General features: G+C 44.0%; 1 protein-coding gene across 1 annotated transcript; it reads left to right on the forward strand.

The window, feature by feature from the left end:
- Positions 1–2,765: 2,765 nt before the first annotated feature.
- LOC121544244 (potassium channel subfamily K member 2-like) lies at positions 2,766–40,443 on the forward strand. Its single transcript, XM_041854159.2, has 7 exons — positions 2,766–2,878; positions 3,266–3,356; positions 7,803–7,920; positions 10,652–10,812; positions 19,425–19,611; positions 20,360–20,499; positions 40,096–40,443. Exons 1-7 carry the CDS (start codon positions 2,781–2,783, stop codon positions 40,441–40,443), a joined length of 1,143 nt encoding a protein of 380 aa, XP_041710093.2. The 5' UTR covers positions 2,766–2,780.
- The last annotated feature ends 31,646 nt before the right edge of the window (positions 40,444–72,089 follow it).

Below are 72,089 nucleotides of genomic sequence, written 5' to 3' on the forward strand. Positions count from 1 at the left end.
AATGTTTACAATGTTTTTCAAAATAAAAAACCTTATTTACATAACTATTCAGACCCTTTGCTATGAGACTCGAAATTGAGCTCAGGTGCATCCTGTTTCCATTGATCATCCTTGAGATGTTTCTACAACTTGATTAGAGTCCACCTGTGGTAAATTCAATTGATTGGACATGATTTGGAAAGGCACACACCTGTCTATATAAGGTCCCACAGTTGACAGTGCATGTCAGAGCAAAAACCAAGCCATGAGGTCAAAGAAATTGTCCGTAGAGCTCCGAGACAGGATTGTGTCGAGGCACAGATCTGGGGAAGGGTACCCAAAAATGTCTGCAGCATTGAAGGTCCCCAAGAACACAGTGGCCTCCATCATTCTTAAATGGAAGAATATTGGAACCACTAAGACTCTTCCTAGAGCTGGCTGCCCGGCCAAACTGAGCAAGGGAGGTGACCAAGAACCTGATGGTCACTCTGACAGAGCTCCAGAGTTCCTCTGTAGAGATGGAAGAACCTTCCAGAAGGACAACCATCTCTGCAGCACTCCACCAATCAGGCCTTTATGGTAGAGTGGCCAGACGGAAGTCACTCATCAGTAAAAGGCATGACAGCCCACTTGGAGTTTGCCAAAAGGCACCTAAAGGACTCTCAGACCATGAGAAACAAGATTTTCTGGTCTGATGAAACCAAGATTGAACTCTTTGGCCTGAATGCTGGAGGAAACCTGGCACCATCCCTACGGTAAAGCATGGTGATGGCAGCATCATGATGTGGGGATATTTTTTAGCGGCAGGGACTGGGAGACTAGTCAGGATCGAGGGAAAGATGAACGGAGCAAAGTACAGAGAGATCCTTGATGAAAACCTAATCCAGAGCGCTCAAGGCCTCAGACTGGGGCGAAGGTTCACCTTCCAACTGGACAACGACCCTAAGCACACAGCCAAGACAATGCAGGAGTGGCTTCGGGACAAGTCTCTGAATGTCCTTGAGTGGCCCAGCCAGAGCCGGACTTGAACCCGATCTAACATCTCTGGAGAGACCTGATAATAGCTGTGCAGCGATGCTCTCCATCCAATCTGACAAAGCTTGAGAGGATCTGCAGAGAAGAATGGGAGAAACATCCCAAATACAGGTGTGCCAAGCTTGTAGCGTCATACCCAAGAAGACTTGAGGCTATAATCGTTACCCAACGGTGCTTCAACAAAGTACTGAGTAAAGGGTCTGAATACTTATGTAAATGTAATATTTCCATTTTTTAAATAATAACATTTCCTAAAATTTCTACAAACCTGTTTTTGCTTTGTCATTATGGGGTATTGTGTGTAGATTGATGCGGGGGGGAAAACATTTTAATCAATTTTAGAATAAGGCTGTAACGTAACAAAATGTGGAAGAAGTCAAGAGGTCTGAATACTTTCCGAATGCACTGTATGATCTCAGCAGGCCCAGTTATTCAGGAAAGCTTAACGGGCGCTCTGCCTCCTCTCTAATCCGAGTGGCTATTCCTCGCCAACCTAGAACCTAAAGCTTCAATATAGGCTAAATATGTATCATTTAACTTTTAAAATGTATTACCTTTTATATGTGGCATAAACACAACCAGTCACAATGTTTTAATCTGATTAGGATGCTTCAAAAGTCTCCTGTAGGCTACCTGCGCAAGTTCATCCAAAATATAATTCCAGCATCCTCAAAATGGCTTGACATTTACCAGGCTTACAGCCAACCTTTTTATGCCAGAAAAGTAGCCTACATGTCAGATAAAAAATGTCCTGCAGTTTATTAGGCTACAGATGATTGAACACCCATCCCCCCCTCATAGTTATGTTATATGTTATTGATATTTGTGGGGCGTAAACATTATTTTACAGTACAAGGGGAGGGTCATGTGAAAATGTTTTTAACATTGGGGAGGGGGTAATGTTTAGGCTACTGGTGTTTTCAAAATTTGACCTTCTTCAGCATCTCGCTGAACGTGCGACTTGCTGCTCGATGTCTCACACAACATTATTAATTGGTACATTTCTCAAATTAAGGCTAATAGCACTCACTTACTCACTCACTATGCACATTCACACACACACACACACACACACACACACACACACACACACACACACACACACACACACACACACACACACACACACACACACACACACACACACAGCTCCCAGTAAATGGGGGGAAGCAGCAGCATAGTAGATGTGTGTTATTCATGTTGCCACAACAAGAGCCCTGCTGCTTAACGGCCATGTCTCACTCAACATTATTTATTGGTTCATTTCTAAAATGAACAGCAAATGTGTTTTCATTCTGCTGAAGAGCAAGTGTCAGACCTATGCAACACAGAAGCGCAGGGAAAACACACACACAAGAATCACTCACCAGCCACAGCATAGCATGGACACACATGGGCTTGTTTCAATTTGTACTTTCCCTTAAGGCATGAGTATGATGATATCATATCAATGAGACTTCCTTTAAAGTATGAACTATCTGAGTTTTTTGACAGGAAATGAAAGAACATAGTTTTAAATGAAAGAACATACCTTTAAATGAAAACAAATACTTATAAAATTAAAGAACATAATTTTTTTAAAGAACATACTATAAATTACACTATCAATCAACCAATAATCTCTTCTCCCTGTCCCCCAAACAGTGGCAGCACCTGACCTAGTGGACCCCAAATCCGCCACTTACAGCAGCAAGCCCCGCCGCTCCTTCTCCGCCAAGTCAATCACGCTGAGCCCTACAGAGGAGTGTCAGGCCATCGCCACGGTGATGAAGTGGAAGACGGTGTCGGCCATTTTCCTCCTGGTGGTTCTCTACCTGGTGGTGGGAGCTGCCGTGTTCAAGGCCCTAGAACAACCCCATGAGAGGTAGCTCTCTATCTATCCATCCATCTCTCTCTCTCTCTCTCTCTCTCTCCATCCATCCATCTCTCTCTCTCTCTCTCTCTCTCTCTCTCTCTCTCTCTCTCTCTCTCTCTCTCTCTCTCTCTCTCTCTCTCTCTCTCTCTCTCTCTCTCTCTCTCTCTCTCTCTCTCTCTCTCTCTCTCCATCCATCCATCTCTCTCTCTCTCTCTCTCTCTCCATCCATCTCTCTCTCTCTCTCTCTCTCTCTCTCTCTCTCTCTCTCTCTCTCTCTCTCTCTCTCTCTCTCTCTCTCTCTCTCTCTCTCTCTCTCTCTCTCTCTCTCGTCACTCACTCTATCCCTCCTTTATCTCTTTGTAATCCTGTCTTCCTCCTCTCTCTCTCTCTCTCCAGTGCTCAGCGCCTGGCCATCCTGACTCAGAAACTAGAGTTCCTCTCTACACACTCATGTGTCAAACACAGCCAGCTGGAGGAACTGGTCAAGGTACCATTGTTACTGCTTGTGTGTGTGTGTGTGTGTGTGTGTGTGTGTGTGTGTGTGTGTGTGTGTGTGTGTGTGTGTGTGTGTGTGTGTGTGTGTGTGTGTGTGTGTGTGTGTGTGTGTGTGTGTGTGTGTAATCATGTTAATTGTCAAAGTGACTAATTGAGAATGTATCTCTGCTGCCGTCGGTGCTGATTCACGTGGTGTATTCCAAAATGTTAACGTTTTAACACACACTGATGTCACAGTGTGGCTTCCGGAAAGAAATAAGTACCTTTGGTTGATTACAAACTACTAAAAACAACTCTGGGGCTTGGAGTGACCTCACCGACCGTGGTAGCAGATGTACTGTACATGATGGCAGGCTGAATTTGTCATCCCATTAGTGAGACTGGGGTACACAGGGTCTAACAGCTGCATTACAAATCTATTAAATGTCATAATGAGATATGAACTACCGGTGTGCCCCAACGATGAGTCAGAGTTCTTCTCAGAGGGAGGCGAGGTTGTTCTCAGCTTTAACTCTTCTCACAGTCTGACAGAGGTGACATTAATCAACCAGCAGCTGTTTGGCCCTCCCTTCTCTGGTTATGTACAGTAGATCCATTAGAACCTCAGAACACACAGGGTTTACTGTCTTCTTCTGCTGTTGGTGTACTTATTAAAGAACAGGCAAGAACCAGAAAACAATACTGAAGTCAAGTGTGTGTGTGTGTGTGTGTGTGTGTGACTGGCCGTGTCTGAAACCTGTCTTTCCTAGTACTTATTCCAAGTACATACTGTGTACTAATCATACTACATATATTTAGAACATACTGTTAAGTAAAAATGTATAAAGCGAAGCCAGTTCCGAAGGGAAACCTGAGTGTGGTGGCCTCAGCTGATCACATCAGTGGATATTGCACCATTTGGATACACATTCTACTTACATGCGGTCTATTTAAGTTGACCAGTTCTACACATGCTTCCTCGATGGCGGATGTCATGCACATGCATGAGCTGGTGTCTCTTGCTGTCGTTGCTGTTGTAACAACAGTGAGGGAAAAAAGTATTTGATCCCCTGATGATTTTGTACGTTTGCCCACTGACATTTACATTTACATCATTTAGCAGACGCTCTTATCCAGAGCGACTTACAAATTGGTGCATTCAACTTATGATAGCCAGTGGGACAACCACTTTTTTTTTGTGTTATATTTTTTAAAAATCTTTTTATATATTTTTCTTTTTTTTATATTAAATCTTTTTCATCATTTTTTATTTCTAATTTTTTATTTTACATTATTTTATTTAAAACATTTTGGGGGGGTGGGGGAAGAAGGATTACTTTATACTATTCCAGGTATTCCTTAAAGAGGTAGGGTTTCAAGTGTCTCCGGAAGGTGGTCAGTGACTTCATTGGGGTGCCAGAGCAGCGAATAGCTTTGACTGGGCTGAGCGGGAACTGTGCTTCCGTAGAGGTAGGGGAGCTAGCAGGCCAGAGGTGGATGAACGTAGTGCCCTCGTTTGGGTGTAGGGTCTGATCAGAGCCTGAAGGTAAGGAGGTGCCGTTCCCCTCACAGCTCCGTAGGCAAGCACCATGGTCTTGTAGTAGATGCAAGCCTCAACTGGAAGCCAGTGGAGTGTGCGGAGGAGCGGGGTGACATGAGAGAACTTGGGAAGGTTGAACACCAGACGGGCTGCAGCGTTCTGGATAAATTGTAGGGGTTTAATGGCACAGGCAGGGAGCCCAGCCAACAGCGAGTTGCAGTAATCCAGACGGGAGATGACAAGTGCCTGGATTAGGACCTGTGCCGCTTTCTGTGTAAGGTAGGGTCGTACTCTGCAAATGTTGTAGAGCATGAACCTGCAGGAACAGGATGTTGTCCAGGGTCACGCCAAGGTTCTTTGCACTCTGGGAGGAGGACACAATGGAGTTGTCAACTGTGATGGCGAGATCATGGAGCGGGCAGTCCTTCCCCGGGAGGAAGAGCAGCTCCGTCTTGCCGAGGTTCAGCTTGAGGTGGTGATCCGACATCCACACTGATATGTCTGCCAGACATGCAGAGATGCGATTCGCCACCTGGTTATCAGAAGGGGGAAAGGAGAAAATGAATTGTGTGCCATCTGCGTAGCAATGATAGGAGAGACCATGTGAGGATATGACAGAGCCAAGTGACTTGGTGTATAGAGAGAATAGGAGAGGGCCTAGAACTGAGCCCTGGGGGACACCAGTGGTGAGAGCATGTGGTGCGGAGACAGATTCTCGCCACGCCACCTGGTAGGAGCGACCTGTCAGGTAGGACGCAATCCAAGAGTGAGCAGATCCGGAGATGCCCAACTCGGAGAGGGTGGCAAGGAGGATCTGATGGTTCACAGTATCAAAGGCAGCAGATAGGTATAGAAGGATAAGAGCAGAGGAGAGAGAGTTAGCTTTAGCAGTGTGGAGAGCCTCCGTGACACAGAGAAGAGCAGTCTCAGTTGAATGACCAGTCTTGAAACCTGACTGGTTTGGATCAAGAAGGTCATTCTGAGAGAGATAACAGGAGAGTTGGCTAGAGACGGCACGCTCAAGAGTTTTGGAGATAAATGAAAGAAGGGATACTGGTCTGTAGTTGTTGACATCGGAGGGATCGAGTGTAGGTTTTTTGAGGAGGGGTGCAACTCTTGCTCTCTTGAAGACGGAAGGGACATGGCCAGCGGTCAAGGATGAGTTGATGAGCAAGGAGAGGTAAGGGAGAAGGTCTCCGAAAATGGTCTGGAGAAGAGAGGAGGGGATAGGGTCAAGCGGGCAGGTTGTTGGGCGGGCGGCCGTCACAAGTCGCAAGATTTCATCTGGAGAGAGAGGGGAGAAAGAAGTCAAAGCATAGGGTAGGGCAGTGTGAGCAGGACCAGCGGTGTCATTTGACTTAATAAATGAGGATCGGATGTCGTCAACCTTCTTTTCAAAATGGTTGACAAAGTCATTCACAGAGAGGGAGGAGGGAGGGGGAGGAGGAGGAGGATTCAGCAGGGAGGAGAAGGTGGCAAAGAGCTTCCTAGGGTTAGAGGCAGAGGCTTCAAATTTAGAGTGGTAGAAAGTGGCTTTAGCAGCGGAAACAGAGGAAGAGAATGTAGAGAGGAGGGAGTGAAAAGATGACAGGTCCGCAGGGAGTCTTGTTTTCCTCCATTTCCGCTCGGCTGGAGCTCGCATTGAGTCGTCAAGCCACGGAGAAGGAGGGGAGGACCGAGCCGGCCGGGAGGATAGGGGACATAGAGATTCAAAAGATGCAGAAAAGAATCAGGAGATCGGAGGGAGAAGGATTTAGCAGAGGGAAGAGATGATAGGATGGAAGAGGAGAGAGTAGCGGGAGAGAGATCAGTCTATAATTTTAATGGTAGGTTTATTTGAACAGTGAGAGACAGAATAACAACAACAAAATCTAGAAAAACGCATGTCAAAAATGTTATAAATTGATTCGCATTTTAATGAGGGAAATAAGTATTTGACCCCTCTGCAAAACATGACTTAGTACTTGGTGGCAAAACCCTTGTTGGCAATCACAGAGGTCAGACGTTTCTTGTAGTTGGCCACCAGGTTTGCACACATCTCAGGAGGGATTTTGTTCCACTCCTCTTTGCAGATCTTCTCCAAGTCATTAAGGTTTTGAGGCTGACGTTTGGCAACTCGAACCTTCAGCTCCCTCCACATATTTTCTATGGGATTAAGGTCTGGAGACTGGCTAGGCCACTCCAGAACCTTAATGTGCTTCTTCTTGAGCTACTCCTTTGTTGCCTTGGCCGTGTGTTTTGGGTCATTGTCATGCTGGAATACCCATCCACGACCCATTTTCAATGCCCTGGCTGAGGGATGGAGGTTCTCACCCAAGATTTGATGGTACATGGCCCCGTCCATCGTCCCTTTGATGCGGTGAAGTTGTCCTGTCCCCTTAGCAGAAAAACACCCCCAAAGCATAATGTTTCCACCTCCATGTTTGACGGTGGGAATGGTGTTCTTGGGGTCATAGGCAGCATTTCTCCTCCTCCAAACACGGCGAGTTGAGTTGATGCCAAAGAGCTCGATTTTGGTCTCATCTGACCACAACACTTTCACCCAGTTCTCCTCTGAATCATTCAGATGTTCATTGGCAAACTTCAGACGGGCCTGTATATGTGCTTTCTTGAGCAGGGGGACCTTGCGGGCGCTGCAGGATTTCAGTCCTGCACGGCGTAGTGTGTTACCAATTGTTTTCTTGGTGACTATGGTCCCAGCTGCCTTGAGATCATTGACAAGATAAGACAATTCTCTTCCTCAATAGCATGCAGCAAATTCTACTAGATAAAAAGCTGCAATGAGTATGACATCTGGGCATTTAAAGCATACTAGATTTTTGAAATTGCACATACTAAAAAACATATTTCTGCGTACCTACTATTTAGAACGCAAGTACGGGTATTCAGACATGGCCTATGTGTGTTTCTCATCCACAGAAAGTGGTGTCAGCGATCCGTTCAGGGGTGAACCCAGCCGGGACTCTGATCAATCACAGCAGCCTCTGGGACCTAAGCTCCTCCTTCTTCTTTGCTGGAACCGTCATCACTACCATCGGTAAGGGTGTGTGTGTGTGTGTGTGTGTGTGTGTGTGTGTGTGTGTGTGTGTGTATGTCCATCATCTCATTTACCCTTTCAATCCAGTCGTCATTACAACGTTCTGCTGTAAATCAATCTTGATGATTCTATCCTTCCTATCCTCTCTCTGTTCTCCTTCACTCTCCAAGGACCTGGGATGTAATTAAACTTCAAAAAGACTAGGTGGGGCCTCTAACAAGGGGTGGAGGGATGGAGGGAGAGAGAGGTAGGGAGAGGTGGAGAGCTGCTTAAAGTTTAGGACTAATTGGTTGGTGACCCACCCTAAGGACCCAGGGAAGAAAGGGAAGGAAAGAGAGAGAGACAAAGGAAAAAGAGAAAGATAAAAGCAAGTGAATAGTGTAAACCTAGCAGACAGACTGCTGTAGCTAATGGATATTACAACTATGGAGAGAGTGAATAGTGTAAACCTAGCAGACAGACTGCTGTAGCTAATGGATATTACAACTATGGAGAGAGTGAATAGTGTAAACCTAGCAGACAGACTGCTGTAGCTAATGGATATTACAACTATGGAGAGAGTGAATAGTGTAAACCTAGCAGACAGACTGCTGTAGCTAATGGATATTACAACTATGGAGAGAGTGAATAGTGTAAACCTAGCAGACAGACTGCTGTAGCTAATGGATATTACAACTATGGAGAGAGTGAATAGTGTAAACCTAGCAGACAGACTGCTGTAGCTAATGGATTTTACAACTATGGAGAGAGTGAATAGAAAGCTAGCAGACAGACTGCTGTAGCTAATGGATATTACAACTATGGAGAGAGTGAATAGTGTAAACCTAGCAGACAGACTGCTGTAGCTAATGGATATTACAACTATGGAGAGAGTGAATAGTGTAAACCTAGCAGACAGACTGCTGTAGCTAATGGATATTACAACTATGGAGAGAGTGAATAGTGTAAACCTAGCAGACAGACTGCTGTAGCTAATGGATATTACAACTATGGAGAGAGTGAATAGTGTAAACCTAGCAGACAGACTGCTGTAGCTAATGGATATTACAACTATGGAGAGAGTGAATAGTGTAAACCTAGCAGACAGACTGCTGTAGCTAATGGATATTACAACTATGGAGAGAGTGAATAGTGTAAACCTAGCAGACAGACTGCTGTAGCTAATGGATATTACAACTATGGAGAGAGTGAATAGTGTAAAGCTAGCAGACAGACTGCTGTAGCTAATGGATATTACAACTATGGAGAGAGTGAATAGTGTAAACCTAGCAGACAGACTGCTGTAGCTAATGGATATTACAACTATGGAGAGAGTGAATAGTGTAAACCTAGCAGACAGACTGCTGTAGCTAATGGATATTACAACTATGGAGAGAGTGAATAGTGTAAACCTAGCAGACAGACTGCTGTAGCTAATGGATATTACAACTATGGAGAGAGTGAATAGTGTAAACCTAGCAGACAGACTGCTGTAGCTAATGGATATTACAACTATGGAGAGAGTGAATAGAAAGCTAGCAGACAGACTGCTGTAGCTAATGGATATTACAACTACGGAGAGAGTGAATAGTGTAAACCTAGCAGACAGACTGCTGTAGCTAATGGATATTACAACTATGGAGAGAGTGAATAATGTAAACCTAGCAGACAGACTGCTGTAGCTAATGGATATTACAACTATGAAGAGAGTGAATAGTGTAAACCTAGCAGACAGACTGCTGTAGCTAATGGATATTACAACTATGGAGAGAGTGAATAGAAAGCTAGCAGACAGACTGCTGTAGCTAATGGATATTACAACTATGGAGAGAGTGAATAGTGTAAACCTAGCAGACAGACTGCTGTAGCTAATGGATATTACAACTATGGAGAGAGTGAATAGTGTAAACCTAGCAGACAGACTGCTGTAGCTAATGGATATTACAACTATGGAGAGAGTGAATAGAAAACTAGTAGACAGACTGCTGTAGCTAATGGATATTACAACTATGGAGAGAGTGAATAGTGTAAACCTAGCAGACAGACTGTTGTAGCTAATGGATATTACAACTATGGAGAGAGTGAATAGTGTAAACCTAGCAGACAGACTGCTGTAGCTAATGGATATTACAACTATGGAGAGAGTGAATAGTGTAAACCTAGCAGACAGACTGCTGTAGCTAATGGATATTACAACTATGGAGAGAGTGAATAGTGTAAACCTAGCAGACAGACTGCTGTAGCTAATGGATATTACAACTATGGAGAGAGTGAATAGTGTAAACCTAGCAGACAGACTGCTGTAGCTAATGGATATTACAACTATGGAGAGAGTGAATAGTGTAAACCTAGCAGACAGACTGCTGTAGCTAATGGATATTAAAACTATGGAGAGAGTGAATAGTGTAAACCTAGCAGACAGACTGCTGTAGCTAATGGATATTAAAACTATGGAGAGAGTGAATAGCACACCTAGCAGACAGACTGCTGTAGCTAATGGATATTCTTATTGCCTAGTCTTCCTCCTTATAAAGGGAAATTACATTCACTTGTTCCCAAAGGAAGCAATGCTGCAATAGATTTAGAGATTTTATTTCCAGATAGAATGAATGTATTACGGTCGAAGAAAACATTCAAGTGACAAAGAACTAAACAATCGAAGAACAAGTAGAATAACATGGAAATAGAACGGAGATAGAATATCTCAGATGCATAGTCTTTTAAAGAGGCCTTTCTCATTCTGTCTCTCCAGGTTTTGGGAACATTTCCCCCCATACGGAGGGAGGGCGTATCTTCTGCATCATCTATGCCCTTCTGGGGATCCCTCTGTTTGGCTTCCTGCTGGCTGGAGTAGGAGACCAACTGGGAACCATCTTTGGGAAGGCCACCGCCAGGGTCGAGAAGATGTTTGTGGTGAGTCCATGTTGAGGATGTGAGTGTGTGTGTGTGTTTGTGTGTGTGTGTGGGCGTGTTTAACTATACTTGTGGGGACTAGAAGTCCCCATCAGAACAGTAAACCAAGAGAAAAATGACCAACTGGGGACATTTTGTTGGTCCTCACAAGGTCACATGCTATTTCTAGGGAGTGTATGATTAAGGTTAGAAGTAGTGTTAGGGTTAGAATTAGGTTTAGGGTTAGGGTTAAGAGATAGGGTTAGGGTTAGGGTTAAGAGATTGGGATAGTTTTAGGGTTAGGGTTAGGAGCTAGGGTTAGGGTTAGGGTTAAGGTTAGGTTTTTGGGTTAGGGTTAGGGTTAGGGTTAGGGTAAGGGTACGGGTTAGGGTAAATAGTATTTTCAATGGAACTGAATTGTATGTCCCCACAAGGTTAGCTGTACAAGACTGTGTGTGTGTGTGTGTGTGTGTGTGTGTGTGTGTGTGTGTGTGTGTGTGTGTGTGTGTGTGTGTGTGTGTGTGTGGCCACTCTTAATTACTTCTCTATCCCAGGAGAGTAGAGGCCTGTCTATCAGTTGTATCCCAGATGAAGGTTTTGAAATGACTATGCATTACTTCATAACAGTTAGTAACACAATAGAGCAGGGGTGCCAAACATACAGCCCGCGAGGGGGTCCAATCCAATCCAATGCGGGTGGTTTGAGTAAAAAAATAAATATAGATTATTATTATTATTATTATTATTATTATTATTATTATTATTATTATTATATAATATATACCGTAAAACTTCAATTAAACGCAGTCTCAAATATCCGCCTGTCCCTTTCAATAGCCGGGCAACAGCACACATTTCAGCAAATAAATGCCTGTTTCAAATAAACGCTGGGTCTACATCAGTGGTCACCAACCTTGGCTGAGTCAAGATCACTTTCCGAGTCAAAATGCAAGCCGAGCTCTACCGCTCAGATATTTTTTTTAACATGACTTAAAAAACGCAAGACTATGTAACATGAACCTATTAAAAACAGTACTGTAGCAATGAGGTTTGTGCAGTAAGCTATAGGCCCAATACATTATCAACACATATCGGCTTTGCTTGAATTGCCCTGCCAATGCATTGTTGTTCGGACCATAAAAAAAAAATTACATATTTCAACATTTGAGGTAGGCTATATGATAACACCGGTAATAGATCAGTTGTTGTTTTACTTGTCAGGCACAGCTGTGTGAGCACACATTTAAATATTTTACTGGGCTGATGGTGCCTACATATGATGATCAGTCTCCGCTGACACTGACCAAAAAGGGACACCATCTTCCAGCTGATGGTGAAACTGGAGTCGCACCGCATTATTTCTGCCTCATGCACAAATTCATGTTGTTACTCCTATGAACAGAGAAAGTGAAATATTTCTCAATATTCAAAAAGACCCAAGCCGCTAATACAATAACGCAAGCCTATCGATACACTTTCATACTCATTCATTGCAGCTGTAGTGTTGGTGGTAGCACGAGTGGAAGTAGGAAGAATGCACATTTTAATATCCTATAAAAGTGTTGAATAAAAAGCGTTGACAGTGCTGAGTAAGAACTTAAATATGAACTCAATCATAAAAACAGCATCTCATTGCTGTGTTGGTTGACAGTCTTCTCTCTAGTAATGGTTTTAAACGTTTTTAAATCTCACAGTATCAACTTTGCTGTTGCTTTCTTTTACGCCTGCGATGCTGGGCCAATTGTGCGCCGCCCCATGGGTCTCCCGGTCGCGGCCGGCTACGACAGAGCCTGGATTCGAACCAGGATCTCTAGTGGCACAGCTAGCACTGCGATGCAGTGCCTTAGACCACTGCGCCACTCGGGAGAAAACCAGCGTGGTACTGCAGCAAAAGTACCACGTTTGAAAAATTATAATTCCTAAACCGATAAAGTTGGTCTTCTACTCCAGCCAGTGAGAGACAGAATAGCAACAAAAAAATCCAGAAAAACGCATGTCAAAAATGTTATAAATTGATTTGCATTTTAATGAGGGAAATAAGTATTTGACCCCCTCTCAATCAGAAAGATTTCTGGCTCCCAGGTGTCTTTTATACAGGTAACGAGCTGAGATTAGGAGCACACTCTTAAAGGGAGTCCTCCTAATCTCCGTTTGTTACCTGTATAAAAGACACCTGTCCACAGAAGCAATCAATCAATCAGATTCCAAACTCTCCACCATGGCCAAGCCCAAAGAGCTCTCCAAGGATGTCAGGGACAAGATTGTAGACCTACACAAGGCTGGAATGGGCTACAAGACCATCGCCAAGCAGCTTGGTGAGAAGGTGACAACAGTTGGTGCGATTATTCGCAAATGGAAGAAACACAAAAAAACTGTCAATCTCCCTCAGCCTGGGGCTCCATGCAAGATCTCACCTCGTGCAGTTGCAATGATCATGAGAACGGTGAGGAATCAGCCCAGAACTACACGGGAGGATCTTGTCAATGATCTCAAGGCAGCTAATTGACATCATTTAAGTCAATTGGAGGTGTACCTGTGGGTGTATTTCAAGGCCTACCTTCAAACTCAGTGTCTCTTTGCTTGACATCATGGGAAAATCAAAAGAAATCAGCCAAGACCTCCGAAAAAAAAATTTGTAGACCTCCACAAGTCTGGTTCATCCTTGGGAGCTATTTCCAAATGCCTGAAGGTACCACATTCATCCGTACAAACAATAGTACACAAGTATAAACACCATGGGACCACGCAGCCGTCATACCGCTCAGGAAGGAGACGCGTTCTGTCTCCTAGAGATGAACATACTTTGGTGCGAAAAGTGCAAATCAATCCCAGAACAACAGCAAAGGACCTTGTGAAGATGCTGGAGGAAACAGGTACAAAAGTATCTATGTCCACAGTAAAAACGAGTCCTATATCGACATAACCTGAAAGGCCGCTCAGCAAGGAAGAAGCCACTGCTCCAAAACCGCCATAAAAAAGCCAGACTTCGGTTTGCAACTGCACATGGGGACAAAGATCGTACTTTTTGAAGAAATGTCCTCTGGTCTGATGAAACAAAAATAGAACTGTTTGGCCATAATGACCATCGTTATGTTTGGAGGAAAAAGTGGGTCGCTTGCAAGCCGAAGAACACCATCCCAACCATGAAGCACGGGGGTGGCAGCATCATGCTGTGGGGGTGCTTTGCTGCAGGAGGGACTGGTGCACTTCACAAAATAGATGGCATCATGAGGAAGGAAAATGATGTGGATATATTGAAGCAACATTGTAACAGTGTATGTAAACTTCTGACCCACTGGGAATGTGACGAAATAAATAAAATCTGAAATAACTAATTCTCTCTACTATTATTCTGACATTTCACATTCTTAAAATAAAGTGGTGATCCTAACTGACCTAAAACAGGGAATTTTTACTAGGATTAAGTGTCAGGAATTGTGAAAAACTGACTAAATGTATTTGGCTAAGGCGTATGTAAACATCCGACTTCAACAGTATGTGACATCCAACTTCAATCTATGACATCCAAATTCAATCTATGTGACATCCAAATTCAATGTATGTGACATCCTAATTCAATCTATGACATCCAAATTCAATCTATGTGACATCCAAATTCAATCTAGGGTAAGGACTTTTAGATTTATTTTGTTAACATGTAAATAGATGTGAAAATGGAAGTCAAAATGGCCTTTTGGATGTCACATCCAAGCCTGTGTTTAACATAAATGTAGTGTTGGATAATCAAAATGTATCTCGGGTTAGGGTTATAAGGGAATTTATCAAAATATGACCGAGATCTAGACATCCTTATCCATTGAGTGAGTTGGAAAGAAATTTAAAAGGGTGGAAATTCCCCCTTTGGGTTTGGCGATGAATATGTAGTGAGGGCCAGCCAACGAGAGCGTACAGGTCACAATGGTGGGTAGTATATGGGGCTTTGGTGACAAAACGGATGGCACTGTGATAGACTACATCCAATTTGCTGAGTAGAGTGTTGGAAGCAATTTTGTAAATGACATCGCCGAAGTCAAGGATCGGTAGGATAATCAGTTTTACGAGGGCATGTTTAGCAGCATGAGTGAAGGAGGCTTTGTTTCGAAATAGGAAGCCGATTCTAGATTTAACTTTGGATTGGAGATGCTTAATGTGAGTCTGGAAGGAGAGTTTACGGTCTAACCAGACATCTAGGTATTTGTAGTTGTCCACATATTCTAAAACAGATCCGCCGAGAGTAGTGATTCTAGTTGGGCGGGCGGGTGCAAGCAGCGTTCGATTGAAGAGCATGCATTTAGTTTTACTAGCGTTTAAGAGCAGTTGGAGGCCACGGAAGGAGTGTTGTATGGCATTGAAGCTCGTTTGGAGTTTATTAACACAGTGTCCAATGAAGGGCCAGATGTATACAAAATGGTGTCGTCTGCGTAGAGGTGGATCTGAGAGTCACCAGCAGCAAGAGCGACATCATTGATATACACAGAGAATAGAGTCTGCCCAAGAATTGAACCTTGTGGCACCCCCATAGAGACTGCCAGAGGTCCAGACAACAGGCCCTCCGATTTGACACATTGAACTCTATCTGAGAAGTAGTTGATGAACCAGGCGAGGCAGTCATTTGAGAAACCAAGGCTATTTAGTCTGCCAATAAGAATGTGGTGATTGAGAGTCAAAAGCCTTGGCCAGGTCGATGAAGACGGCTGCACAGTACTGTCTTTTATCGATCGCGGTTATTATATCGTTTAGGACCTTGAGTGTGGCTGATGTGCACATAGCGGAGAAGGTATGGTGGGATTCGAAATGGTCGGTGATCTGTTTGTTAACTTGGCTTTCAAATACTTTCGAAAGGCAGGGCAGGATGGATATAGGTCTGTAACAGTTTGGATCTAGAGTGTCACCCCCTTTGAAGAGGGGGATGACCGCGGCAGCTTTCCAATCTCTGGGGATCTCAGACGATACGAAAGAGAGGTTGAACAGGCTAGTAATAGGGGTTGCGACAATTTTGGCAGCTAATTTTAGAAAGAAAGGGTCCAAATTGATTTGTAGGGGTCCAGATTTTGCAGCTCTTTCAGGACATCAGCTATCTGAATTTGGGTGAAGGAGAAGCGGGGGGCATGGGCAAGTGGCAACGGAGGGTGCAGAGCTGGTGGCCGGGGTAGGGGTAGCCAGGTGGAAAGCATGGCCAGCCGTAGCAAAATGCTTATTGAAATTCTCGATTATCGTAGATTTATCGGTGGTGACAGTGTTTCCTAGCCTCAGTGCAGTGGGTAGCTGGGAGGAGGGGCTCTTATTCTCCATAGACTTTACAGTGTCCCAAAACTTTTTGGAGTTAGTGCTACAGGATAAAAAAATTATGTTTGAAAAAGCTAGCCTTTGCTTTCCTAACTGTTTGTGTATATTGGTTCCTGACTTCCCTGAAAAGTTGCATATCGCGGTGGCTGGCCAGGCATCCTCTACTGACGGAATGAGGTCAATATCCATCCAGGATACCCGGGCCAGGTCAATTAGAAAGGCCTGCTCGCTGAAGTGTTTTAGGGAGCGTTTGACAGTGATGAGGGGTGGTCGTTTGACCGCGGACCCATTACGGACACAGGCAATGAGTCAGTGATCGCTGAGATCCTGGTTGAAGACAGCGGAGGTGTATTTAGAGGGTAAATTAGTCAGGATGATATCCATGAGGGTGCTCATGTTTACGGATTTAGGGTTGTACCTGGTAGGTTCCTTGATAATTTGTGTGAGATTGAGGGCATCTAGTTTAGATTGTAGGACGGCCGGGGTGTTAAGCATATCCCAGTTTAGGTCACCAAGCAGTACGAACTCTGAGGATAGATAGGGGGCAAGCGATTCACATAAGGTGTCCAGGGCACAACTGGGGGCTGAGGCTATCTCTACAGTAGATTGCAACTCCGCCCCCTTTGGCAGTTCTATCTAGACGGAAAATGTTGTAGTTCGGGATGGACATTTCAGAATTTTTGGTGGCCTTCCTAAGCGAAGATTCAGACACTGCTAGAACATCAGGGTTGGCAGAGTGTGCTAACGCAGTGAATAACTCAAACTTGGGGAGGAGGCTTCTGATGTTAATGTCGTATCTGAAGATTATGCCTTTGTTAAATGTTTTTCATGACGAAATGGAATGTTGGTTATGTTAGTATCACAAGACAATGGTTAGTATAATGTAACATATAATAGACAGGAAGTGTATTGTAAACTGGCCAGAAGAGGGAGCCCATCTTGTTGCATTGGTTATAAATAGGGGTGAACGAAGAAGATAGGACAGAGCAGACATTAGAATTGGACGCCACTGCTCTCCGGACCACGCGTGTCTGTAAACTCATGCTGAAGCTTGTGGTCTGAATAAACCTTATGATCAATGTTCAGTATGAGCAGACTCCTTTTGTTGACAGCAATAATTGCCACCATTCATCATATACTACATTAACATGCAAGAAACCAAGGCTTTTACGGTTACAGAAGTCAACAAATGATATCGCCTGGGGGGTAGGAGTGATACTAGGGGCTACAGGGCCTGGGTTAACCTCTACATCACCAGAGGAACAGAGGAGGAATATAATAAGGATATGGCTAAAGGCTTCAAGAACTGGTCTTCTAGTGCGTTGGGTACAGAGAATAAAAGGGGCAGATTTCCGGGCGTTGTAGAATAGATTCAGGGCATTATGTACAGACAAGGATATGGAAGGATATGAGTACAGTGGAGGTACACCTAAGCATTGGGTAACTATGAAAGAGATAGCATCACTGGACGTACCGATTGAGCCGGTCTCCGCGTGTATGGGGGGTGGGACAAAGGAGCTCTCTGAGGCTGGTTGAGTGGAACTTGGGTCTCTACAGTGAAATTGTTTAATAAGAACTAACCCAAACAGCAATAGGCTAGGCATATTGACATGGGTTAGAGGCATAACGCAATCGCAGGTGTTATTCGAGAGGGCTAAGACAACAACTGGTAATGGCGACGAAAGTTTGGGCTGAGGCTAAACAGATAAACAGGATAGGGTACCGTGTAAAGGAACAGTCCAGCAGGCATTAGCTGTGTAGCTGAGTGATCATAAGGTCCAGTGAACAGCACTAAGTAAGTCCGGGAGAAGTTCGTAGGCTGCTACAGCACAGGCGAGCAGGAGGCAATAGCAGCATCGATATTTAGAAATGGACTTAGGCACTTATAAAGTCCATAAACAAGATGGGCGTGGCCACCCCACCATCATACTTGAGTCTTTAGCCAACCGCAGCATCCATAGAATATAGTTGGACTTTGAATTTAGTAAGTCCAGAAACTGTATATGACACGCCCCCCAGACACGTCCCACAACTTCTCGACCAATCAGAGCATCAATAGATTATAGTTGGCCTTAGATCCTTACTCAGTACATCTATACACCTACTATATGCTGGAGGACTGAGTGGAGCGCCCCCGAGAGGCAAAAACACCATGTCCATTTCTAAAATTGGCGTTCCATTTTGGTTATCCAAAACTATGTTTATGTTAAACACAGGCCTGGATGTGACATCCAAAAGCCCATTTTGCAATCCATTTTCATATCTATTCCCATTTTTAAAAGTCCAAAATGGATTCAGAGGCCATTACCCTAAGTAAGAATTGCTGAAAACGTACAGTCAAAGAGGATAATAATTATTCTGTCAAGGATTTATTTTAAAAAATGTTGAGGCAGCATACTAAAACAAAAGAAACGTGACACAGTGTGTAAATGATAACACATTAGTGCAGGAAATGAAGAAATAATCACCGAAATGAAAGCTAGAAAGAAAATTCTAAAAACGATGGATAGAGGACTATTTCATGCACATTTTGACGGCGACGAAAATACAGCCAATTTTCAGTGCGGCCCTCCGGACCTCGTTTGAAGACCGAATGCCGGGAAAAATGAGTTTGACACCACTGCACTAGAATATTGCCAGGAATAACTGGGAGAGGGGTCTGGTGCAGCCAGAAGACTGTAGCCCCTATCTGCCAATCATACCATCCCTCATGGCCGCCTCCTTATCATCCCCAGACTCCAGTTGGCTAACCCGGCAACACTTCCCAAGGTCATTGCTGTACATGACAAATGTGGTGTCAGTCAATTTAGCTGGTGAAATAATGGCTACTGTTATGATGAGTTTCTGGTATTGAGAAGTTCAGGATGCAAGAGAGCAGTTGACACAGATGGAGATTGGATTCAGTCATTATGTAATGGTTACAATGTTTGATTCAATGACAGGCTGCACGTGCTTTGCCTCTTGCCATCTGAATGACTCCCATAGACAATCTCTCAGCTTATATACTGCTCTTCCAACCTACTTTTATCTTATCCAGTTGCTAAACATTATTGATTGTCACTCATCCACCACCATATCATCTACCTCCTTGGTGTAATGTGGCACCCTAGCCAGGCCATTCCATCACGCACCCATCCTAAGATTAGCACCAGTGGCCCCCCAATCTATCTTGGCACACTGACCTTCGATTCCTCACTCGTGACACCACTAACACATGGTTTGTCCTTGTTCTCTGTCCACATACAGCTTATGAGTTGCACATACATTAATGAATGTTGTATTACAAATCATCATAACAGTTACATAGATGAATAATCTATCTCCCTCCCTCCCCACTCTCTCTGTAGCAGTGGGATGTTAGTCAGACTAAGATCCGTGTCATCTCCACCTTTCTCTTCATCCTGTTCGGCTGTCTGCTCTTCGTGGCGCTGCCGGCGGCCATCTTTAAACACATTGAGGGCTGGAGTGCCCTGGAGTCCCTCTACTTTGTAGTCATCACCTTGACAACCATTGGTTTCGGGGACTTTGTCGCAGGTAAGTGTTTACGAAGGTAGTAATTTGATACAGCCCAAGTCTTAACTTGAAATGTGTATGCTTACGTACACGTACGTACGCTCGCACGCACTCACCTTTTAATTTAACCTTTATTAATACAGATTTGTCTCATTAAGATGAAAATCTCTTTTAAAGACCAGTTAAAGGTTGCAGCAGTCACATGAAGTGAGTTATAGTATTGAAGAAGGGATGATTGAATGCAAGAGTGAGATGCAGCTATCAGTCTCTGTCACACCCAATCACTCAGGGAAGTAGGGACAGAGACAGAACATACAGATCTGATATCTTAATTTGATCACTCTGTTGTCGCAGAGAATTTTCCTGCACAGCAGGAAATGCAAATTGTAGTGTACTCAAGATTTAAAAAGTCTTCTAACGTTTGTAATTTCCACTTTAAAACGTCCTAATTGATTTGCCCTAACTAAAAATGTATCAACCCCTACAAAAATGTCCATTAATTATAATACACATAATAATTCACATTTCCTGTTGCTGCAGGATTCTTTTCCTGCTGTGAGAAGCAGGGTGAAATTAAGATAGCGCACCTGTAGATAGAATCTACAGCAGGCTCAGAACTTTTAGAACAAGCTGGTCATTCAGAGAGATAGAGAGAGAAAGTAAGGGGTTGTGTTGTAATACCTAACGTGTGTGTTTCTGTGTGTGTGTGTTTCTGTGTGTGTTTCTGTGTGTGTGTGTGTATGTGTGAATGTGTGTTTGTCCTCTCCAGGTGGTTCAGAGATAGAGTATCTGGACTACTACAAGCCTGTGGTGTGGTTCTGGATCCTGGTGGGACTGGCGTACTTCGCTGCTGTTCTCAGCATGATAGGAGACTGGCTCAGAGTCATCTCTAAAAAGACCAAAGAGGAGGTAAGTATCTCTCTCTCTCTCTCTCTCTCTCTCTCTCTCTCTCTCTCTCTCTCTCTCTCTCTCTCTCTCTCTCTCTCTCTCTCTCTCTCTCTCTCTCTCTCTCTCTCTCTCTCTCTCTCTCTCTCTCTCTCTCTCTCTCTCTCCATCTCTCTCTCCATCTCTCTCTCTCTCTCTCTCTCTCTCTCTCACACACACATGTACACACAATAACATACATACAAACTTCTGCCCCCTGGGCAGAATTCAATCAAACATTCCCAATCAAATCAACTATCTATATCTTCTGATTTCTGTGAGCATTTCCAGGGACACTCTCCACCCAACAAATCAAATCAAAACACATTTTATTTGTCACATGCGCCGAATACAACAGGTGTAGTAGACCTTACAGTGAAATGCTTACTTACAAGCCCTTAACCAACAATGCAGTTTTAAGAAAGCATACCAAAAACAAATCACACAAAAAAATACAATATAAAATAATACAATGCAATGCAAATATTCTGGGTAGCCATTTGATTAGATGTTCAGGAGTCTTATGGCTTGGGGGTAGAAGCTGTTTAGAAGCCTCTTGGACCTAGACTTGTCACTCCGGTACCGCTTGTCGTGCGGTAGCAGAGAGAACAGTCTATGACTAGGGTGGCTGGAGTCTTTGACTTTTTTTAGGGCCTTCCTCTGACACCGCCTGGTATAGAGGTCCTGGATGGCAGGAAGCTTGGCCCCAGTGATGTACTGGGCCGTACCCACTACCCTCTGTAGTGCCTTGCGGTCGGAGGCCGAGCAGTTGCCATACCAGGCAGTGATGCAACCAGTCAGGATGCTCTCGATGGTGCAGCTGTATAACTTTTTGGGGATCTGAGGACCCATGCCAAATCTTTTCAGTCTCCTGAGGGGGAATAGGTTTTGTCGTGCTCTCTTCACGACTGTCTTGGTGTGCTTGCACCATGTTAGTTTGTTGGTGATGTGGACTCCAAAGAACTTGAAGCTCTCAACCTGTTCCACTACAGCCCCGTCGATGAGAATGGGGGCGTGTTCGGTCCTCCTTTTCCTGTAGTCCACCATCATCTCCTTTGTCTTCATCACGTTGAGGGAGAGGTTGTTGTCCTGGCACCACACGGCCAGGTCTCTGACCTCCTCCCTATAGGCTGTCTCGTTGTTGTCAGTGATCAGGCCTACCACTGTTGTGTCATCGGCAAACTTAATGATGGTGTTGGAGTCGTACCTGGCCATGCAGTCATGAGTGAACAGGAAGTACAGGAGGGGACTGTGCACGCACCCCTGAGTGATAGAGTGATATAGTAGTACAGAGAGAGAGAGAGAAAGGGAGAAAGAGAGCGAGAGAGAGAGACACAGAGAGAGAGAGAGAAATATCCCCTGTACTGCATCCTCACCTTGCCCTCTACCCCACGATACAAAACAACACCACACATCACAATAACCAAAACCTCACCACTTCTCCTTATATCCAACCCATCTCCCCAAGCTGTACAGACGCCCCCACCCCCCGACATACCATATCTCCTGAAACATCTCCACACTTTTTATCATTTTATAGAACTCAAATTCCACCCTAAGGCGCGCAGAGACCATCCCATTAAATAATAATAAAGGGTCTGTTATCCCCCCACCTTTGACCCTGTTCCTCCTTGTCAAATAGCCAACTTTGCCTGAGCAAACAGAAAATTCAACAACACACATTTGGCCTTTTCCTTATTCGAATACCTGTACTCCATTATAAACATCCCGACAGTAAACTCCACCCCCAACCTGTCACACAGACATTCCAACTGAGACATTAATGGCATTAACCTGGCGCACACAGAAAACACGATGCACAGTTTCACTCATGACACAGAAAGGACACCCCTGTCCAACTCCCGGGTCGACCCGTGCCAACCAGCTGTTAGTGGCCAGGGCTCCATGTAGAACCCTCCACTGGAGGTCACCTGACCTCTTTGGCACTGGGAGTTTGTAGAGCCCCCTCCATCTAAAACCCACCATACTCTCCGCCCCACTGATGTGCCTTCACTCCTGTTAGGCTCCTGATGTTCCTCACCATAATGCAGAGGTCGTAGAGGGCTTTACCTCCCACCCCCTCAAATCCCCCAGGCTCGGAGTGTTAAAATCTAACAAGTCCTCCAGACCCCCTTGCCAGTCCCCAGTCTCTGCTGTCACCTGCAGTGGTGGAAACATTGGTGGCCCCTCCCCCTTTGGCCGTTCAAGCACCCATGTTACCGGCTCAGACAGTGCCTCCTGGACTTCCCCCAGGAATCTCTCCAGCAGCCTAAGAGATGTTAGTCCTGTTTGTTGTGCCAGGACTTCCGGGGTTTTCCACCCCTCCTCCCCCCGCAGCCGCAGGTCATCCAGCCTTAGTAAACCCACTGTCATCAGTCGCCTCTGCAGGATGGCTGACTGAATCGATCTCAAAAGGATGGCTGGGTTGTGGAAAATAGGCTCCTCCCACACCCACAGCCCAGGCTCCACACCCCCTTCTCGTGTGGGCCTTAGTAGCTGCCAGGCCCTCAGCACCGCAGAGTAAAAATCAGAGAGACCTGATGTACTCAGCCTCTCCAGCCTCATGAGGAACAGCTGCTGGTCCAACCCTAATCCGCCAGCTCTCCTCAGCAGCGCGCATGCTGGTTCCCTCCAGCCGACATCAGTATAGTACAGCGGTCTCTGCGTCACCTTTAGTCAGAATGCAGCCACCCTGCTCTCCAGTTCCACCAGGCCCTGTCCTCCTTTATTTACGGACATATACAACACTGCCACCGTCAGCCAGTGATGGCCCGACCAGAAAAAATCCACCAGCTTGCATTGCAGGTCTGCAAGCAGACCGGCGGGGGGGGTTGAGGACAGCCAGTTTATGCCACAGGGAAGATGCCACCAGGTTGTTGATTATCAGCCCCTCCCTCTATATGACACTTGGGACAGGAGCCACCTCCACCTGGCCAGTCTTGACACCACTGCCTGTGACAGCCCCTCCCAGTTCTTCCTGACCCACCTCTCCAAGCCCAGGTACCCCCAACATTTTAAGACCTTCACAACCCCACTGCAAACCCCCTGGAAGTGGAGGGGGCAGTCCAATAATTTTTTATAAAACCACTGGGAGTTCATCGACCCCCGGTGCACGGCCGGAGAACATCTGGGTTACGGCCTTCATGGGACAACAGGGGAATGTCAATTTCATCACTCTGTGCCAGAGAGAGCTTAGGGAGTGCTGCAAACAAACCTGAGCACACATAGGATCACACAGTTATGCCCTATACAACTCAGTATAAAGTCCGCTCCCGCATCTCCCCCACCCCAGAGGTCACCCGCCCATCCGACAGCCATAGACAATGCATACGTTGGCTTCACCGCTCTGTTTTTCCAAACAAACGAAGAAGGAGCTAGGAGCATCCATCTCTAAATTAGCCTGGAGGCCTACATTGTCTAGCCCCACCAGCTCTACCTCCACCTCACTGATACTACGCTCGAGTTCCCCCAATACTCTCCTAGCCTCTGAGGATGAGAGAGCTGTATACTGTTGACAGAAAAGCCGAATTTGGACTTTTCCCACATCCCACCATTGACTCAGACTCCTCTCTTCGCTGCCCCCAACTTTCCCAAAAAGTCTGGAAACCTGAGCAAAAAGGGGCATCTTGTAAGAGCTTTACATTAAATTTCCAATAGGATGCCTGCCGAGGCCCTGGTGAAATAGACAGCCAAGCCATGGTTATGTGGTGACCCGAAAAACCCACAGGGAGAATGGTAGCGCCCAACAGCCTATTGCTCTGATTCCTGGACATATAAAACCGATCGGGCTGCACTCACCCTAGCCCCAAAAACCTTCACCCATGTATACTGTCTTGTGTTGGGATGTCTAGTTCTCCAAGCATCCACTCAGTCGCTAAGACACCCAAACCGAAGCCCCCTCTCTCTCCCTGTGTTAGGCATTTATAAGGACAAAACCCTTGTTGTTAATTTCTGCTTTTACAACAAGCAGTCTACCTCCTTCGAGGAGCAACTTTTTACGTACAGACCCGGTGCAAAAAGCATTGCCACCCCTGCACTAACATTTGTTCCATGGCTCAGCACACTTGCCTCTTTCCACCAGAGCTCCCAATCGAGTTCATTCACCACATCACTATACGTCTCCTGCAGAAACAACACCTGTACTTTTTTATGTTTTACATATTCACCCAACAGACTCCTCTTTCCTGCATCTCTGGTGACATTTATATTAAGCAAGCCTACCCGAAGAGTCTCCATAAGAAGTGGGAGAAAAGCCAGCAAAGAAAGAGACCAATAGCAAAGCTGAAAAAGCTCCATTGGCAGAAAAAAATGATTAAGCTAAACAGCGTCTGAAGGTAGGCCTTTACGCATGGCTGTGACCCACTTCCTCACCCTAAAATGTTTCCTGGGTGAGAGGACACCATGCCCCTCATTTTCCACAGCGTCTTGTACTGATCTTACAAACTTTCCCGGATCGCAAAAAAAAGCTTCAAGATTAACCTCCTTTTCCCCTTTAGTCTCATTCAGGAACCTTGACAGTTCCCTCACAGTGTACTTTGACCGCTCTGACTGACTGGCTGTTAGCTCTGGACCCATTGAGGAGGGGTCTGAAAAGAAAGCCTCCTCATCTTCCTCTTCCTCAGACTCACCTTCGTCCTCATCATCTCCATCTCCCATCCTGACCTTCTGCCCTTTCTCTCTAGTCCTCCCCCTCAGCACCAGGCAAAGGTTCCTTGGTGCCTTTGACCACACCAGCCTCTCCCCTCCCACCTCCTTTCTTCTCCCCCTTTTTCCTCTTCCGCATGACACCCTCCTCCACCCCCCTAGTCACTTACCCTTCCCCACTATACTCTCCTCATCCACTAGCATAACCTGACTAGACCCAGCCTCAGCTACACCACCATCTATAGCATGACTAGACCCAGCCACATTTACACCACCATCTATAGCATGACTAGGCCCAGCCTCTGCTGCCTGCGTCTCATGGCCCCCTGCACGTTGACCTCAATTTCCCCACTGGCATTTGTACCCTCACCTTGTCTACGGCCTTTATGTGGGCACACAAAGCTCTTATGCCCCAAATCCCCACACTCAAAGCACTGCAGACTATCTGTGCTGGCAAACCCTATGTTGAGCCCCTCCCCATGCCTCACTTTAAAATGCACATTTAACTGTTGCTCTTTGTTATTCAGAAACATGAACACTTGCCTCCGGAACGAAACAACAGGCTTAACAGCATCTGCCTGAAAACCTGCCGAGAGTACACGAAAACCGCTAGCAAATTTACCAAAACAACTCAGCTCTTTCCGGATTTAATCATCCGTTTATAACCGGAGGCAGATTCGCAACTACCACCCTTGTCGAAGGAGTTGAAAGAGGAGAAATAGGCACCAACACATCCCTTACAAATATTCCACTAGCAATCAGCCTACCCACTAAATGTACTCTTTTCATGAACACAACCACAGCTTTGTTCATTCTGGATGCAGAATGTATAAATTCAGCTCCTACCTGTTCGCTGACCGCGAGCATAACCTCCACCTTAACTCCATTCTCAGGAACACACCTGAATCCATGCCGTAACGACAGCGTTTCCTCCACGCTAGGCTGCGAAGCCATCGCACACACCACACCGTTCAAAACCCGTCCTCTTCCTCCCTAACTTTGAACAAAAACAGTGGGTACCACTAAACTAACAGTGCGTTAACCCTCCACCATAGAAAATAAACATTGAAAGAAAAGACCAAGGAAAGAATCAAGAAAATAAGTAAGGACAGAGCCCTCCACACGGCCTCTCAACTACAAAACACTCCCAGCATGCACTGAGAGAGAGAGAGAGAGAGAGAGAATGAGTGTATCAAGTTAATGAGTGTCACTCTCTCCTCTCTCCCTCTACAGTCTAATGGGCTCTGGTCCTATGATCTCATTAAGAACCACAGAGGCACCAGTAATGACACACAACAGCGAGGGAATAGACCATACAGTATAATGTGTTTGTTCCAGAGTGTGATAGCTACCACCCAAACCCTAACAGTGACTGTACAATAGAATAGTATAACTCAGACCTTCTACAACTAAACAGCTCTCTGAGTGAACACCACCCAACCCAAACAGCTCTCTGAGTGAACACCACCCAACACAAACAGCTCTCTGAGTGAACACCACCCAATCCAAACAGCTCTCTGAGTGAACACCACCCAATCCAAACAGCTCTCTGAGTGAACACCACCCAACCCAAACAGCTCTCTGAGTGAACACCACCCAACCCAAACACCTCTCTGAGTGAACACCACCCAATCCACCACTCCCACACCTCCTAATCCTCTCAAATCAAATCAAATTTTATTTGTCACATACACGTGTTTAGCTGATGTTATTGCGGGTGTAGCGAAATGCTTGTGCTTCTAGCTCCGACAGTGCAGTGATATCTAACAAGTAATATCTAACAATTTCACAACATATACCCAATACACACAAATCTAAGTAAGGAATGAATTAAGAATATATACATATATACATATATGGACGAGCGAAGTCAGAGCGGCATGGACTAAGATACAGTAGAATAGTATAGAATACAGTATATACATATGAGATGAGTAATGCAAGATATGTAAACATTATTAAAGAGGCCCTCCAGGACACCACAGCACCCAATATCACAGGAAGGCCAAAAAGATCATCAAGGGCATCAACCACCCGAGCCACGGCCTGTTCACCCCGCTATCATCCAGAAGGCGAGGTCAGTACAGGTGCATCAAAGCTGGGACAGAGAGACTGAAAAACAGCTTCTATCTCAAGGCCATCAGACTGTTAAATAGCCATCACTAGCCGGCTACCACCCGGTTATTCAACCCTGGACCTTAGAAGCTGCTGCCCTATATACAGTCGTGGTCAAAAGTTTTGAGAATTACATTTTATGACACAAATGTTAATTTTCACAAAGTCTGCTGCCTCAGTTTTTATGATGGCAATTTGCATATACTCCAGAATGTTATGAAGAGTGATCAGATGAATTGCAAAGTCCCTCTTTGCCATGAAAATTAACTTAATCCCAAAAAAACATTTCCACTGCATTTCAGCCATGCCACAAAAGGACCAGCTGCCATCATGTCAGTGATTCTCTCGTTAATACAGGTGAGAGTGTTGACGAGGACAAGGCTGGAGATCACTCTGTCATGCTGATTGAGTTAGGATAACAGACTGTAAGCTTTAAAGTAGGGTGGTGCTTGAAATCATTGTTCTTCCTCTGTTAACCATGGTTACCTGCAAGGAAACACGTGCCGTCATCATTGATTTGCACAAAAAGGGCTTCATAGGCAAGGATATTGCTGCTAGTAAGATTGCACCTAAATCAACCATTTATCGGATCATCAAGAACTTCAAGGAGAGAGGTTCAATTGTTGTGAAGAAGGCTTCAGGGCACCCAAGAAAGTCCAGCAAGCGCCAGGACCGTCTCCTAAAGTTGATTCAGCTGCGGGATCGGGGCACCACCAGTGCAGAGCTTGCTCAGGAATGGCAGTAGGCAGGTGTGAATGCATCTGCACGCACAGTGAGACGAAGACTTTTGGAGGATGGCCTGGTGTCAAGAAGGGCAGCAAAGAAGCCACTTCTCTTCAGGAAAAACATCAGGGACAGACTGATATTCTGCAAAAGGTACAGGGATTGGACTGCTGAGGACTGGGGTAAAGTCATTTTCTCTGATGAATCCCCTTTCCGATTGTTTGGGGCATCCGGAAAACACCTTGTACGGAGAAGACAAGGTGAGCACTACCATCAGTCCTGTGTCATGCCAACAGTAAAGCATCCTGAGACCATTCATGTGTGGGGTTGCTTCTCAGCCAAGGGAGTGGGCTCACTCACAATTTTGCCTAAGAACACAGCCACAAGAGCAACTTCTCCCAACCATCCAAGAACAGTTTGGTGACGAACAATGCCTTTTCCAGCATGATGGAGCACCTTGCCATAAGGCAAAAGTGATAACTAAGTGTCTCGGAGAACAAAACATAGACATTTTGGGTCCATGGCCAGGAAACTCCCTAGACCTTAATCCCATTGAGAACTTGTGGTCAATCCTCAAGAGGCGGGTGGACAAACAAAAACCCACAAATTCTGACAAACTCCAAGCATTGATTATGCAAGAATGGGCTGCCTTCAGTCAGGATGTGGCCAAGAAGTTAATTGACAGCATGCCAGGGCAGATTGCAGAGAAAGAAGGGTCAACACTGCAAATATTGACTCTTTGCATAAACTTAATGTAATTGTCAACAAAAGCCTTTGACACTTATGGAATGCTTGTAATTATACTTCAGTATACCATAGTAACATCTGACAAAAATATCTAAAAACACTGAAGCAGCAAACTTTGTGAAGACCAATACTTGTGTCATTCTCAAAACCTTGACCACGACTGTACATAGACATGGAATCACTGGCCACTTTAATAATGGAACACTAGTCACTTTAATCATATTTACACACTGCTTTACTCATCTCATATGTACAGTTGAAGTCGGAAGTTTACATACACTTAGGTTGGAGTCATTAAAACTTGTTTTACAACCACTCCACACATTTCTTGTTAACAAACTATAGTTTTGGGAAGTCGGTTAGGACATCTACTTTGTGCATGACACAAGTAATTTTTCCAACAATTGTTTACAGACAGATTATTTCACTTATAATTCACTGTATCACAATTCCAGTGGGTCAGAAGTTTACATACACTAAGTTGACTGTGCCTTTAAACAGCTTGGAAAATTCCAGAAAATGATGTCATGGCTTTAGAAGCTTCTGATAGGCATCATTTGAGTCAATTGGAGGTATACCTGTGGATGTATTTCAAGGCCTACTTTCAAACTCAGTGCCTCTTTGGTCATCTGTACAAACAATAGTACGCAAGTATAAACACCATGGGAACACGCAGCCGTCATACCGCTCAGGAAGGAGACGCGTTCTGTCTCCTAGAGATGAACGTACTTTAGTGCGAAAAGTGCAAATCAATCCCAGAACAACAGCAAAGGACCTTGTGAAGATGCTGGAGGAAACAGGTACAAAAGTATCTATATCCACAGTAAAACGAGTCCTATATCGACATAACCTGAAAGGCCGCTCAGCATGGAAGAAGCCACTGCTCCAAAACCACCATAAAAAAGCCAGACTACGGTTTGCAAATGCACATAGGGACAAAGATCTTACTTTTTGGAGAAATGTCCTCTGGTCTGATGAAACAAAAATAGAACTGTTTGGCCATAATGACCATTGTTATGTTTGGAGGAAAAAGGTGAAGGCTTGCAAGCTGAAGAACACCATCCCAACCGTGAAGCACGGGGGTGGCATGCTGTGGGGGTGCTTTGCTGCAGGAGGGTCTGGTGCACTTCACAAAATAGAAGGCATCATGAGGAAGGAAAATTATGTGGATATATTGCAGCAACATCTCAAGACATCAGTCAGGAAGTTAAAGCTTGGTCGCAAATGTGTCTTCCAAATGGACAATGACCCCAAGCATACTTCCAAAGTTGTGGCAAAATGGCTTAAGGACAACAAAGTCAAGGAATTGGAGTGGCCATCACAAAGCCTTGACCTCAATCCTATAGAAAATGTGTTGGCAGAACTGAAAAAGCGTGTGCGAGCAAGGAGGCCTACAAACCTGACTCAGTTACACCAGCTCTGTCAGGAAGAATGGGACAAAATTCACCCAACTTATTGTGGGAAGCATGTGGAAGGCACGTTTGACCCAAGTTAAACAATTTAAATGCAATGCTACCAAATACTAATTGAGTGTATGTAAACCTCTGACCCACTGGAAATATGATGAAAGAAATAAAAGCTGAAATAAATCATTCTCTCTACTATTATTCTGACATTTCACATTCTTAAAATAAAGTGGTGTCATGGTCGTTGAAGAACGGGTCAGACCAAGGCGCAGCATGAAATGCATACATGTTTATTAAACTGAATAAACATACAAAAAAACTACGAAACATGACGTCGGATGGCTATACACTAACAAGCCAAACTCACCGAGCACAAACAAGATCCCACAACCCAGGCAGGAAAACTGGCTGCCTAAGTATGATCCCCAATCAGAGACAACGAACGACAGCTGCCTCTGATTGGGAACCACACCTGGCCAAACATAGAAATACAAACATAGAATCAACACACACATGATATTCACACCCTGACCAAACTAACTAGAGTTCTAATGGTCAGGGCGTGACAAGTGGTGATCCTAACTGACCTAAAACAGGGATTTTTTACTGGGATTAAATGTCAGGAATTGTGAAAAACTGAGTTTAAATGTATTTGGCTAAGGGGTATGTAAACTTCTGACTTCAACTGTATATACTGTATCCTATTCTGCTGTATTTTAGTCAATGCCACTCCGAAATTGCTCGTCCTAATATTTATATATTTCCTATTTCCATTATTTTACTTTTAGATTTGTGTGAATTGTTGTGAATTGTTAGATACTACTGCACTGTTGGCGCTAGGAACATAAGCATTTCGCTACACACGCAATAACATCTGCTAAATATGTGTATGTGACCAATAACTTTTTGATTTGATTTGATTTGAAACAGTCCTGTTGTTTAGCATCCGCTTCATCGGACCACTTCCGTATTGAGCATGTCACTGGTACTTCCTGTTAGAGATTTTGCTTGTAAGCAGGAATCAGGAGGATAGAGTTATGGTCAGATTTTCCAAAGGGAGGGCGAGGGAGAGCCTTGTATGCTTTTCTGTGTGTGGTGATCATGAGTTTCATTGCCTCTAGTTGCACAGGTGACATGCTGGTAAAAATTAAGTTAAATAGATTTAAGTTTCCCTGCATTAAAATCAACGGCCACAAGAAGCGCCACCTCTGGATGTGCATTTTATTGTTTGCTTATGGCTCTATACAGCTCGTTGTGTGCAGTCTAAGTGCCAGCATCGGTAAATAGTATGGTCTGCAGCTTAAACTCGAGACTTCCTTAACATTAGAGATCGCGCACAAGCTGCTGTTAACAAAGAGATACACCCCACACCCCTTAGTCTTACACGAGGCTGCCGTCCAGTTTAGATGATGCATAGAGAAACCTGCGACATATTTACACTACGGGTCAAAAGGTTTAGAACACCTACTCATTCAAGGGTTTTTCTTTATTCCTTACTATTTTCTACATTGTAGAATAATAGTGAATACATCATAACTATGAAATAACACATATGGAATCATGTAGTAACCAAGAAAGTGTTAAACAAATCAAAATATATATTATATTTGAGATTCTTCAAATAGCCACCCTTGATGACAGCTTTGCACACTCTTGGTATTCTCTCAACCAGCTTCACCTGGAATGCTTTTCCAACAGTCTTGAAGGAGTTCCCACATATGCTGAGCACTTGTTGGCTGCTTTTTCTTCACTCTGCGGTCCCAACTATCCCAAACCATCTCAATTGGGTTGAGGTTTGGGGGATTGTGGAGGCCAGGTCATCTGATGCAGCACTTCATCAATCTCCTTCTTGGTAAAATAGCCCTTACACAGCCTGGAGGTGTGTTGGTCATTGTCCTGTTGAAAAACAAAGGATAGTCCCACTAAGCCCAAACCAGACGGGATGGCGTATTGCTGCAGAATGCTGTGGTAGCCATGCTTGTTAATTGTGTAAAAAAATCACAGACAGTGTCACCAGCAAAGCACCCCCACACCATCACAACTCCTCCTCCATGCTTTACGGTGGGAAATACACATGCGGAGATCATCCGTTCACCCACACCGCGTCTCACAAAGACACAGCGGTTGGACCCAAAAATCTCAAATTTGGACTTCAGTCCAAAGGACACATTTCCACCTGTCTAATGTCCATTGCTCGTGTTTCTTGGCCCAAGCAAGTCTCTTCTTCTTATTGGTGTCCTTTAGTAGTGGTTTCATTGCAGCAATTAGACCATGAAGGCCTGATTCACACAGTCTCCTCTGAACAGTTGAGGTTAAAAATGTGTCTGTTACTTGAACTCTGTGAAGCATTTATTTGGGCTGCAATCTCTGAGGCTGGTAACTCTAATGAACTTATCCTCGGTAGCAGAGGTAACTCTGGGTCTCCTCCAGAGGTAACTCTGGGTCCTCATGAGAGCCAGTTTCATCATAGCGCTTGATGGTTTTTGCGACTGCACCTGAAGAAACTTTCAAAGTTCTTGAAATTTTCCGGAGTGACTGACCTTCAAGTCTTAAAGTAATGATGGACTGTCGTTTCTCTTCGCTTATTTGAGCTGTTCTTTCCATAATATGAACTTGGTCTTTTAACAAATAGGGCTATCTTCTGTATACCTACCCTACCTTGTCACACCACAACTGATTGGCTCAAACGCATTAAGAAGGAAGGAAATTCCATAAATTAACTTTTAAGAAGGCACACCTGTTAATTGAAATGCCTTTCAGGTGACTACCTCATGAAGCTGGTTTACAGAATGCCAAGAGTGTGCAAAGCTGTCATCAAGGCAAAGGGTGGCAATTTGAAGAATCTCAAATATAAAATATATTTTGATTTGTTTAACACTTTTTTGGTTACTACATGATTCCATATGTGTTATTTCATAGTTTTGATGTCTTCACTATTATTCTACAATGTAGAAAATAGTAAAGAATAAAGAAAAACCCTTGAATGAGTAGGTGTTCTAATTCTTTTGACAGGTAGTGTATACAGTGCATTCAGAAAGCATTCAGACCCCTTTACTTTTTTCACATTTTGTTATGTTACAGCCTTATTCTAAAATTGATTAAATTGTTTTTTCCCCTCATCAATCTACACACCATACCCCATAATTCAAAGCAAAAACTGGTTTTTAGATTTCTTTCCAAATTCATACAAAATGAACACATTTACATACGTTTTCAGACCCTTTACTCAGTACTTTGTTGAAGCACCTTTTGGCAGCGATTACAGCCTTGAGTCTTCTTGGGTATGACGCTACAAGCTTGGCACATCTGTATTTGAGGAGTTTCTCCCATTCTTCTCTGCAGATCCTCTCAAGCTCTGTCAGGTTGGATGGGGAGCATTGCTGCACAGCTATTTTCAGGTGTCTCCAGAGATGTTTGGTTGGGTTCAAGTCTGGGCTCTGGCTGGGCCACTCAAGGACATTCAAAGACTTGTCCCGATGCCACTCCTGCATTGTCTTTGCTGTGTGCTTTGGGTCATTGTCCTGTTGGAAGGTGAACCTTCACCCCAGTCTGAGGTCCTGAGCACTCTGGAGCAGGTTTTCATCAATGATCTCTCTGTACTTTGCTCCGTTCATCTTTCCCTTGATACTGACTAGTCTCCCAGTCCCGGTCGCTGAAAAACATCCCCACATCATGATGCTGCCACCACCATGCTTCACCGTAGGGATGATGCCAGGTTTCCTCCAGACATCACGCTTGGCACTCAGGCCAAAGAGTTCAATCTTGGTTTCATCAGACCAGAGAATCTTGTTTCTCATGGTCTGAGAGTCCTTTAGGTGCCTTTTGGCAAACTCCAAGCGGGCTGTCATGTGCCTTTTACTGAGGAGTGGCTTCCATCCGGCCACTCTACCATAAAGGCCTGATTGGTTGAGTGCTGCAGAGATGGTTGTCCTTCTGGAAGGCTCTCCCATCTCCACAGAGGAACTGTAGAGCTCTGTCAGAGTGACCATCGGGTTCTTGCTCACCTCCCTCAGTTTGGCCGGGCGGCCAGCTCTAGGAAGAGTCTTGGTGGTTCTAAACTTCTTCCATTTAAGAATGATAGAGGCCACCGTGTTCTTGGGGACCTTCAATGCTGCAGACATTTTTGGTACCCTTCCCCATATCTGTGCCTCGACACAATCCTGTCTCGGAGCTCTACGGACAATTCCTTTGACCTCATGGCTTGGTTTTTACTCTGACATATACTGTCAACTGTGGGACCTTATATACAGTGGCTTGTGAAAGTATTCACCCCCCTTGGCATTTTTTCTATTTTGTTGCCTTACAACCTGGAATTAAAATGGATTTTTTGTGGGTTTCTAACATTTGATTTAAACAACATGCCTACCACTTTGAAGATGCAAAATATTTTTTATTGTGAAACAAACAAGAAATAAGACAAAAAAACAGAAAACTTGAGCGTGTATAACTATTCACCCCCCCAAAGTCAATACTTTGTAGAGCCACCTTTTGCAGCAATTACAGCTGCAAGTCTCTTGGGGTATGTCTCTATAAGCTTGGCACATCTAGCCACTGGGATTTTTGCCCATTCTTCAAGGCAAAATTGCTCCTGCTCCTTCAGGCGGATGGGTTCCGCTGGTGTACAGCAATCTTTAAGTCATACCACAGATTCTCAATTGGATTGAGGTCTGGGCTTTGACTAGGCCATTCCAAGACATTTAAATGTTTCCCCTTAAACCACTCAAGTGTTGCTTTAGCAGTATGCTTAGGGTCATTGTCCTGCTGGAAGGTGAACCTCCGTCTCAGTCTCAAATCTCTGGAAGACTGAAACAGGTTTCCCTCAAGAATTTCCCTGTATTTAGCGCCATCTATCATTCCTTTAATTCTGACCAGTTTCCCAGTCCCTGCCGATGGAAAACATCCCCACAGCATGATGCTGCCACCACCATGCTTCACTGTGGGGATGGTGTTCTCGGGGTGATGAGAGGTGTTGGGTTTGCGCCAGACATAGCGTTTTCCTTGATGGCCAAAAAGCTAAATTTTAGTCTCATCTGACCAGGGTACCTTCTTCTATATGTTTAGGGAGTCTCCCACATGGCTTTTGGCGAACACCAAACGTGTTTGCTTATTTGTTTCTTAAAGCAATGGCTTTTTTCTGGACACTCTTCCAAAAAAGCCAAGCTCTGTGGAGTGTACGGCTTAAAGTGGTCCTATGGACAGCTTTAAAGCTCCTTCAGGGTTGTCTTTCGTCTCTTTGTTGCCTCTCTGATTAATGCCCTCCTTGCCTGGTCCATGAGTTTTGGTGGGCGGCCCTCTCTTGGCAGGTTTGTTGTGGTGATTGGTGGTGCCCCTTGCTAAGTGGTGTTGCAGACTCTGGGGCCTTTCAGAACAGGGGTATACAGTGGGGAGAACAAGTATTTGATACACTGCTGATTTTGCAGGTTTTCCTACTTACAAAGCATGTAGAGGTCTGTAATTTGTATCATTGGTACACTTCAACTGTGAGAGACGGAATCTAAAACAAAAATCCAGAAAATCACATTGTATGATTTTAAAGTAATTAATTTGCATTTTATTGCATGACATAAGTATTTGATACATCAGAAAAGCAGAACTTAATATTTGGTACAGAAACCTTTGTTTGCAATTACAGAGATCATACGTTTCCTGTAGGTCTTGACCAGGTTTGCACACACTGCAGCAGCGATTTTGGGCGATTTTGGGCATACAGACCTTCTCCAGATCTTTCAGGTTTCGGGGATGTCGCTGGGCAATACGGACTTTCAGCTCCCTCCAAAGATTTTCTATTGGGTTCAGGTCTGGAGACTGGCTAGGCCACTCCAGGACCTTGAGATGCTTCTTACGGAGCCACTCCTTAGTTGCCCTGGCTGTGTGTTTCGGGTCGTTGTCATGCTGGAAGACCCAGCCACGATCCATCTTCAATGCTCTTACTGAGGGAAGGAGGTTGTTGGCCAAGATCTCGCGATACATGGCCCCATCCATCCTCCCCTCAATACAGTGCAGTCGTCCTGTCCCCTTTCCACCTCCATGCTTCACGGTTGGGATGGTGTTCTTGGGGTTGTACTCATCCTTCTTCTTCCTCCAAACACGGCGAGTGGAGTTTAGACCAAAAAGCTCTATTTTTGTCTCATCAGACCACATGACCTTCTCCCATTCCTCCTCTGGATTACATTTACATTTTACATTTTAGTCATTTAGCAGACGCTCTTATCCAGAGCGACTTACAGTTAGCGCATACATTATTTTATTGAACCCACAACCCTGGCGTTGCAAACGCCATGCTCTACCAACTGAGCTACATCCCCTGCCGGCCATTCCCTCCCCTACCCTGGACGACGCTGGGCCAATTGTGCGCTGCCCCATCATCCAGATGGTCATTGGCAAACTTCAGACGGGCCTTGACATGCGCTGGCTTGAGCAGGGGGACCAGGCATGCGCTGCAGGATTTTAATCCATGACGGCGTAGTGTGTTACTAATGGTTTTCTTTGAGACTGTGGTCCCAGCTCTCTTCAGGTCATTGACCAGGTCCTGTCGTGTAGTTCTGGGCTGATCCCTCACCTTCCTCATGATCATTGATGCCCCACGAGGTGAGATCTTGCATGGAGCCCCAGACCGAGGGTGATTGACCGTCAATTTTGAGCTTCTCTCATTTTCTAATAATTGCGCCAACAGTTGTTGCCTTCTCACCAAGCTGCTTGCCTATTGTCCTGTAGCCCATCCCAGCCTTGTGCAGGTCTACAATTTTATCCCTGATGTCCTTACACAGCTCTCTGGTCTTGGCCATTGTGGAGAGGTTGGAGTCTGTTTGATTGAGTGTGTGGACAGGTGTCTTTTATACAGGTAACGAGTTCAAATAGGTGCAGTTAATACAGGTAATGAGTGGAGAACAGGAGGGCTTCTTAAAGAAAAACTAACAGGTCTGTGAGAGCCGGAATTCTTACTGGTTGGTAGGTGATCAAATACTTATGTCATGCAATAAAATGCAAATTAATTACTTAAAAATCATACAATGTGATTTTCTGGATTTTTGTTTTAGATTTCGTCTCTCACAGTTGAAGTGTACCTATGATAAAAATTACAGACCTCTACATGCTTTGTAAGTAGGAAAACCTGCAAAATCGGCAGTGTATCAAATACTTGTTCTCCCCACTGTATACAGTGGGGGAAAAAAGTATTTAGTCAGCCACCAATTGTGTAAGTTCTCCCACTTAAAAAGATGAGAGAGGCCTGTAATTTTCATCATAGGTACACGTCAACTATGACAGACAAAATGAGAAAAAAAAATCCAGAAAATCACATTGTAGGATTTTTTATGAATTTATTTGCAAATTATGGTGGAAAATAAGTATTTGGTCAATAACAAAAGTTTCTCAATACTTTGTTATATACCCTTTGTTGCCAATGACACAGGTCAAACGTTTTCTGTAAGTCTTCACAAGGTTTTCACACACTGTTGCTGGTATTTTGGCCCATTCCTCCATGCAGATCTCCTCTAGAGCAGTGATGTTTTGGGGCTGTCGCTGGGCAACACAGACTTTCAACTCCCTCCAAAGATTTTCTATGGGGTTGAGATCTGGAGACTGGCTAGGCCACTCCAGGACCTTGAAATGCTTCTTACGAAGCCACTCCTTCGTTGCTTGGGCGGTGTGTTTGGGATCATTGTCATGCTGAAAGACCCAGTCACGTTTCATCTTCAATGCCCTTGCTGATGGAAGGAGGTTTTCAATCAAACTCTCATGATACATGGCCCCATTCATTCTTTCCGTTACACAGATCAGTCATCCTGGTCCCTTTGCAGAAAAACAGCCCCAAAGCATGATGTTTCCACCCCCATGCTTCACAGTAGGTATGGTGTTCTTTGGATGCAACTCAGCATTCTTTGTCCTCTAAACACGACGAGTTGAGTTTTTACCAAAAAGTTATATTTTGGTTTCATCTGACCATATGACATACTCCCAATCCTCTTCTGGATCATCCAAATGCACTCTAGCAAACTTCAGACGGGCCTGGACATGTACTGGCTTAAGCAGGGGGACACGTCTGGCACTGCAGGATTTGAGTCCCTGGCGGCGTAGTGTGTTACTGATGGTAGGCTTTGTTACTTTGGTCCCAGCTCTCTGCAGGTCATTCACTAGGTCCCCCGTGTGGTTCTGGGATTTTTGCTCACCGTTCTTGTGATCATTTTGACCCCACGGGGTGAGATCTTGCGTGGAGCCCCAGATCGAGGGAGATTATCAGTGGTCTTGTATGTCTTCCATTTCCTAATAATTGCTCCCACAGTTGATTTCTTCAAACCAAGCTGCTTACCTATTGCAGATTCAGTCTTCCCAGCCTGGTGCAGGTCTACAATTTTGTTTCTGGTGTCCTTTGACAGCTCTTTGGTCTTGGCCATAGTGGAGTTTGGAGTGTGACTGTTTGAGGTTGTGGACAGGTGTCTTTTATACTGATAACAAGTTCAAACAGGTGCCATTAATACAGGTAACGAGTGGAGGACAGAGGAGCCTCTTAAAGAAGAAGTTACAGGTCTGTGAGAGCCAGAAATCTTGCTTGTTTGTAGGTGACCAAATACTTATTTTCCACCATAATTTGCAAATAAATTCATAAAAAATCCTACAATGTGATTTTCTGGAAAAAAAAATCTCAATTTGTCTGTCATAGTTGACGTGTACCTATGATGGAAATTACAGGCCTCTCTCATCTTTTTAAGTGGGAGAACTTGCACAATTGGTGGCTGACTAAATACTTTTTTTCCCCACCGTATACTGAGATCATGTGACACATAGATTGCACACAGGTGGACTTTATTTAACTAATTATGTGACTTCTGAAGGTAATTGGTTGCAACAGATCTTATTTAGGGGCTTCATAGCAAAGGGTGTGAATACATATGCACGCACCACTTTTCCGTTATTTATTTTTTAGCATTTTTTGAAACAAGTAATTTTTCTCATTTCACTTCACCAATTTGGACTATTTTGAGTCCATTACATGAAATCCAAATATAAATCCATTTAAATTACAGGTTGTAATGCAACAAAATAGGAAAAACGCCAAGGGGGGATAAATACTTTTGCAAGGCACAGTAGACAGGTGTGTGCCTTTCCAAAATCATGTCCAATCAATTGAATTTACCACAGGTGGACTCCAATCAAGTTGTAGAAACATCCGAAGGATGATCAAAGGAAGCAGGATGCTCCTGAGCTCAGTTTCGAGTCTCATAACAAAGGGTCTGAATACTTATGTAAATAAGGTCATTATGGGGTATTGTGTGTAGATTAATGAGGACATTTTTTTATTTAATCAATTTCAGAATAAGGCTGTAACGTAACAAAATGTGGAAAAAGTCAAGGGGTCTGAATACTTTCCGAATGCACTTTATATTATCCATACATATTTTCCATGTCCTTGTTCAGCCAAGACTCCAAGAAAGATAGAATATTACAGTTCTTCAGGTCCCACTGATAGGATAGTCTCGAACTGAGTTCATCCAGTTTGTTCTCCAGTGACTGCACATTCGCCAACAGAACAGAGGGCAATGGCGATCTATTTGTTCACTGACATAATCTCGTTAGGAGGCTGCCTCGCCTGCCTTATTTCCACCGCCGCTTCCTCTTTGGAGTCCCGGGGATTAGGGCCTGGTCAGGAGTTGGCAGAACGTCCAGAGCTGCCGACTCATTGAAGTAGAAATCTTCATCCAAATCGAGGTTAAGATCAGCATAAAAAAAACACAAAATAGCTGAATTGGTCAGGAGCCCGTAAAACGGCCGCTATCCACTACAGCGCCATCTTTTTCAGGTGACTTCCTGGATACGACGAGAACAGCACAGTCTCACACAGCATCTCTCTCTCTCGCCCTCCTCTCTCTCTCTCTCTGTCCCCCCCCTCCTCTCCCCCTCCTTTCCCCCTCATCTCTCGCCCTCTTCTCCACCCTCTCCCTCCCTCTAGGTAGGGGAGATCAGGGCGCACGCAGCAGAGTGGACGGCTAACGTCTCGGCAGAGTTCAAGGAGACTAGGCGTCGCCTCAGCGTCGAGGTCTATGACAAGTTCCAGCGAGCCGCGTCAATCAAAAGCAAAATGTCGTCCGAGCTGGGCCTAAACTCTGACCCCGAGCTCACTCCACCCAAAAGGAAGATGTCCGTCAACTTCACCAACGAACTGAATGGGGAGAGGGAGCCGGTGTCCACGCCTATGACCAAAAATGGATGCCCGTTCCTGAACGGGCAGGGGGTGGACCCTAAGGGAGGTGACGTTGCTATTACACCTCAAGTAGAGGTCACAACCTTTCACCTCTGACCCTGCTTCAGCACAAGCCACACCCACCTGGTTACAACAACCAATGGCAGCCATCTTTCAGCACAAGGTGGATGACGTCATTGATCAACACCTGCCCTTATGACGGACTATATAACATTTACATTTACATCATTTAGCAGACGCTCTTATCCAGAGCGACTTACAAATTGGGGCATTCAACTTATGATAGCCAGTGGGACAACCACCTTTTTTTTTTTTTTTTTTATGGGGGGCGGGGGAAGAAGGATTACTTTATACTATTCCAGGTATTCCTTAAAGAGGTAGTGTTTCAAGTGTCTCCGGAAGGTGGTCAGTGACTCTGCTGTCCTGACGTCGTGGGCGAGCTTGTTCCACCATTGGGGTGCCAGAGCAGCGAATATAACTATATGAGTAAATGATGAAGCATTTTGATTATTAACTACAACCGAATAACAACATGAATTATATGAACTGTGAACAGATCTTAATGGATCTGAATAGAAGAGTCACGTTTGGGGAGTAAGATCAGGGCAAATCTGAATTGTCATCCTATTCCCTGTATAGTGCTCTACTTTTGGCCATAACCTCATAGGGTTCTGGTCAAAAGCAGTCCACTATATAGGGAATAGGATCTAATTTAGGACATAGCCTTAGTTTATGTATCCAATTTTATTATGTTGCCAATGTATGAGGAATATTAGTGAGGATGTCTCTATGCCTTGAATCAGAGAACGGTTCGGTTCTATGGGGTTCTAAAGGGTTCCAAGAGGGAACCTTTCCCTGACTGTTAACTAGAATCAGCTTTTTTTTGTAATGAAGGGACCACAGCGGTGCCTTAGTCCTTTTCTACCAACATGTGAATGAACAGACAATGCATTTCTCTTCTCAATCATAATTCTCACTCTTGTCATTTTAAACAGCGAGACAGTTTGTCTGTAAAACTATGTGACTGTAGTCCTCTGGGCTTCTCTAGGGGTGCTGGGAGTTTGGAGCAGCAAATGTAGTCCTCTGGGCTGCTCTAGGGATGCTGGGAGTTTGGAGCAGCAAATCTAGTCCTCTGGGCTGCTGGGAGTTTGGAGCAGCAAATCTAGTCCTCTGGGCTGCTCTAGGGATGCTGGGAGTTTGGAGCAGCAAATTTAGTCCTCTGGGCTGCTCTAGGGATGCTGGGAGTTTGGAGCAGCAAATCTAGTCCTCTGGGCTGCTCTAGGGATGCTGGGAGTTTGGAGCAGCAAATTTAGTCCTCTGGGCTGCTCTAGAATTGCTGGGAGTTTGGAGCAGCAAATTTAGTCCTCTGGGCTGCTCTAGGGATGCTGGGAGTTTGGAGCAGCAAATGCAGACTCCACTCCACTAGAACTGTTTCAGGGAGACATTTTAACATTGAAAACTAGGCTCTGTTACCAATTGTGTCTTTGGACATAAGTGCCAATTATTTGCGTTGTCAAAATGGAGTCCTACTATATACAACATCAATATGAACCAAAACTCACCCTCGCCATGATGACAAAAAATGGTTGCCTTGCTTCAACATATTTCCTAAATCGACAGTTCTGTTCAACATTATGTTGTTGTATTCAAAGCTAATGCCAAATCTGAAGAAGATAAAAATAATTATAATTTGATGGGTGCTTATATTTGTCCTATTTCACACATGTAAAAGCGTGTATTAATTGGAAATGTGTTTTTTACATATCCCAACTCTTCCTGAGACACCCTCAGACAGTGGGGCAACAGCCAGGGTCTGCCATAATCAACAGAAACCCTGGAGCAATTAGGGTTAAGTGCCTTGCTCAAGGGCACATCAACTGATTTATTACCTAGTTTGGGATTCAAACTAGCAACCGTTCAGTTACTGGCTCAACGCTCTAACCGCAAGCCTACCTGCCGCCCTAAGACGAGGGTGTGGCGGTTGACTGTTAAGACACCTGCTGTTTTCAGACTGTAAAATCAGATCTCTACATCATGTCCTCCTCTGTAAGGAAATGGAGGAAGTAGATCCACATGGTTTATCAGTCTGTTCAATGTAAAGTCTCAGCTAGCTCTCAGCCAGCACACGTCTCAGCTTATCCAATGATGATTTATTTGTTATCACATGACTATCTGTCTTTCATAGCAATATGGTATCTTATCTTATAGCAGACCTTTTTATGTTCAGTCTAAAGTATGTTCTTTTGAAACCATAGTTGGGTATTTGAGGAGGAGGAGGAGGAGGAGGAGGAGGGGGTTGACCTAGCCAATGTGAACTAGCTGCTAGCCATCGTGCAGTGACGTCACCCGCCCGGGGATCTAGTCAACTGTCGCTCGCGGAGTGACAAGCTAGTGAGCTTCTTGCTCTGTCAGTAGCACTGTTGACTTGAGTGCATAAGTATTGTTGTGGGTTTGAGTCCCGGGTTGGCCGTACAGGGATGAACTCTGAATTGGATGTGTTGCAGACAGATGCACAGGCCAGATGACTTTGAATGTTACTTGAAACCTTACAAACGGACAGAGAGATGGTGAGACACTGTTTTTTTACAGGCTATCGTACCATAAACACTCCAACACATGAAATCATTCAGCATTACACGCACACACACCTGAGGGTTCTCTCTCTCACACCCCTTGTACACCTGCCATTCAACATGCACTTTTATTTAACTGCCTGTGTTAAAATGTACAAAATTTTATCGTTTTTCACCATGAAGGCTTTCGTATCATCGTTATGCGGAGATAAACGGTAACTGTTCTCTTTCTAGCGATGCCGCTGCCCGTCTAGCACGCAGTCCACAGAGCTGTGTTGTATTCATTAGCACCAGTGTCCAATATCCACACTTGCATCCCACCTAGAATGCAAGCCCAATAACTGGCAGGCTAGACGCTAAAGTGGATATGGGAACAGATCCTGTATGTGAAATCCCCAAAAACACAAAAACAATCATTTCAGAGAACACTACTATCTCTGACTGAACACCATTAGTTATTAGGTAGTAGAGAGCTATACCGACCTGCTATCTTAATGTGATTGGTCTGCTGTCACAGAGAATTTTCCTGCGCAGCCGGAAATGCTAATTGTAGTGTATTCACGGTTTAACAACAAGGCTTCTAAAGTTTGTAATTTCCACTTTAAAATGTCAGACTTGATTTGCCCTAATAAAAAAATGTATCAACCCCTAGAAAAAGGTCCATTAATTTTAATCCACATAATAATTCCCATTTCCTGCTGTGAGAAGCAGGGTCAAATTAAGAGCGCATCCTGTAAGGGAGTGGTTATCTTCTTCTTCTTCGATGAGGTTTAACGGCGGTTGGCATCCAATAAATGTTGCATTACCGCCACCTACTAGACTGGAGTATAAATCCCTTATACTTTGCTTTAAAAAATTAAAAATAAAACAAATACCCTACCATCTAACACTACACTCACAAAAAATAAATAATAATAATAATAATAATAACTATAATAATAATAATAACTACCATACTCCACTATTGAAATCTATTTATTCCTACTTCATGCCAACATCACCACTTAACACACCCTGTAACTCTTCTAATGTCAAGTCTCGCACACCCAAATACCTCTCTGCAGCTGCCACCACAACCTCTATTTTCTGCGACTTACGTTCCATCCCTGCAGTACAGTTGATAACCATTGCTATAAATGCCAAAAATCCAATCTTACTGAAACGTATATCACTTGTTGGTTTATCCCTCTGTACAGTGCCTTGCAAAAGTATTCATCCCCCTTGGCATTTTTCCTATTTTGTTGCATTACAACCTGTAATTTAAATGGATTTTTATTTAGATTTCAAGTAATGGACATACACCAAATAGTCCAAATTGGTGAAGTGAAGTGAAATGAACAAAATAACTTTTAAATCCATTATTAAAAAATGGAAAGAATATGGCACCACAACAAACCTGCCAAGAGAGGGCCGCCCACCAAAACTCACAGACCAGGCAAGGGGGGCATTAATCAGAGAGGCAACAAAGAGACCAAAGATAACGTTGAAGGAGCTGCAAAGCTCCACAGCGGAGATTGGAGTATCTGTCCATAGGACCACTTTAAGCCGTACACTCCACAGAGCTGGGCTTTACAGAAGAGTGGCCAGAAAAAAGCCATTGCTTAAAGAAAAAATAAGCAAACACGTTTGGTGTTTTCCAAAATGTGGGAGACTCCCCAAACATATGGAAGAAGGTACTCTGGTCAGATGAGACTAAAATTGAGCTTTTTGGTCATCAAGGAAAACGCTATGTCTGGCGCAAACCCAACACCTCTCATCACTCTGAGAACACCATCCCCACAGTGAAGCATGGTGGTGGCAGCATCATGCTGTGGGGATGTTTTACATTGGCAGGGACTGGGAAACTGGTCAGAATTGAAGGAATGATGGATGGCGCTAAATACAGGGAAATTCTTGAGGGATACCTGTTTCAGACTTCCAGAGATTTGAAACTGGGACAAAGGTTCACCTTCCAGCAGGACAATGACCCTAAGCATACTGCTAAAGCAACACTTGAATGGTTCAAGGGGAAACATTTAAATGTCTTGGAATGGCCTAGTCAAAGCCCAGACCTCAATCCAATTGAGAATCTGTGGTATGACTTAAAGATTGCTGTACACCAGCGGAACCCATCCAACTTGAAGGAGCTGGAGCAGTTTTGCCTTGAAGAATGGGCAAAAATCCCAGTGGCTAGATGTGCCAAGCTTATAGAGACATTCCCCAAGAGACTTGCAGCTGTAATTGCTGCAAAAGGTGGCTCTACAAAGTATTGACTTTGGGGGGTGAATAGTTATGCACGCTCAAGTTTTCTGTTTTTTGTCTTATTTCTTGTTTGTTTCACAAGAAAAAATATTTTGCATCTTCAAAGTGGTAGGCATGTTGTGTAAATCAAATGATACAAACCCCCCAAAAATTCATTTTCATTCCATGTTGTAAGGCAACAAAATAGGAAAAATGCCAAGGGGGGTGAATACTTTCACAAGCCACTGTAGTGGTAGAGATCTAGTACTAACACAACTCCTCTCAGGATCCCTCCCCCTTGACCCATCTTCCTCTACTGTCTTCACTGCCTCCGCATATGACAACTTCTGCACTACTCTAACCCTGGAAACCTCAACCTGCCTCTCTCGCACCGGACATTTCGGATCCCCAGCCCCATGGTCACCCCTACAATTAACACGTACCACTACTTTCCCCAATGCTACACATTCCTTTGTCTCATGCCCTTCTGCACACTTCTCCCACCTAGGAACCTCCCTCCTACATACTGCTGCCACATGCCCATAATCTTGACACCTGTAACAACGTAATGTATTCGTCACAAAAAGCTTGTACCGGATAACTTACAGTGGGGAGAACAAGTATTTGATACACTGCCGATTTTGCAGGTTTTCCTACTTACAAAGCATGTAGAGGTCTGTCATTTTTATCATAGGTACACTTCAACTGTGAGAAACGGAATCTAAAACAACAATCCAGAAAATCACATTGTATGATTTTTAAGTAATTAATTTGCATTTTATTGCATGACATAAGTATTTGATACATCAGAAAAGCAGAACTTATTTGGTACAGACACCTTTGTTTGCAATTACAGAGATCATACGTTTCCTGTAGGTCTTGACCAGGTTTGCACACACTGCAGCAGGGATTTTGGCCCACTCCTCCATACAGACCTTCTCCAGATCCTTCAGGTTTCGGGACTGTCGCTGGGCAATACGGATTTCAGCTCCCTCCAAAGATTTTCTATTGGGTTCAGGTCTGGAGACTGGCTAGGCCACTCCAGGACCTTGAGATGCTTCTTACGGAGCCACTCCTTAGTTGCCCTGGCTGTGTGTTTTGGGTCATTGTCATGCTGGAAGACCCAGCCATGACCCATCTTCAATGCTCTTACTGAGGGAAGGAGGTTGTTGGCCAAGATCTCGCGATACATGGCCCCATCCATCCTCCCCTCAATACGGTGCAGTCGTCCTGTCCCCTTTGTAGAAAAGCATCCCCAAAGAATGATGTTTCCACCTCCATGCTTCACGGTTGGGATGGTGTTCTTGGGGTTGTACTCATCCTTCTTCTTCCTCCAAACACGGCGAGTGGAGTTTAGACCAAAAAGCTCTATTTTTGTCTCATCAGACCACATGACCTTCTCCCATTCCTCCTCTGGATCATCCAGATGGTCATTGGCAAACTTCAGACGGGCCTGGACATGCGCTGGCTTGAGCAGGGGGACCTTGCGTGCGCTGCAGGATTTTAATCCATGATGGCGTAGTGTGTTACTAATGGTCTTCTTTGAGACTGTGGTCCCAGCTCTCTTCAGGTCATTGACCAGGTCCTGCCATGTAGTTCTGGGCTGATCCTCACCTTCCTCATGATCATTGATGCCCCACGAGGTGAGAACTTGCATGGAGGCCCCAGACCAAGGGTGATCATCTTGAACTTCTTCCATTTTCTAATAATTGCGCCAACAGTTGTTGCCTTCTCACCAAGCTGCTTGCCTATTGTCCTGTAGCCCATCCCAGCCTTGTGTAGGTCTAGAATTTTATCCCTGATGTCCTTACACAGCTCTCTGGTCTTGGTCATTGTGGAGAGGTTGGAGTCTGTTTGATTGAGTGTGTGGACAGGTGTCTTTTATACAGGTAACGAGTTCAAACAGGTGCAGTTAATACAGGTAATGAGTGGAGAACAGGAGGGCTTCTTAAAGAAAAACTAACAGGTCTGTGAGAGACGGAATTCTTACTGGTTGGTAGGTGATCAAATACTTATGTCATGCAATAAAATGCAAATTAATTACTTAAAAATCATACAATGTGATTTTCTGGATTTTTGTTTTAGATTCCGTCTCTCACAGTTGAAGTGTACCTATGATCAGAATTACAGACCTCTACATGCTTTGTAAGTAGGAAAACCTGCAAAATCGACAGTGTATCAAATACTTGTTCTCCCCACTGTATATATCCTAACATCACTTTGTCGGGCAACGACTCAACATCAAATCTCAAAAGAACAGACGATGACTCTTCTGTTTCCCCACTCACCCCACCCTGTCTGCGTCGCACCAAACGACGAGCATCACAAACACCGGGAATCTTCCCCTTCAGTTGATCAGCTTTCACATTTACCGCTACCCCAGTAATCGCGCCTTTCAATGGCACCCTTTTCATGAGAGCAAAAACAATTCACATTTCTTGCCCCCATTCGTTTAACACGGAGCACCTGCTCCCTCTGACCAGCAGAAACACAAACAATTATCACTAGACCACTTCTGGTTACCCTCACCACAGCACCCAACTCTGTTATCACCCACCCTGAAACCATAAATGGATCAGCCAAAAGGCAAGGGTCCACTTTTTCCAAAAACTTCACTCCTACTGTCACAGACTCCTCTTTATCCTGACCCTCGGTGCAAACCTCGGGCTCCGAGAACTTCTCCACACCTTCCACCGCCGATACTTCGCCCTCACTCACTTCCATTTCTTCTCCTGTCTTCAATTCACTCTGCTAACACATTCTACCATTCTTCTTTAACAAACCATCTCCCTTTTTTCCACCATTTTTAACTGGCTCAATCTCACCTTCTGCCTCTCTTTTTCCCTCCATTCCTCCTCCATATTCCAAGTAAAACTCTCCTTATGATAGTACTGTACTTCTCCTGACATAAATCTAGTTCTTGCCTTGTCTAGGGATGCCATTTCTCCTCCGACTCAACTCCAAGGGAGTGGTTAGGGGGATAGAGGACAGTAAAGTACTGTAATAACATGGGTTGTGTCTGAATACCCATACTTGCGTTCTAAATACTGTAGTATGCTTTCTGGGTATGCGGAAATATAACATTTTATAGTATGTGACATTTTGAAAACTGAGTATGCTTTAAATGCCAGAATGTCATACTCATTTCGGCTTTCATCTAGTAGAATTTGCTGCATGCTAGCGAGGAAGAGAATAGTCTGTTTGACAACAGCTGATAATCAGAATACTAAAATGAATGAATGGCGGGGAACAAGGAATTAGATGACGCCTTCTCAGTACGGATGAGTAGTATGTTATTTGTTGCTTACTGCATACGTTTTTACTAAACAGGTATGTTCTAAATAGTATATAGTACTAGTATGAGTACACAGTATGTCGTTTTAGTAAGTAGTAGGCAAGACAGATTTGGGAGACGACCATGGTCTTACAAGCCTGGGGAGCAGAACAACACAACGTCATTCAGGTCCTGACAATGTGTTGCTTGTTGTGTCCACAGCGGTACCATAGTGGTGGCTTGGTCTGTCTGACTTTGCCTTTTCTCTGTCTGTGTTACTGTCAGGCCTGGGTCCAATATGCATTTGTTTTGTTCCAAATACTTGAGGTGCATTTGATTTATCATGGCTAGCACGCTGAGTTTGCACTTGGGACTATTCCATTGGTTCCATTGGGCTGGACTAGCCCATTCATAGACGCTAACTGCCTTTAGCGCCTATTGACGATAGTATCTTCTAGCCGGAGGAGTTTTGTTAAGAGGCCCGATACTTGCTCTGAACGTTAACATGAATCGCTTGCGGTACGGATTTGGAAACATAAGTAAATAATTTTTCATAACAGCGAGAAATCGGTGTCAAAAAACAAAAGGTAAAATTACTACACACCTTTATAGGGTTAGGGTTCCCACACGGCCAAATGTCCATGTTACAGCGCTTTTTTATGGAAAACAGAGTTGACTTCCTATGCTAATTAGCTATCTGCGTCTCTGAACAATTGTGTCTAAACAGAAGACAGACGCCACAAACGTGTTGTCACTGAAAGATACTGTCGACTGCCGCTGTGTTAAAACCGTGTACAGTAAGTGTGTATTTTGCATTTGTGAAATTATTTTGATGTGATATGAAAGTAGAGGGATTTATGTTCTTAGAACCGTAACGCAATTGAGAATCGATTCACATTTAGATGGGAGTATTTGACTGTTTTGGCTTCCAGAACCATTTTGCCTTTAAACAGAACATGTAAGGACCTTGGACTGTAAGGAGTAACGTTAGACTGCTTTAGTCCAGTATTGGGCTAGGGCCGGACTAGCTAAATCAAGCGCATATGAAATGTGTATTTGGCCCATGTCTGGCTAGTATTACAGTATCATTAGCTTTGACTCTAACATGGGTTACTGATGACTATTAATTAACATGTATGAACTGTTATTAACTCCATGCATGGACTGTATTCTGCAAATACAACATCAGATATGTTAAGTCTTTTATGATTGTTAATCTTTGTTTGTTTGTTTTGGGGCAATTCTACACTGTTGGAGCTCTGGCTGTGGGCCCAGACTTCGTCATCCAGAGATAAACGTTCATTCTGAAAAATATCTGTAGAACAAGTCTATACACTATGTAACTGATTTTCTCTTTTTTTATATATATATCTAATGACTTCAAAATATACAGTATTCTCAATTCTTCTGTTTACTGCCTCATTCAGAAACACTCACCAGCCAGCCATATAACTTCTATTGATATGACTTGTGGTCCAACTGGACAGTGGTTGTGTTTAATAGACAACATACTGGTACTTACAACAACAGAACTGATGTTTCATGTAGATGAGTATGTCACGGTGGCTTCATTATCATTTTACAATGATAGTTCACCTCAAAATATAATGGAATCCGATGGTGCCTGCCCATCTTTCCCCTTCATTGGTATGAGGCCTGCATATTTATCCTGTTACAGTATCTACACAACAGGTAGCGTGGGATATGGACTTTAGACAATTTTTTGAAGTATGCAAAATTGTGACAGGGTTTTGTTTTCGGGGTGAACTATCACATTAATCTGATGATGAGAGCAGAGAGACACCCCAGACTAAGTCTCTGGTTGGGACAGACTGTCTGTCCTTGTTGACCCATCAGAACAGGCCATTTGTAGTGTGAGTTGATGTTACGTAAGCTGGACTGGGTGGCCAAAGTCAACAGACAGACAGACAGACGGAATGCAGACAGATATTACAGTCCCAGGCCTCAGATACAGCAGCCCACTGATATGATTGTTCCATCAAGCTACTACACACAGGCAGGCACGGATTCACACAGAGCATCAGGGTTGGGGGTAAATTCCAGTCAATTCAGGAAGTACACAGACATTTCAATTCCAATTATCTTCAATGCTTTTCAATGAGGATCATTTGGAATTAGAATTTGTTTAACTTTCTGAATAGACTGGAATTTAATTGAAATTGACCCCAGCCCTGCACATCATACAGCACAGATGTGCATGGCAGTGTGAAAGAGCGGATGTTATTGTACCAACCCAGTTCCCACAGTGGTATCACTGCATAACAATCACTCAGCTGCTAAATCTTTTTGTAGAAAAGTTATTATGACCTATACATGTGACAGCAACTGAATAGACTACTGTTTGACCTGAAGTCATTACCCTTTACACTTGTGGGAATTGGCCTATATGGATAGGGATGAATTGAAATGTTTCTTACAGAAGAAATATGAAATGCATAAACAGGGTAACAATTGAAAGGTAATAGTCTGGATATTATGGGGAGATTATTAGACCAAAGTTGACTGACACAAGACTGAATCCAAACATTACACTGTTGATTTTATGTGCATTTTACATTTACTGTACATTTTTGCCACATTTGTTGATAGCGGAATCTGAAAATACTCTGGATACATTCAGTAACATGATGAGAATATTCCTGGAAAATGTGGGGTAGATGCAATATAGGACAAATAAATGACAAATGTTTGAATGAGAGGACTAACTGATGTCTACAAGTGGCCACACACCTCTCCAAAGTGTTGCACAGTTCTTAAGTAATTCCAATGCACTTTTATGACTCAAAGAAGAGTCTTCAACTATAAGGTGCTGTTTTTAGCTCTCCTAGCTGTGCCGTTATGGAACAAGCACATGTGTAGTTGTTCTGTTTGGAACACAGCCCTGCATCCCCGCCATCACACAATTACTATTGTTTACGCAATCCAAAAACAGCCTATTATAAATCACAATCTGGGTCAGGTGGGCATCATTTGAAAGCTTGTTCTATTGCCAACATGACTAGCTAAATTATGAAAAAAACAGCTATCTTCCTGCATTTCAACACATTTTGCCATGGGGCAGAGAGAAAATGTGCTTTTTTATAATGCTATTCTACACATTTTGTCATGAGGCTGAGATAAAATATAAATAAAACGTTTTAAGGCTAATTTCCTGCAACTCTACACAATTTGCCATGGGGCAGAGAGAACAAATAGCTTTTTTATAGCTCATCTCATGCTACTCTTTATATTTTCCCATGAGGATGAGAGAACATTTAGAAGTTTAAAAGCTAATTTCATGCTACTCTACACATTTTGCCATGAGGATGAGAGAACATTTAGCAGTTTAAAAGCTAATTTCCTGCTACTCTACACATTTTGCCATGAGGATGAGAGAACATTTAGCAGTTTAAAAGCTAATTTCCTGCTACGCTACACATTTTGCCATGAGGATGAGAGAACATTTAGCAGTTTAAAAGCTAATTTCCTGCTACTCTACACATTTTGCCATGAGGCTGAGAGTTTTAAAATAAGTGAAAATCTCACTTTTAAAGGTTAATTTTTTGTTAACTCATAGCCAAATAATGTTATTGACTTTGTGGTCAAAGCATAAATGGGAGATGAAAACCCCCCACCTCAAACAGACCGTTTCAAAAATGCTTGCTATTTCCTCATAGAGGATGATGTCATCCTCCTTGTTTACATAAGTATTCAGACCCTTTGCTATGAGACTCGAAATTGAGCTCAGGTGCATGCTGTTTTCATTGATCATCCTTGAGATGTTTCTACAACTTGATTGGAGTCCACCTGTGGTAAATTCAATTGATTGGACATGATTTGGAAAGGCACACCTGTCTATATAAGGTCCCACAGTTGACAGTGCATGTCAGAGCAAAAACCAAGTCATGAGGTCGAAGAAATTGTCCGTAGAGCTTCGAGACAGGATTGTGTCGAGGCACAGATCTGGGGAAGGGTACCAAAAATGTCTGCAGCATTGAAGGTCCCCAAGAACACAGTGGCCTCCATCATTCTTAAATGGAAGAATATTGGAACCACTAAGACTCTTCCTAGAGCTGGCCGCCCAGCCAAACTGAGCAATTGGGGGAGAAGGGCCTTGGTTAGGGAGGTGACCAAGAACCCGATGGTCACTCTGACAGAGTTACAGAGTTCCTCTGTGGAGATGGGACAACCTTCCAGAAGGACAACCATCTCTGCAGCACTCCACCAATCACGCCTTTATGGTAGAGTGGCAAGTCGGAAGCCACTCCTCAGTAAAAAGCACATGACAGCCCGCTTGGAGTTTAGCAAAAGGCACCTAAAGGACTCTCAGACCATGAGAAACAAGATTCTGGTCTGATGAAACCAAGATTGAACTCTTTGGCCTGAGTGCCAAGCATCACATCTGGCGGTAACATGACACCATCCCTATGGTGAAGCATAGTGGTGGCAGCATCGTGCTGTGGGGATGTTTTTCAGCGGCAGGGACTGGGAGACTAGTCAGGATCGAGGGAAAGATGATCAGAGCAAAGTACAGAAAGAGATCCTTGATGAAAACCTGCTCCAGAGCCCTCAGGACCTCAGACTGGGGTGAAGGTTCACCTTCCAACAGGACAACGACCCTAAGCACACAGCCAAGACAACGCAGGAGTGGCTTCGAGACAAGTCTCTGAATGTCCTTGAGTGACCCAGCCAGAGCCCGGACTTGAACCCAATCGAACATCTCTGGAGAGACCTGAAAATAGCTGTGCAGCGATGCTCCCCATCCAACCTGACAGAGCTTGAGAGGATCTGCAGAGAAGAATGGGAGAAACTCTACAAATACAGGTGTGCCAAGCTTGTAGTGTCATACCCAAGAAGACTCGAAGCTGTAATCGCTGAATACTTATGTAAATGTGATTATGTTTTGTCATTATGGGGTATTATTGTGTGTAGATTGATGAGGGGAAAAAAAAACAATTTAATCAATTTTATAATAAGCTGTAACGTAACAAAATGTGGAAAAAGTCAAGGGGTCCCCTTTACTTTTTCCACATTTTGTTACGTTACAGCCTGAATTTTAAATGGATTAAATAGAGATTTTGTGTCACTGGCCTACACAATACCCCATAATATTTTTAGAAGTTTTTACTAATTCATAAAAAATGAAAAGCTGAAATGTCTTGAGTCAATAAGTATTCAACCCCTTTGTTATGGCCTAAATATGTTCAGGGGTAAAGATTTGCTTAACAAGTCACATAATACGTTGCATGGACTCACTCTGTGTGCAATAATAGTGTTTAACATGATTTTTGAATGACTACTTCATCTCTGTACCCCTAACATACAATTATCTGTAAGGTCCCTCAGTTGAACAGTGAATTTCAAACACAGATTCAACCAAAAAGACCAGGGAGGTTTTCCATTGCCTTGCAAGGAAGGGCACTTTTTGGTAGATGGGTAAAAAAAAAGAACAGACATTGAATATCCCTTTGAGCATGGTGAAGTTATTAATTACACTTTGGTTGGTGTAGTAATACACCAAGTCACTACAGCGATGCAGGTGTGCTTCCTAACTCAGTTGCCGGAGAGGAAGGAAACCGCTCAGGGATTTCACGATAATGCCAATGGTGACTTTAAAACAGTTACAGAGTTTAATGGCTGTGATAGGAGAAAACTGAGGATGGATCAACAACATTGTAATTACTACACAATACTAACCTAAATGACAGAGTGAAATGTCCTGAAAACAAAGCGTTATGTTTGGGGCAAATCCAACACAACACATCACTGAGTACCACTCTTCATATTTTCAAGCATGGTGGTGGCTACATCATGTTATGGGTATGATTAAATGTTCCTGAGTGCAGTGGTGTAAAGTACTTAAGTACAAATACTTTAAAGTACTACTTAAGTAGTTTTTTGGGGTATCTGTACTTTACTTTAGTATTTTTAGTTAGATTTACTTTTACTTCACTACATTCCTAAATACATTTTTTAAAAACAAGAAAATGGTGCCATCTGGTTTGATTAATATAAGGAATTTGAAATGATTATACTTTTACTTTTGATACTTAAGTATGTTTAAAACCAAATACTTTTAGACTTTTACTCAATAGGTATTTTACTGGGTGACTTCTACATTTACTTGAGTCATTTTCTATTTAGGTATCTTTACTTTTACTCAAGTATGACAGTGGCCTAGTTACAGATTTGACTTCAATCAGCTTGAAAATCTCTGGCAAGACTTGAAAATGGCTGTCTATTAATGGTCAACTACCAACTTGACAGATCTTGAAGAATTTCTAAAATAATAATGTATAAATATTGTACAATCCAGGTGTGCAAAGCTCTTAGAGACTTACACAGAAACACTCACAGCTGTAATCACTTCCAAAGGTGATTCTAACATGTATTGACTCAGGGGTGTAAATACTCATGTAAATGAGCTATTTCTGTATTTCATTTTCAATAAAATGTGAACAAATTTAGAAAAACATGTTTCCAATTTGTCATTATTGTGTATAGATGGGTGAGAAAAATATATATTTGATCAATTTTGAATTCAGGCTGTAATATAACAAAATGTGGAATAAGTCAAGAGTTATGAATACTTTTTGAAGGCACTGTAGTTACAACTTCACTCATATTGTAATTAATCATAGGTAAAATTTCATAGAAATCTGGAAACACTGGACAGTTGCTTTGAAGCTAATTTCCTGCAATTCTACACATTTTGCCATTGCTTATGACACGTTCATATGCTATTTGGGGAGTCCCTAACGCCTCAAAGATGCACTATGCAGAAATCGCGAACGCATTTCCTGGTAGCTAAAATTCTAATAGTTTGCCTAATTTCAGTTTATGTGACAAAATAAGCAAGTATAGTGTAGAGAATCATTGTACCATCTAAACCGCTGTGAAATATATTTTCCATAACCAAATATATAGTATTTTCAGCTGGTGTACAAAACCGAAAGTAAAAGACACAAAAAAACTAAACTTGAGAATGGGAAGTATAGAAATAGCGCACATAGAACTGATCTACCACTTCATAGACTCGCTTTCAATGACACTGACAGATCTATTACGCGACAGATCTATTACTCATATTTCTATGTGAATTTGGTCAGGTCGCCCAGAAAGTTACATATTGCAGATTTCATTTACAGCATTTCCCTCACTAAGACAACAAAACATTAGCAAAAGTTGTCCAATTAGCGGGACGGATGGGGGCAACTTCTTGTAACGTGTGGTGCTCAAGTTCAGAAGGGCTGTCAGTCAAAACCCATACAGAGCTGTGAAGGACAGAGCCTGAGCTCTGACGCCATTTATAGCATGTTACTGTACAGCTACTGCGTTCCAATTGAGGCGCTTATCAATGCCCAAATCTGCAATTTTCAACCCATATATCTTTACACAGTTTACTGTAACCTACTGTAGTCCTAACTCTTTACATAACCTACTGTAGTCCTAACTCTTTACATAACCTACTGTAGTCCTAACTCTTTACATAACCTACTGTAGTCCTAACTCTTTACACAGGTTACTGTAATCTACTGTAGTCCTAACTCTACACAGTTTACTGTAATCTACTGTAGTCCTAACTCTTTACACAGGTTACTGTAATCTACTGTAGTCCTAACTCTTTACACAGGTTACTGTAACCTACTGTAGTCCTAACTCTTTACACAGTTTACTGTAATCTACTGTAGTCCTAACTCTTTACACAGGTTACTGTAATCTACTGTAGTCCTAACTCTTTACACAGTTTACTGTAGTCCTAACTCTTTAACTCTCTTTATGCCAGGCATAATGGGACCCATCTAGTCCAAAAAGTTGACTCAAGTTTGCCAAAAAGCACCTGGATGATCATCAAGACTCTTGGAAGAACGTTCTATGGACAGATGATTCAAAAGTATAACTTTTTGGACGACATGGTTTCAGTAATGCCTGGCGAAAACCAAACTCTGCATTCCACAGTAAGAACATCATACCAAAGGTCAAGCATGGTGGTGGTGGTGTGATGGTTTGGGGATGCTTTGCTGCCTCAGGACTTAATAGAAGGAACCATGAATTCTGCTCTGTATCAGAGAATTCTACAGGAGAATGTCAGACCATCCGTCTGTGAGCTGAAGCTGAAGCGCAGCTGGGTCATGCAGCAAGACAATGATCCAAAACACACAATCAAGTCTACATGAAAATTGCTAAAAAGCAACAAATTTGAAGTTTTGGAATGGCCTAATCAAAGTCCAGACCTAATCCCAATTGAGATGTTGTGGCAGGACTTGAAACGAGCAGTTCATGCTTGAAAACCCACACGTCACTGAGTTAAAGCAGTTCTGCATGGAAGAGTGGGCCAAAATTCCTCCACAGCGACGTGAGAGACTGATCAACAACTACAGGAAGCATGTGGTTGGAGTCATTGCAGCTAAAGGTAGCACAACCAGTTATTGAGTGTAAGGGGGCAATTACTTTTTCACAAAGGGGAATTGAGTGTTGCATAACTTTGTTTATGAAATAAATGAAATAAATATGTAATTGTTGTGTTATTTGTTCACTTACGTTCCCTTTATCTAATATTAGGTTTTGGTTGAAGATCTGATAACATTCAGGATCACAAATATGCAAAAGTAGAGAAAATTAGAAAGGGGGCAAATACTTTTTCATAGCACTGTATTTTACCTTTATTTCAACAGGGAGTCCCTTTGAGACCAAGGTCTATTTTACAAGGGAGCCCTGCATTTTACAATTTACACATTTTATAGAATACAAGCAACAGTTAAAATACACAAATCTAAAATACAATCATAGATAACATCTACATCGCTCAGCCACCAGGTATTCAATCAATACCCTAAACTGCCTGAGCGGCACCAGAAAATCTAATTTCAACGAGATCTGCAGGTTGTTCCAGCAGTGGGGCACATTGAAACTAAAAGCGGATCTACCCAATTCGGTGGAGACCCGAGGAACCTCGAGTTAACCAACCCTGCGAACGTGTTTTGTAACTCATGTCTTTATACTTCAACAATGAAGTGAGGTTATATTGGAAGCTTGTGTAGTAGAGTTTTGTTATCAAAAAGGGAGTAATGAAGTGACCAACGGGACTTTAATGAGGACCAGCCAACCTTTTGATACAAGATGCAGTGATGCGTATTAAAACTGTCACCAGTTATAAAGCTAAGGGAACTATGGTAGACGGCATCCAAAGGGTTAGGAGTGGTGGCTGCTGCATTCCGATAAATGGTGTCACTATAGTCAAGAACTGGCAGGGAAGTTGACTGTACAATCTGCGACCTGCTATTTAGGTCGAGGCAAGATCTGTTTCTAAAAAATAAGCCCACATTAAATCTAAGCTTTTTAAGTAGCTCAGCCGTATGTTTTTTAAACATTAAGTCTTTGTCAATACAAATGCCCAAATATTTGTAGGCGGGAACCCGATCAATGGGAGAACCATCCAATTAATAAATATGTAGTCCATCTGAAACATTCTTGTGAGAACTAGAGAACAACATTTTATTCATATTTAGTGTTGCCCGCATTAAGTACAAGTTTTAAACCAACCAGGGCTTTCTGTAAGGTAACAAGTCAGATTGCATCTCTGACATAGCCTGGTCAACTGTTGGGGCAATGGCATACATAACAGTGTCATCTGCATACAGATGAATATTATAAGTTTTAACAGATAGACCAATATTATTCATATAAATAGTAAAGAGAACAGGTCCCAGTACCGATCCCTGCGGTACACCTTTTGTAATATCCAGGAAACTAGACTTAACACCATCAGAGATCACACATTGAGTCCTTTCTGACAGATACTTTTCAAACCACTTGCAAGAAGCCTGATCCAAGCCTATATAAGTCAACCTTTGAATGAGAATGTGATGGTCAACGGTATCGAAGGCCTTGGAAAGGTCTAGAAAGAAGGCAGCACAATGGTTTTTATGATCCAAGCAATTTAACACATCATCTAGAACAAGCGTAGCAGCTGAAACTGTGCTATGTCCAGGTCTTAAACCGGATTGGTGCACATTAAGAATAGAGTGAGAAGTTAAAAAAGTTCTTAGCTGAAAGTTAGTCAGGGATTCTAAAACTTTGGAAACGCAAGATAATTTGGAAATTGGACGGTAGTTATCAAAGTCAGAAGGATGTCCTCCTTTATTTAGGGGGAGGACATGTGCCGCTTTCCAGGTCTTAGGGTTAACACCAGAAACAATTATCAAGTTAAAGATATAGGTCAGTGGTTCTGCAATAAGTGGGGCAGAGAGCTGAGATGACTAAAGGACTCCCTCTAGTGGGATGAGATGAATTTTCAGGATTATCCTTGCAAACAGGTGGCCAGCTGAAGCAAAATGGTTATTAAAAACATCACAAACTTCATTTTTTTCTAGAATAGGACCAGAGGCTGTCAAAACCTGCCGGGGCAACGAGGGGGTGGAGTTTTGTTTCAAAGATTTGACCACTTTCCAGAAGTTGGCTAGATCACCACCACTCTCTGATACACAATTCAAGAAATATGTTGATTTTGCTTTTTTTTAACCAGGGATAGACATCTATTTCTTAAACGTCTGCCAAATCAGATGTATAATCAGTGCGTCTAGCCTTAACCCAAGCTACATGTATTTCCTGTAATTTCTCAGACAATTAATGCGTAAACCAAGGATTACGTCGGTCTTTTACAGTTAGTTTTTTGAAAGGCACATGTTTATCTGCAACAGTTAAACAGAGAAATAAAACAATTAAAGGGCCTGATCAGTGATAGTTGACACAACCCCCCCAGTCACTCAACCCCCAGCTCAGACAAAAAATTTTGCTAATTAAAATTCAAAAAAATGTATCTTTGTAATAACGTGTGAGCAAGATTTAGGTTTAACATCTCTTATACAGGCAATGGGACAACGGTCACTGAACTCATTGGCAAATATCGCATTGGCTATACATTTATGAGTGGCATTTCTTAGAATAATACTGTATCTCATAGAGTAGATTTTTCAGGGTGTTTAAAGTTGGGGCAAGTTGATGTAGTTATCAGCTGAGTTATGATTTAGCTCAGTACAAATATATTTCAGCCATCAGATACTGGCATCAACCAATCTAGATTAAGATGTATTATTATTAAGATACCCACTATCAGTAATTCAGATTGAGCATAGTTAGACAGCAGGTCAGATCATTTACTAAAAGCACATATGGAGGCCGAAAGGAGGGCAATAAATTCCCACTTGCGTCAGATGGAAAATTTTTTTATATATATATATATATATATATATATATATATATATATATACAGTGAGGGAAAAACGTATTTGATCCCCTGCTGATTTTGTACGTTTGCCCACTGACAAAGAAATGATCAGTCTATAATTTTAATGGTAGGTTTATTTGAACAGTGAGAGACAGAATAACAACAAAAAGATCCAGAAAAACGCATGTCAAAAATGTTATAAATAGATTTGCATTTTCATGAGGGAAATAAGTGCTCCTAATCTCAGTTTGTTACCTGTGTAAAAGACACCTGTCCACAGAAGCAATCAATCAATCAGATTCCAAATTCTCCACCATGGCCAAGACCAAAGAGCTCTCCAAGGATGTCAGGGACAAGATTGTAGACCTACACAAGGCTGGAATGGGCTACAAGACCATCGCCAAGCAGCTTGGTGAGAAGGTGATAACAGTTGGTGCGATTATTCGCAAATGGAAGAAACACAAAAGAACTGTCAATCTCCCTCGGCCTGGGGCTCCATTCAAGATCTCACCTCGTGGAGTTGTAATGATCATGAGAACGGTGAGGAATCAGCCCAGAACTACACGGGAGGATCTTGTCAATGATCTCAAGGCAGCTGGGACCATAGTCATAAGAAAACAATTGGTAACACAGTACCCTGTGAAGGACTGAAATCCTGCAGCGCCCGCAAGGTCCCCCTGCTCAAGAAAGCACATATACAGGCCCGTCTGAAGTTTGCCAATGAACATCTGAATGATTCAGAGGAGAACTGGGTGAAAGTGTTGTGGTCAGATGAGACCAAAATGGAGATCTTTGGCATCAACTCAACTCGACGTGTTTGGAGGAGGAGGAATGCTGCCTATGACCCCAAGAACACCATCCCTACCGTCAAACATGGAGGTGGAAACATTATGCTCTGGGGGTGTTTTTCTGCTAAGGGGACAGGACAACTTCACTGCATCAAAGGGACGATGGACGGGGCCATGTACCGTCAAATCTTGGGTGAGAACCTCCTTCTCTCAGCCAGGGCATTGAAATTGGGTCATGGATGGGTATTCCAGCATGACAATGACCCAAAACACACGGCCAAGGCAACAAAGGAGTGGCTCAAGAAGAAGTACATTAAGGTCCTGGAGTGGCCTAGCCAGTCTCCAGACCTTAATCCCATAGAACATCTGTGGAGGGAGTTGAAGGTTTGAGTTACCAAACGTCAGCCTCGAAACCTTAATGACTTGGAGAAGATCTGCAAAGAGGAGTGGGACAAAATCCCTCCTGATATGTGTGCAAACCTGGTGGCCAACTACAAGAAACGTCTGACCTCTGTGATTGCCAACAAGGGTTTTGCCACCAAGTACTAAGTTTATGTTTTGCAGAGGGGTCAAATACTTATTTCCCTCATTAAAATGCAAATAAATTTATAACATTTTTGACATTAGTTTTTCTGGATTTTTTTTTTGTTCTTCTGTCTCTCACTGTTCAAATAAACCTACCATTAAAATTATAGACTGATCATGTCTTTGTCAGTGGGCAAACGTACAAAATCAGCAGGGGATGAAATACTTTTTTCCCTCACTGTATATATATATATTGTGATGTCACGAGAGGCTGTGTCCTGGAGGGACGTTACATCCCCCTGAGGTGGCTGCAAACCCAGACAGCTATGGCTCCATCTGCTGGTATGGTCGGGAACTCCACCCCTCTATGGCCAATCTTCCCACGCAGCTGAAACAAATGAGGAGCTGATGAGCTGAAGGTTTGGGAAGGGAAGAGACACAGTCTCCAACCTGGGCTCTCTGGAGGACAAGAGTGCTGCACGTCCACTTCCATGAGGAATATAAGGATTTGGAGATACTTACCTTTGGGAAATACTCACCTTTGGATATATGCACCTGTGGAAATACGTGAGAGACATTTGGAAGGACTTTTTGCTGGGTTGGCCACTAGCTGCAACGTGACTACAGTAAGGCTGGGGAAAAGTTATCTGAGCGAGTGAGAATTATGATTTGGGATGTGGAAGAGACATCCCTGAACTGTTAACCCTTAAAGAGCCACAAGAGAACAGAATTTTGTTATATTTTCGTTAATTTCCCAAGACCTATAATAAAATCCTTGTTTTGTTTGAACCTTGTCTCCTTGCACTACTTGAGCAATCCCGCTGAAAGCTGTGTAGCCTCTCGTGACGTCACAGATGGTGGAGAATACAGGCACGCTCAAGCGTTAATAGTGCATGTCAGAGGAGGATACCGAAGGTTTGATCACCCAGTTTTCCAAGTTGGCCGTAGGCTCCCCCGCCGACTGAAATGGAGGACATATTGAAAGCCCTTGTTGCTGGCCAGCACGCCCAGATGCAAGCAAACGTGGCTCTCTTGGAGGAGCAAAAAGAAAGCCAACCTTCTGAAGGCAGAGGAATTGCAGTTGCAGAGACAGAGGGTTGTCCAAAATACCCGCCCAATAAAGGCAAGTGACTTTATATCTAAGATGGGAGCTACCGATGACATTGAGGCATACCTGCATGCATTTGAGGCCACGGCCACTAGGGAAGCCTGGCCCAAGCAACAGTGGGTTGGTCTGTTAGCCCCCTTTCTAACCGGGGGAATCGCTGAATGCTGTCCGGGACCTGGGCCCTGACCAGGTTACTGACTATGATGCCCTGAAGTCTGAGATCCTCAGCAGATATGGACTCACAAAGTTTGGTATGGCCCAGCGCTTTCACAGCTGGACCTTCCAACCAGACCAACCTCCTCGGGCGCAGATGCATGAACTTGTCCGAATCGCAAGGAAATGGCTGGATCCGCAGAGGAATACAGCAGCGGCGGTGGTGGAGGCCGTTGTGGTGGATCGTTACCTACGCGCCCTGCCTTATGAGGCAAAACGGTTCATCAGTCAACAGGCCTTGACCACGGCTGATCTGACCGTGGAAGCTGTGGAAAAGTACCAGGCCACAGCGGAGATGCTGAATGCTTCCCGAAAAGACCCCAGGAGTGCGGCCCCACCACAAATGGGAAGAACCCGTCCAAAGGGACCCCAAGGTCTCGAACCCAGCCACGTCAGGACTTATCCCGGCTCCAGGGGGAGCCAGAAACCAGGCGGGTCCAAGAAGAGTACACCAGGAGGGGGAAACTCGACAGTGTTACCGGTGTGGGGGAGATGGGACATATCTCCTGGCAGTGTGGGAAACCAGCCGATGAACCTATGCCCACTGCGGAGTCCTCCAGCTCAGCACCCACACACCGTTTTGCCTCGCTCTTGGGAGTCGTAGATGGCGGCCCAGATCGACCCCCACCTGCCCGGTAACTGTGAATCACCATGATGTGGAGGCCTTACTGGATTCTGGTAGCCGGGCCACCCTGGTGCGTAAGGATTTGGTGGGCCCAACGTGTCTGACCCCGGGGAAAGTCCTCCCAGTTTCCTGTGTCCATGGGGACACCAGAGAATACCCCATTACTGAACTTACAATGACCAGCACACAGGGAACCATACACACGACGGCGGGGGTGGTTGATTCCCTCCCCGTCCCTGTCCTAATTGGACGAGACTGCCCAGCCTTTTACCCACTCTGGAGAGAGTCTCAGGAGAGGATAACCCGAGTACCTCGGAAGCGGAGAGGCAAGACTCATCCTGGGAAGGCTCCGGTGCAATCCTCCGAGTTACTCACTCCCGCCCCGGGCTCTGATAGGGATGGCAGGTGCCCAGACCGACACAGAGACGGAGCTACAGAATCTGGACAAAGAACTGTCTGGTCTGAAGGGGACCGCTGAGAGGTATCGTTTGTTAAAGCAACAGTTAGACATGAAGACAGAAGAGTTAGATATCCTCCAGGCTAAACTCCAACAGAGCTCCTTCCCTAAGCAACAGGAGGAGCTGGAGAGGCTGCGCAGGACCATCGAGGAGTGTGAGGAGACCCTGCGCAGTAGTAAGGAGGTCCAGAAGAAGGCAGAGGAGAAGTACAAGGTGTTGGAGAACAAGATGAAGAATGCGGAGGCAGAGAGAGAGAAGGAACTGAAAGCTGCTCAACAGAAGCTAAACTCTGCTAAAACCAAGGCTGATGCGTTCAGTAAGAAACTCAAGGAGAGACAACAGGAGGCTGAGTCCCTGGTCCTAGAGGTGGAGGAGTTGAAGAGAGAGCAGGCTGGCAAGCACCACGGCAATGCAGACGCCCTCTCCCGGCGTGATGCCTTCTTCGCTGCCTTTACCCCGACGAGGACGTCGGTCCCGAGGAGGGGGATGTGTGATGTCACGAGAGGCTGTGTCCTGGAGGGACGTTACATCCCCCTGAGGTGGCTGCAAACCCAGACAGCTATGGCTCCATCTGCTGGTATGGTCGGGAACTCCACCCCTCTATGGCCAATCTTCCCACGCAGCTGAAACAAATGAGGAGCTGATGAGCTGAAGGTTTGGGAAGGGAAGAGACACAGTCTCCAACCTGGGCTCTCTGGAGGACAAGAGTGCTGCACGTCCACTTCCATGAGGAATATAAGGATTTGGAGATACTTACCTTTGGGAAATACTCACCTTTGGATATATGCACCTGTGGAAATACGTGAGAGACATTTGGAAGGACTTTTTTGCTGGGTTGGCCACTAGCTGCAACGTGGACTACAGTAAGGCTGGGGAAAAGTTATCTGAGCGAGTGAGAATTATGATTTGGGATGTGGAAGAGACATCCCTGAACTGTTAACCCTTAAAGAGCCACAAGAGAACAGAATTTTGTTATATTTTCGTTAATTTCCCAAGACCTATAATAAAATCCTTGTTTTGTTTGAACCTTGTCTCCTTGCACTACTTGAGCAATCCCGCTGAAAGCTGTGTAGCCTCTCGTGACGTCACAATATATATACTGTATATACACAAATAGTGGGAATAATAGTAGAGAGAATGATTTATTTCAGCTTTATTTCTTTCATCACATTCCCAGTGGATCAGAAGTTTACATACACTCAATTAGTATTTGGTAGCATTGCCTTAACATTTTTTTACTTGGGTCAAACGTTTCGGGTAGCCTTCCACAAGCTTCCCACAATAAGTTTGGTGAATTTTGGCCCATTCCTCCTCTGACAGAGCTGGTGTAACTGAGTCAGGTTTGTAGGCCTCCTTGCTCACACACACTTTTTCAGTTCTGCCCACAAAGCTTCTAAAGCCATGACATAATTTTCTGGAATTTTCCAAGCTGTTTAAAGGCACAGTCAACTTCGTGTATGTAAACTTCAGACCCACTGGAATTGTGATACAGTGAATAAGTGAAATAATCTGTCTGTAAATAATTACTTGTGTCATGCACAAAGTAGATGTCCTAACCGACTTGCCAAAACTATAGTTTGTTAACAAGAAATTTGTGGAGTGGTTGAAAAAAGAGTTTTAATGACTCCAACCTAAGTGTATGTAAACTTCCGACTTCAACTGTATATATATCAGTACCAGTCAAAAGTTTGGACACACCTACTCATTCAAGGGTTTTTCTTTATTTTTACTATTTTCTACATTGTAGAATCATAGTGAAGACATCAAAACTATGAAATAACACATGTAGTAACCAAAAAAGTGTTAAACAAATCTAAATATATGTTATATTTGAGATTCTTCAAAGTAGACACCCTTTACCTTGATGACACTCTTGGCATTCTCTCAACCAGCTTCATGAGGTAGTCACCTGGAATGCATTCAATTAACAGGTGTGCCTTGTTAAAAGTTAATTTGTGGAATGCATTTCACCAGCGAGTGAAACTGGAAAGCATTTTTAGGACTATCATTTCCTCCTCATATTGTAGAGGCCACATTTTTCCCGGACCCTAGGCTACTCAAATGTTTCCCAACGTGTGCAACTTCTGGAAGTGCCTCTACTCTACGCAAATGTGAGGATATGCATGCTTTATTATTATAAAGGTGATTTTTTTCTCATGCGTTCAGGTACCTCAGAACTCCCCCTCTCACGCTCACTTTTTTGTTCCGGCACCTGCCGAGTTACAAATTAATCACAGGAACTATCCTTCATGACCAAATGTCTGACAGACAGTCTGTGTTTCCTCATGGTCTTGGTAAAGATTTCTTCTCCTCCCTGCTGAATCCCCCCACTCTCTGTGGATGACTTCGTCAACCATTTTGAAAAGAAGGTTGACGACATCCGATCCTCGTTTGTTAAGTCAAATGACACCGCTGGTCCTGCTCACACTGCCCTACCCTATGCTTTGACTTCTTTCTCCCCTCTCTCTCCAGATGAAATCTTGCGACTTGTGATGGCCGGCCGCCCAACAACCTGCCCGCTTGACCCTAACCCCTCCTCTCTTCTCCAGACCATTTCCGGAGACCTTCTCCCTTACCTCACCTCGCTCATCAACTCATCCTTGACCGCTGGCTATGTCCCTTCCGTCTTCAAGAGAGCGAGAGTTGCACCCCTTCTCAAAAAACCTACACTCGATCCCTCCGATGTCAACAACTACAGACCAGTATCCCTTCTTTCTTTTCTCTCAAAAACCTCTTGAGCGTGCTGTCTTTAGCCAACTCTCCTGCTATCTCTCTCAGAATGACCTTCTTGATCCAAACCAGTCAGGTTTCAAGACTGGTCATTCAACTGAGACTGCTCTTCTCTGTGTCACGGAGGCTCTCCGCACTGCTAAAGCTAACTCTCTCTCCTCTGCTCTCATACTTCTAGACCTATCTGCTGCCTTTGATACTGTGAACCATCAGATCCTCCTCTCCACCCTCTCCGAGTTGGGCATCTCCGGCGCGGCTCACTCTTGGATTGCGTCCTACCTGACAGGTCGCTCCTACCAGGTGGCGTGGCGAGAATCTGTCTCCGCACCACATGCTCTCGCCACTGGTGTCCCCCAGGGCTCAGTTCTAGGCCCTCTCCTATTCTCGCTATACACCAAGTCACTTGGCTCTGTCATATCCTCACATGGCCTCTCCTATCATTGCTACGCAGACGACACACAATTCATCTTCTCCTTTCCCCCTTCTGATAACCAGGTGGCGAATCGCATCTCTGCATGTCTGGCTGACATATCAGTGTGGATGACGGATCACCACCTCAAGCTGAACCTCGGCAAGACGGAGCTGCTCTTCCTCCCGGGGAAGGACTGCCCGTTCCATGATCTCGCCATCAAGGTTGACAACTCCGTTGTGTTCTCCTCCCAGAGTGCAAAGAGCCTTGGCGTGACCCTGGACAACACCCTGTCGTTCTCCGCTAACATCAAGGCGGTGACCCGATCCTGTAGGTTCATGCTCTACAACATTCGGAGAGTATGACCCTGCCTTATACAGGAAGCGGCACAGGTCCTAATCCAGGCACTTGTAATCTCCCGTCTGGATTACTGCAACTCGCTGTTGGCTGGGCTCCCTGCCTGTGCCATTAAGCCCCTACAACTCATCCAGAACGCCGCAGCCCGTCTGGTGTTCAACCTTCCCAAGTTCTCTCAGGTCACCCCACTCCTCCGCACACTCCACTGGCTTCCAGTTGAAGCTCGCATCTGCTACAAGACCATGGTGCTTGCCTACAGAGCTGTGAGGGGAACAGCATCTCCGTACCTTCAGGCTCTGATCAGTCCCTACACCCAAAAGTAAAGTGGTTGTCCCAGTGGTTGTCCCACATCATAAGGTGAATGCACCAATTTGTAAGTCGCTAAATTTAGCGTCTGCTAAATGACGTTAATGTAAAATAACATGCCTCCCCTCCCCATTAGTCATGTTAACTGGAGCATCCTGCTAGTTTAGCGTGTTCCTATTTTTAGCTCAACACATGGTGCTCATCTAACCCTCTCATGCCTCGGTACGTGTGTGTGGAATCCCTGTTATGGGATGGACGTGTGTGTGTGTGTGTGTGTAATGGGACATCATCAGCTATACCCCCAAGGCCATCAGTATGTCCCGCATATACAGGAGTTGTATCTAATGCAGCCATTTAGCCAACAGTCTTCTCCATAGTCATGTTACTGTAGCTACATTCGGGTTGGGTTGGGTTTCATATAAAGGCTGTTCACCACAGAGTGCCTGTCAAAAGGCCAAGGTCCGACCTTTAAAATCATCCCCAGGTGAACATGCCTACGAACCATTAGCCTGTATGAATTTCAATTCAGGTCAAACTGTATTTATAGTAAATGAAAGTCACAAGTCAAAACAAAGCCACCAGTGTTGTAGCAGCAGCATGTTGGAGATGGCACCAGTAAGAGCACTCCATAGAGATAGATAGAGGACTCATCTTTGTATCTGTGCCACTGTCAGCATCTGTGACAGCACGGGCAGCGCCATAGAGCGCCACAGTGGAGGTGTCATAATACCCATAAAACCTAGCGATCAAACAAATGGTTCCAATCATTTTTCTACCATACATTTTTCCCATAGGATATTTTAGAAACATTTAAAATAAGTGCTGTGTTTTGTGTAAGCTTACCCTGGCGTGACGATTTGATAACCATGTAAATCTCTCTCGGACAAGGCGATTTTTATCAATATATTCAGCTCTATTTACTCTCAGATTCGAAAATGCTAATTAGCATCAAAGTAGACATCATGCAAAACTATAAATCCCAGGAAACTCCTGCACACCATCTCTAGCTGACACCTTTGCTAACAGGTATTGTGTCAATTTCAAACTTGCACAAGATAGTTCACAGAATTGTCCACTTAAATAAATGTTGCCAATTTATTCATTACAAAATGTAGCTAACATTAGCTAGTTAATCCAGAGATACTTACCTTTGCCTCGATTCGGCAGTCTCGTCCAGATCATCATGGCATTTGAAGTTCTTTATGATAGCCACATTAGCAGCTAATTAGCATTTCATTTTTTGGGTATAAATACAGGCGACTATATTGATAAAAGTTACCTTGTCTTAGAGAGATTTACACGGTTATCAAAACGTCACACCAGGTTAAGTCTACACGATTCACAGACCTTATTTTAAGTGTTTCTAAAATCCCCTATGGCAAAATCAATGTTGGAAAAACGATTGGAACCATTTCCCTGTTTGACTGCTAGGTTTTATGGGTATTATGACTCATACTGTGGTAATCTCCATTTTGAAATAGTCCATCTTCTTCACGATTGACTGATCTCTCCTGATGACCCGGTTGGACATGACTTCAACAGGGTCACCAGGAGGGATCAGCCAATGAAGTTGGAAGTCCCACCCAGCAGACCACATTAAAATGGTGGAAGCGCTCAATGGCGCTGCCCGTGCTAAATGGCCTTTTGGCCACTAGAGGCCTCTATCGTTCTCTATGGAGCACTCAGACTGGAGCGTTCTTCCTGTGAGAGAGGAAATAATGTATAGTTTTAAGTTGACCATTCTGTTTGGATCAGCTGAAGGACGTAATTAAAGAAAGAGAGATAGAGAGATGGAAGGACAGAGACACTCAAGACAGAATATGTTACAGGGGAGTTGGCTAAAGCACATACAGAGGGGACCAGACAAGACTAGGAATCCCCTTTTAATCTGGCAAAACACATCCCTCTAACTCCTTGACTCAGCACAGTGCTGGGGTCCTCGGGCCTGTTCTCCCAGTACAGCAACATCCCACGGGATCCCTGGTTCCCCTCTCTCCTCCCTCTCTCCCTCGTTCACCAGTCTCAACTTCCTGCCGTGGCTTGGCCCATGCGTTGTCCCCGGTGACGGTTGCTTAGACAGCGTTGCCGGGGAGAAAATAGAGCAGCTCATGCATACACCGACACCGCAGACACACAGTCATAACGAAAGAACATACACATACACACTCGTGTCAGCAGCAGTCAAAACTCACATTTCCCACCGCTCACACACCCATCTCAGTGCCAGTGAAAACATTGCTCGGCCGAGCTAGCGCATCATATCCTGTGCCAGCACATCTCCCAGGCCCAGTTGTTACTGGCTCAGCTTTTACTGCTGACTTCTACAGACAGGATCAGCAACATGGAAAGCACTGCACGGCTCTCCTGGACTGAATCCGCTCGCTCTGGGAGAGAGAGGGAGGGAGGGAGGGAGGGAGGGAGGGAGGGAGGGGGAGGGAGGGAGGGAGAGGGAGGGAGGGAGGGAGAGAGCGCTCTGGAGTATATCGGCTCTCAGTGTGTGTGTGTGTTCAGTGCATTCGGAAAGTATTCAGACCCCTTGACTTTTTCCACATTATGTTACGTTACAGCTTTATTCTAAAATTGATTAAATAAATAAAAATTCTCATCAATCTACACACAATACCCCATAATGACAAAGTGAAAACAGGTTTTTCTAAATTTTTGCAAATGTATTACAAATACAAAACAGAAATACCTTATTCAGACCCTTTACTATGAGACTCAAAATTGAGCTCAGGTGCATGCTGTTTCCATTGGTCGTCCTTAAGATGTTTCTACAACTTGATTGGAGTCCACCTGTGGTAAATTCAATTGATTGGACATGATTTGGAAAGGCACACACCTGTCTATATAAGGTCCCACAGTTGTCAGTGCATGTCAGAGCAAAAACCAAGCCATGAGGTCGAAGGAATTGTCCGTAGAGCTCCGAGACATGATTGTGTCGAGGCACAGATCTGGGGAAGGGTACCAAAAATGTCTGCAGCATTGAAGGTCCCCAAGAACACAGTGGCCTCCATCATTCTTAAATGGAAGAATATTGGAACCACTAAGACTCTTCCTAGAGCTGGCCGCATGGCCAAACTAAGCAATAGGGGGAGAAGGACATTGGTCAGGGAGGTGACCAAGAACCCGAAGGTCACTCTGATAGAGCTCTAGAGTTCCTCTATGGCTAGAAGGACAGCCATCTCTGCAGCACTCCACCAATCAGGCCTTTATGGTAGAGTGGCCAGACGAAAGCCACTTCTCAGTAAAAGGCACATGACAGCCCGCTTGGAGTTTGCCAAAAGGCAGCTAAAGGACTCTCAGACCATGACAAACAAGATTATCTGGTCTGATGAAACCAAGATTGGCCTGAATGCCAAGTTTCAGGAGGAAACCTGTCACCATCCCTACGGTGAAACATGGTGGTGGCAGCATCATGCTGCAGGGATGTTTTTTAGTGGCAGGTAAGGGAGACTAGTCAGAATTGAGGGAAAGATGAACGGAGCAAAGTACAGAGAGATCCTTGATGAAAACCTGCTCCAGAGCACTCAGGACAGACTGGGGCAAAGGTTCACCTTCCAACAGGACAATGACCATAAGCACACGGCCAAGACAACGCAGGAGTGGCTTTGGGAGAAGTCTCTGAATGTCCTTGAGTGGCCCAGCCAGAGCCCGGACTTGAACCAGATTGAACATCTCTTGAGAGACCTGAAAATAGCTGTGCAGCGACGCTCCCCATCCAACCTGACGGCGCTTGAGAGGATCTGCAGAGAAGAATGGGAGAAACTCCCCAAATACAGGTGTGCCAAGCTTGTAGCGTCATACCCAAGAAGACTCGAGGCTGTCATCGCTGCCAAAGGTGCTTCAACAAAGTACTGAGTTAAGGGTATGAATACTTATGTAAATGTGATAAGTTCTTTTATTTTTTTGGCAAAAATGTCTAAAAACCTGTTTTTGCTTTGTCATTATGGGGTATTGTGTGTCATTGATGTATTTTGATACATTATTATTATATTGATGGTATTGATGAGGGTAAAAAATGATTTAATCAATTTTAGAATAAGGCTGTAACAAAATGTGTAAACGGTCAAGTGGTCTGAATACTTTCCGAATGCACTGTATAGGTGTGAGAGTGATTTAAAATAATCAGTTCAAGGACATACAGTACATCTGGTGTATTAGATGCAATTATTTGTAGCATGACTGTCTTTAAAAAATATATATATTTACATGAAGATTGGCCACGAGGATTGTCATTTTTCTATTCACTAAAATGGGGGATATTTGACACATAAAACAACAGTAGGACAATAAATGATAATAAGGACAATTGACATTATAGATTGTTGTTCTTACATATTCTTACCCATTCTTGTACCTTTTGCTGAATGTGTTAATACATACATACACTACATGACCAAAAGTATTTGGACACATACTCGTCGAACATCTCATTCCAAAATCATGGGCATTAATATGGAGTTGGTCCCCCCTTTGCTGCTATACTGTAAACCACAGTTCTGTGAAGGCTTTCCACTAGACGTTGGAACATTGCTGCAGGGACTTTCTTCCATTCAGCCACAAGAGCATTAGTGAGGTCGGGCACTGATGTTGGGCGATTAGGCTTGGCTCACAGTCGCCGTTCCAATTCATCCCAAAGGTGTTCGATGGGGTTGAGGTCAGGGCTCTGTGCAGGCCAGTCAAGTTCTTCCACACCAATCTTGACAAACCAATTCTGTATGGACTTCGCTTTGTGCACGGGGGCATTGTCATGCTGAAACAGGAAAGGGCCTTCCCCAAACTGTTGCCACAAAGTTGGAAGCACAGAATCGTCTAGAATGTAATTGTATGCTGTAGCGTTAAAACTTCCCTTCACTGGAACTAAGGGGCCTAGCCCGACCATGAAAAACAGCCCCAGACCATTATTCCTCCTCCACCAAACTTTAC

Source organism: Coregonus clupeaformis, chromosome 29 (genome assembly GCF_020615455.1).
Source record: "Coregonus clupeaformis isolate EN_2021a chromosome 29, ASM2061545v1, whole genome shotgun sequence".
NCBI classification, from domain to species: domain Eukaryota; kingdom Metazoa; phylum Chordata; class Actinopteri; order Salmoniformes; family Salmonidae; genus Coregonus; species Coregonus clupeaformis.

Bases quoted from the DNA above. Each gene is read 5' to 3' on its own strand.
- LOC121544244 (XM_041854159.2), top strand. From the start codon at position 2,781: ATGAAGTGGAAGACGGTGTCGGCCATTTTCCTCCTGGTGGTTCTCTAC. The intron at 2,879-3,265 runs GTAGCTCTCTAT...CTCTCTCTCCAG, and splicing joins CTAGAACAACCCCATGAGAG to TGCTCAGCGCCTGGCCATCC. The intron at 19,612-20,359 runs GTAAGTGTTTAC...TGTCCTCTCCAG, and splicing joins TTTCGGGGACTTTGTCGCAG to GTGGTTCAGAGATAGAGTAT.